Source organism: Psittacula echo (genome assembly GCF_963264785.1).
Source record: "Psittacula echo genome assembly, chromosome: 4".
In the NCBI taxonomy this organism is placed as follows: domain Eukaryota; kingdom Metazoa; phylum Chordata; class Aves; order Psittaciformes; family Psittacidae; genus Psittacula; species Psittacula echo.
Genome location: NC_137738.1, coordinates 17081525 through 17152992, shown reverse-complemented (window position 1 = coordinate 17152992; position 71468 = coordinate 17081525).

Sequence of the window (71468 nt, the reverse complement as noted above, 5' to 3'; positions counted from 1 at the left end):
GAGGGAACATCAAGGAAGAACCGTTGGAAGATGGACTTTACTTAAGGAAGGTAGAGCGCATAGCCATGTTGCTGACACTGAAGCACAGCCACTCTGTTCAGTTGATCCACAGCACCAGCTTTCCAACTTGCCACCCGCACTGTGGGAGCAGGTGAAGCAGACTTCAGCTGAAACTGAAAGCCCAGCAGCAGCTTTCTCTCCTTCTCCTCCTCTGTGCATGCAGAAGCTACATGTTCGCACTTTGAAAACATTCATTATCCCGTTTTTGTCCTGAAAGCTGCCGTGCTTTCACACTTTGGTCACACTGCTGCAGAGCTCCCTGATTGCTGTTGAGGACCAGCAGGAGATTTCATCTCTAGATCCTCGGCACTGCAGGCAGAAGCTGGAAGTTGGAAATCTGGGAGCACTGCACCAGGATCTCTCGAGGGAACGTCAAGGAAGCAACGTATCAAGATGGACTTTACTTAAGGAAGGTAGAGCGCATAGCCATGTTGCTGACACTGAAGCAAAGCCACTCTGTTCAGTTGATCCACAGCACCAGCTTTCCAACTTGCCACCCGCACTGTGGGAGCAGAGGAAGCAGCCTTTAGCTTAAAGCCCAGCAGCAGCTTTCTCTCTTTCTCCACCACTGTACTTGCAGAAGCTACATGTTCGCACTTTGAAAACGTTCATTCTCCCGTTTTTGTCCTGAAAGCTGCCGTGCTTTCACATTTTGGTCACACTGCTGCATTGCTCCTTGATTGCAGATGAGGACCAGCAGGAGTTTTCATCTCTAGATCCTCGGCTCTGCAGGCAGAAGCTGGAAGTTGGAAATCTGGGAGCACTGCACCAGGATCTCTCGAGGGAACGTCAAGGAAGCAACGTATCAAGATGGACTTTACTTAAGGAAGGTAGAGCGCATAGCCATGTTGCTGACACTGAAGCACAGCCACTCTGTTCAGTTGATCCACAGCACCAGCTTTCCAACTTGCCACCCGCACTGTGGGAGCAGGGGAAGCAGCCATCAGCTGAAACTGAAAGCCCAGCAGCAGCTTTCTCTCCTTCTCCTCCTCTGTGCATGCAGAAGCTACATGTTCGCACTTTCAAAACGTTCATTCTACCGTTTTTGTCCTGAAAGCTGCCGTGCTTACACATTTTGGTCACACTGCTTCATTGCTCCCTGATTGCTGTTGAGGACCAGCAGGAGATTTCTGCTCTAGATCCTCGGCTCTGCAGGCAGAAGCTGGAAGTTGGAAATCTGGGAGCACTGCACCAGGATCTCTCCAGGGAACGTCAAGGAAGCAACGTATCAAGATGGACTTTACTTAAGGAAGGTAGAGCGCATAGCCATGTTGCTGACACTGAAGCACAGCCACTCTGTTCAGTTGATCCACAGCACCAGCTTTCCAACTTGCCACCCGCACTGTGGGAGCAGGGGAAGCAGCCTTTAGCTGAAAGCCCAGCAGCAGCTTTCTCTCCTTCTCCTCCTCTGTGCATGCAGAAGCTACATGTTCGCACTTTGAAAACATTCATTATCCCGTTTTTGTCCTGAAAGCTGCCGTGCTTTCACACTTTGGTCACACTGCTGCAGAGCTCCCTGATTGCTGTTGAGGACCAGCAGGAGATTTCTGCTCTAGATCCTCGGCTCTGCAGGCAGAAGCTGGAAGTTGGAAATCTGGGAGCACTGCACCAGGATCTCTCGAGGGAACGTCAAGGAAGCAACGTATCAAGATGGACTTTACTTAAGGAAGGTAGAGCGCATAGCCATGTTGCTGACACTGAAGCACAGCCACTCTGTTCAGTTGATCCACAGCACCAGCTTTCCAACTTGCCACCCGCACTGTGGGAGCAGGGGAAGCAGCCTTTAGCTTTAAGCCCAGCAGCAGCTTTCTCTCCTTCTCCTCCTCTGTGCATGCAGAAGCTACATGTTCGCACTTTGAAAACATTGATTCTCCCGTTTTTGTCCTGAAAGCTGCCGTGCTTTCACACTTTGGTCACACTGCTGAACAGCTCCCTGATTGCTGTTGAGGACCAGCAGGAGATTTCATCTCTAGATCCTCGGCTCTGCAGGCAGAAGCTGGAAGTTGGAAATCTGGGAGCACTGCACCAGGATCTCTCGAGGGAACGTCAAGGAAGCAACGTATCAAGATGGACTTTACTTAAGGAAGGTAGAGCGCATAGCCATGTTGCTGACACTGAAGCACAGCCACTCTGTTCAGTTGATCCACAGCACCAGCTTTCCAACTTGCCACCCGCACTGTGGGAGCAGGTGAAGCAGACTTCAGCTGAAACTGAAAGCCCAGCAGCAGCTTTCTCTCCTTCTCCTCCTCTGTGCATGCAGAAGCTACATGTTCGCACTTTGAAAACGTTCATTCTCCCGTTTTTGTCCTGAAAGCTGCCGTGCTTTCACATTTTGGTCACACTGCTGCATTGCTCCCTGATTGCAGTTGAGGACCAGCAGGAGTTTTCATCTCTAGATCCTCGGCTCTGCAGGCAGAAGCTGGAAGTTGGAAATCTGGGAGCACTGCACCAGGATCTCTCGAGGGAACGTCAAGGAAGCAACGTATCAAGATGGACTTTACTTAAGGAAGGTAGAGCGCATAGCCATGTTGCTGACACTGAAGCACAGCCACTCTGTTCAGTTGATCCACAGCACCAGCTTTCCAACTTGCCACCCGCACTGTGGGAGCAGGGGAAGCAGCCTTCAGTTGAAAGCCCAGCAGCAGCTTTCTCTCTTTCTCCACCACTGTACATGCAGAAGCTACATGTTCGCACTTTGAAAACGTTCATTCTCCCGTTATTGTCCTGAAAGCTGCCGTGCTTTCACATTTTGGTCACACTGCTGCATTGCTCCCTGATTGCTGTTGAGGACCAGCAGGAGATTTCTGCTCTAGATCCTCGGCTCTGCAGGCAGAAGCTGGAAGTTGGAAATCTGGGAGCACTGCACCAGGATCTCTCGAGGGAACGTCAAGGAAGCAACGTATCAAGATGGACTTTACTTAAGGAAGGTAGAGCGCATAGCCATGTTGCTGACACTGAAGCACAGCCACTCTGTTCAGTTGATCCACAGCACCAGCTTTCCAACTTGCCACCCGCAATGTGGGAGCAGGGGTAGCAGCCTTCAGCTGAAAGCCCAGCAGCAGCTTTCTCTCTTTCTCCACCACTGTACATGCAGAAGCTACATGTTCGCACTTTGAAAACGTTCATGCTACCATTTTTGTCCTGAAAGCTGCCGTGCTTTCACATTTTGGTCACACTGCTGCATTGCTCCCTGATTGCTGTTGAGGACCAGCAGGAGATTTCTGCTCTAGATCCTCGGCTCTGCAGGCAGAAGCTGGAAGTTGGAAATCTGGGAGCACTGCACCAGGATCTCTCGAGGGAACGTCAAGGAAGCAACGTATCAAGATGGACTTTACTTAAGGAAGGTAGAGCGCATAGCAATGTTGCTGACACTGAAGCACAGCCACTCTGTTCAGTTGATCCACAGCACTAGCTTTCCAACTTGCCACCCGCACTGTGGGAGCAGGTGAAGCAGACTTCAGCTGAAACTGAAAGCCCAGCAGCAGCTTTCTCTCCTTCTCCTCCTCTGTGCATACAGAAGCTACATGTTCGCACTTTGAAAACGTTCATTCTACCATTTTTGTCCTGAAAGCTGCCGTGCTTTCACACTTTGGTCACACTGCTGCAGAGCTCCCTGATTGCTGTTGAGGACCAGCAGGAGTTTTCATCTCTAGATCCTCGGCTCTGCAGGCAGAAGCTGGAAGTTGGAAATCTGGGAGCACTGCACCAGGATGTCTCGAGGGAACATCAAGGAAGAACCGTTGGAAGATGGACTTTACTTAAGGAAGGTAGAGCGCATAGCAATGTTGCTGACACTGAAGCACAGCCACTCTGTTCAGTTGATCCACAGCACCAGCTTTCCAACTTGCCACCCGCACTGTGGGAGCAGGTGAAGCAGCCATCAGCTGAAACTGAAAGCCCAGCAGCAGCTTTCTCTCCTTCTCCTCCTCTGTGCATGCAGAAGCTACATGTTCGCACTTTGAAAACATTCATTATCCCGTTTTTGTCCTGAAAGCTGCCGTGCTTTCACACTTTGGTCACACTGCTGCAGAGCTCCCTGATTGCTGTTGAGGACCAGCAGGAGATTTCATCTCTAGATCCTCGGCACTGCAGGCAGAAGCTGGAAGTTGGAAATCTGGGAGCACTGCACCAGGATCTCTCGAGGGAACGTCAAGGAAGCAACGTATCAAGATGGACTTTACTTAAGGAAGGTAGAGCGCATAGCCATGTTGCTGACACTGAAGCAAAGCCACTCTGTTCAGTTGATCCACAGCACCAGCTTTCCAACTTGCCACCCGCACTGTGGGAGCAGAGGAAGCAGCCTTTAGCTTAAAGCCCAGCAGCAGCTTTCTCTCTTTCTCCACCACTGTACTTGCAGAAGCTACATGTTCGCACTTTGAAAACGTTCATTCTCCCGTTTTTGTCCTGAAAGCTGCCGTGCTTTCACATTTTGGTCACACTGCTGCATTGCTCCCTGATTGCAGTTGAGGACCAGCAGGAGTTTTCATCTCTAGATCCTCGGCTCTGCAGGCAGAAGCTGGAAGTTGGAAATCTGGGAGCACTGCACCAGGATCTCTCGAGGGAACGTCAAGGAAGCAACGTATCAAGATGGACTTTACTTAAGGAAGGTAGAGCGCATAGCCATGTTGCTGACACTGAAGCACAGCCACTCTGTTCAGTTGATCCACAGCACCAGCTTTCCAACTTGCCACCCGCACTGTGGGAGCAGGTGAAGCAGACTTCAGCTGAAACTGAAAGCCCAGCAGCAGCTTTCTCTCCTTCTCCTCCTCTGTGCATGCAGAAGCTACATGTTCGCACTTTGAAAACATTCATTATCCCGTTTTTGTCCTGAAAGCTGCCGTGCTTTCACACTTTGGTCACACTGCTGCAGAGCTCCCTGATTGCTGTTGAGGACCAGCAGGAGATTTCTGCTCTAGATCCTCAGCACTGCAGGCAGAAGCTGGAAGTTGGAAATCTGGGAGCACTGCACCAGGATCTCTCGAGGGAACGTCAAGGAAGCAACGTATCAAGATGGACTTTACTTAAGGAAGGTAGAGCGCATAGCCATGTTGCTGACACTGAAGCACAGCCACTCTGTTCAGTTGATCCACAGCACCAGCTTTCCAACTTGCCACCCGCACTGTGGGAGCAGGGGAAGCAGCCATCAGCTTAAACTGAAAGCCCAGCAGCAGCTTTCTCTCCTTCTCCTCCTCTGTGCATGCAGAAGCTACATGTTCGCACTTTCAAAACGTTCATTCTACCGTTTTTGTCCTGAAAGCTGCCGTGCTTTCACACTTTGGTCACACTGCTGCAGAGCTCCCTGATTGCTGTTGAGGACCAGCAGGAGATTTCTGCTCTAGATCCTCGGCTCTGCAGGCAGAAGCTGGAAGTTGGAAATCTGGGAGCACTGCACCAGGATCTCTCGAGGGAACGTCAAGGAAGCAACGTATCAAGATGGACTTTACTTAAGGAAGGTAGAGCGCATAGCCATGTTGCTGACACTGAAGCACAGCCACTCTGTTCAGTTGATCCACAGCACCAGCTTTCCAACTTGCCACCCGCACTGTGGGAGCAGGGGAAGCAGCCTTTAGCTTTAAGACCAGCAGCAGCTTTCTCTCCTTCTCCTCCTCTGTGCATGCAGAAGCTACATGTTCGCACTTTGAAAACATTGATTCTCCCGTTTTTGTCCTGAAAGCTGCCGTGCTTTCACACTTTGGTCACACTGCTGAAGAGCTCCCTGATTGCTGTTGAGGACCAGCAGGAGATTTCTGCTCTAGATCCTCGGCTCTGCAGGCAGAAGCTGGAAGTTGGAAATCTGGGAGCACTGCACCAGGATGTCTCGAGGGAACATCAAGGAAGCAACGTATCAAGATGGACTTTACTTAAGGAAGGTAGAGCGCATAGCCATGTTGCTGACACTGAAGCACAGCCACTCTGTTCAGTTGATCCACAGCACCAGCTTTCCAACTTGCCACCCGCACTGTGGGAGCAGGGGTAGCAGCATTCAGCTGAAAGCCCAGCAGCACCTTTCTCTCTTTCTCCACCACTGTACATGCAGAAGCTACATGTTCGCACTTTGAAAACATTCATTATCCCGTTTTTGTCCTGAAAGCTGCCGTGCTTTCACACTTTGGTCACACTGCTGCAGAGCTCCCTGATTGCTGTTGAGGACCAGCAGGAGATTTCTGCTCTAGATCCTCGGCACTGCAGGCAGAAGCTGGAAGTTGGAAATCTGGGAGCACTGCACCAGGATCTCTCGAGGGAACGTCAAGGAAGCAACGTATCAAGATGGACTTTACTTAAGGAAGGTAGAGCGCATAGCCATGTTGCTGACACTGAAGCACAGCCACTCTGTTCAGTTGATCCACAGCACCAGCTTTCCAACTTGCCACCCGCACTGTGGGAGCAGGTGAAGCAGACTTCAGCTGAAACTGAAAGCCCAGCAGCAGCTTTCTCTCTTTCTTCTCCTCTGTGCATGCAGAAGCTACATGTTCGCACTTTGAAAACGTTCATTCTCCAGTTTTTGTCCTGAAAGCTGCCGTGCTTACACATTTTGGTCACACTGATGCATTGCTCCCTGATTGCTGTTGAGGACCAGCAGGAGATTTCTGCTCTAGATCCTCGGCTCTGCAGGCAGAAGCTGGAAGTTGGAAATCTGGGAGCACTGCACCAGGATCTCTCGAGGGAACGTCAAGGAAGCAACGTATCAAGATGGACTTTACTTAAGGAAGGTAGAGCGCATAGCCATGTTGCTGACACTGAAGCACAGCCACTCTGTTCAGTTGATCCACAGCACCAGCTTTCCAACTTGCCACCCGCACTGTGGGAGCAGGTGAAGCAGACTTCAGCTGAAACTGAAAGCCCAGCAGCAGCTTTCTCTCCTTCTCCTCCTCTGTGCATGCAGAAGCTACATGTTCGCACTTTGAAAACATTCATTATCCCGTTTTTGTCCTGAAAGCTGCCGTGCTTTCACACTTTGGTCACACTGCTGCAGAGCTCCCTGATTGCTGTTGAGGACCAGCAGGAGATTTCTGCTCTAGATCCTCGGCTCTGCAGGCAGAAGCTGGAAGTTGGAAATCTGGGAGCACTGCACCAGGATCTCTCGAGGGAACGTCAAGGAAGCAACGTATCAAGATGGACTTTACTTAAGGAAGGTAGAGCGCATAGCCATGTTGCTGACACTGAAGCACAGCCACTCTGTTCAGTTGATCCACAGCACCAGCTTTCCAACTTGCCACCCGCACTGTGGGAGCAGGGGAAGCAGCCTTCAGTTGAAAGCCCAGCAGCAGCTTTCTCTCTTTCTCCACCACTGTACATGCAGAAGCTACATGTTCGCACTTTGAAAACGTTCATTCTCCCGTTATTGTCCTGAAAGCTGCCGTGCTTTCACATTTTGGTCACACTGCTGCATTGCTCCCTGATTGCTGTTGAGGACCAGCAGGAGATTTCTGCTCTAGATCCTCGGCTCTGCAGGCAGAAGCTGGAAGTTGGAAATCTGGGAGCACTGCACCAGGATCTCTCGAGGGAACGTCAAGGAAGCAACGTATCAAGATGGACTTTACTTAAGGAAGGTAGAGCGCATAGCCATGTTGCTGACACTGAAGCACAGCCACTCTGTTCAGTTGATCCACAGCACCAGCTTTCCAACTTGCCACCCGCAATGTGGGAGCAGGGGTAGCAGCCTTCAGCTGAAAGCCCAGCAGCAGCTTTCTCTCTTTCTCCACCACTGTACATGCAGAAGCTACATGTTCGCACTTTGAAAACGTACATGCTACCATTTTTGTCCTGAAAGCTGCCGTGCTTTCACATTTTGGTCACACTGCTGCATTGCTCCCTGATTGCTGTTGAGGACCAGCAGGAGATTTCTGCTCTAGATCCTCGGCTCTGCAGGCAGAAGCTGGAAGTTGGAAATCTGGGAGCACTGCACCAGGATCTCTCGAGGGAACGTCAAGGAAGCAACGTATCAAGATGGACTTTACTTAAGGAAGGTAGAGCGCATAGCAATGTTGCTGACACTGAAGCACAGCCACTCTGTTCAGTTGATCCACAGCACTAGCTTTCCAACTTGCCACCCGCACTGTGGGAGCAGGTGAAGCAGACTTCAGCTGAAACTGAAAGCCCAGCAGCAGCTTTCTCTCCTTCTCCTCCTCTGTGCATACAGAAGCTACATGTTCGCACTTTGAAAACGTTCATTCTACCATTTTTGTCCTGAAAGCTGCCGTGCTTTCACACTTTGGTCACACTGCTGCAGAGCTCCCTGATTGCTGTTGAGGACCAGCAGGAGTTTTCTGCTCTAGATCCTCGGCTCTGCAGGCAGAAGCTGGAAGTTGGAAATCTGGGAGCACTGCACCAGGATCTCTCGAGGGAACATCAAGGAAGAACCGTTGGAAGATGGACTTTACTTAAGGAAGGTAGAGCGCATAGCCATGTTGCTGACACTGAAGCACAGCCACTCTGTTCAGTTGATCCACAGCACCAGCTTTCCAACTTGCCACCCGCACTGTGGGAGCAGGTGAAGCAGACTTCAGCTGAAACTGAAAGCCCAGCAGCAGCTTTCTCTCCTTCTCCTCCTCTGTGCATGCAGAAGCTACATGTTCGCACTTTGAAAACATTCATTATCCCGTTTTTGTCCTGAAAGCTGCCGTGCTTTCACACTTTGGTCACACTGCTGCAGAGCTCCCTGATTGCTGTTGAGGACCAGCAGGAGATTTCTGCTCTAGATCCTCGGCACTGCAGGCAGAAGCTGGAAGTTGGAAATCTGGGAGCACTGCACCAGGATCTCTCGAGGGAACGTCAAGGAAGCAACGTATCAAGATGGACTTTACTTAAGGAAGGTAGAGCGCATAGCCATGTTGCTGACACTGAAGCAAAGCCACTCTGTTCAGTTGATCCACAGCACCAGCTTTCCAACTTGCCACCCGCACTGTGGGAGCAGAGGAAGCAGCCTTTAGCTTAAAGCCCAGCAGCAGCTTTCTCTCTTTCTCCACCACTGTACTTGCAGAAGCTACATGTTCGCACTTTGAAAACGTTCATTCTCCCGTTTTTGTCCTGAAAGCTGCCGTGCTTTCACATTTTGGTCACACTGCTGCATTGCTCCCTGATTGCAGTTGAGGACCAGCAGGAGTTTTCATCTCTAGATCCTCGGCTCTGCAGGCAGAAGCTGGAAGTTGGAAATCTGGGAGCACTGCACCAGGATCTCTCGAGGGAACGTCAAGGAAGCAACGTATCAAGATGGACTTTACTTAAGGAAGGTAGAGCGCATAGCCATGTTGCTGACACTGAAGCACAGCCACTCTGTTCAGTTGATCCACAGCACCAGCTTTCCAACTTGCCACCCGCACTGTGGGAGCAGGGGAAGCAGCCATCAGCTGAAACTGAAAGCCCAGCAGCAGCTTTCTCTCCTTCTCCTCCTCTGGGCATGCAGAAGCTACATGTTCGCACTTTCAAAACGTTCATTCTACCGTTTTTGTCCTGAAAGCTGCCGTGCTTACACATTTTGGTCACACTGCTTCATTGCTCCCTGATTGCTGTTGAGGACCAGCAGGAGATTTCTGCTCTAGATCCTCGGCTCTGCAGGCAGAAGCTGGAAGTTGGAAATCTGGGAGCACTGCACCAGGATCTCTCGAGGGAACGTCAAGGAAGCAACGTATCAAGATGGACTTTACTTAAGGAAGGTAGAGCGCATAGCCATGTTGCTGACACTGAAGCACAGCCACTCTGTTCAGTTGATCCACAGCACCAGCTTTCCAACTTGCCACCCGCACTGTGGGAGCAGGGGAAGCAGCCTTTAGCTGAAAGCCCAGCAGCAGCTTTCTCTCCTTCTCCTCCTCTGTGCATGCAGAAGCTACATGTTCGCACTTTGAAAACGTTCATTCTCCCGTTTTTGTCCTGAAAGCTGCCGTGCTTTCACACTTTGGTCACACTGCTGCAGAGCTCCCTGATTGCTGTTGAGGACCAGCAGGAGATTTCATCTCTAGATCCTCGGCTCTGCAGGCAGAAGCTGGAAGTTGGAAATCTGGGAGCACTGCACCAGGATCTCTCGAGGGAACGTCAAGGAAGCAACGTATCAAGATGGACTTTACTTAAGGAAGGTAGAGCGCATAGCCATGTTGCTGACACTGAAGCACAGCCACTCTGTTCAGTTGATCCACAGCACCAGCTTTCCAACTTGCCACCCGCACTGTGGGAGCAGGGGAAGCAGCCTTTAGCTTTAAGCCCAGCAGCAGCTTTCTCTCCTTCTCCTCCTCTGTGCATGCAGAAGCTACATGTTCGCACTTTGAAAACATTGATTCTCCCGTTTTTGTCCTGAAAGCTGCCGTGCTTTCACACTTTGGTCACACTGCTGAAGAGCTCCCTGATTGCTGTTGAGGACCAGCAGGAGATTTCATCTCTAGATCCTCGGCTCTGCAGGCAGAAGCTGGAAGTTGGAAATCTGGGAGCACTGCACCAGGATCTCTCGAGGGAACGTCAAGGAAGCAACGTATCAAGATGGACTTTACTTAAGGAAGGTAGAGCGCATAGCCATGTTGCTGACACTGAAGCACAGCCACTCTGTTCAGTTGATCCACAGCACCAGCTTTCCAACTTGCCACCCGCACTGTGGGAGCAGGTGAAGCAGACTTCAGCTGAAACTGAAAGCCCAGCAGCAGCTTTCTCTCCTTCTCCTCCTCTGTGCATGCAGAAGCTACATGTTCGCACTTTGAAAACGTTCATTCTCCCGTTTTTGTCCTGAAAGCTGCCTTGCTTTCACATTTTGGTCACACTGCTGCATTGCTCCCTGATTGCAGTTGAGGACCAGCAGGAGTTTTCATCTCTAGATCCTCGGCTCTGCAGGCAGAAGCTGGAAGTTGGAAATCTGGGAGCACTGCACCAGGATCTCTCGAGGGAACGTCAAGGAAGCAACGTATCAAGATGGACTTTACTTAAGGAAGGTAGAGCGCATAGCCATGTTGCTGACACTGAAGCACAGCCACTCTGTTCAGTTGATCCACAGCACCAGCTTTCCAACTTGCCACCCGCACTGTGGGAGCAGGGGAAGCAGCCTTCAGTTGAAAGCCCAGCAGCAGCTTTCTCTCTTTCTCCACCACTGTACATGCAGAAGCTACATGTTCGCACTTTGAAAACGTTCATTCTCCCGTTATTGTCCTGAAAGCTGCCGTGCTTTCACATTTTGGTCACACTGCTGCATTGCTCCCTGATTGCTGTTGAGGACCAGCAGGAGATTTCTGCTCTAGATCCTCGGCTCTGCAGGCAGAAGCTGGAAGTTGGAAATCTGGGAGCACTGCACCAGGATCTCTCGAGGGAACGTCAAGGAAGCAACGTATCAAGATGGACTTTACTTAAGGAAGGTAGAGCGCATAGCCATGTTGCTGACACTGAAGCACAGCCACTCTGTTCAGTTGATCCACAGCACCAGCTTTCCAACTTGCCACCCGCAATGTGGGAGCAGGGGTAGCAGCCTTCAGCTGAAAGCCCAGCAGCAGCTTTCTCTCTTTCTCCACCACTGTACATGCAGAAGCTACATGTTCGCACTTTGAAAACGTTCATGCTACCATTTTTGTCCTGAAAGCTGCCGTGCTTTCACATTTTGGTCACACTGCTGCATTGCTCCCTGATTGCTGTTGAGGACCAGCAGGAGATTTCTGCTCTAGATCCTCGGCTCTGCAGGCAGAAGCTGGAAGTTGGAAATCTGGGAGCACTGCACCAGGATCTCTCGAGGGAACGTCAAGGAAGCAACGTATCAAGATGGACTTTACTTAAGGAAGGTAGAGCGCATAGCAATGTTGCTGACACTGAAGCACAGCCACTCTGTTCAGTTGATCCACAGCACTAGCTTTCCAACTTGCCACCCGCACTGTGGGAGCAGGTGAAGCAGACTTCAGCTGAAACTGAAAGCCCAGCAGCAGCTTTCTCTCCTTCTCCTCCTCTGTGCATACAGAAGCTACATGTTCGCACTTTGAAAACGTTCATTCTACCATTTTTGTCCTGAAAGCTGCCGTGCTTTCACACTTTGGTCACACTGCTGCAGAGCTCCCTGATTGCTGTTGAGGACCAGCAGGAGTTTTCATCTCTAGATCCTCGGCTCTGCAGGCAGAAGCTGGAAGTTGGAAATCTGGGAGCACTGCACCAGGATGTCTCGAGGGAACATCAAGGAAGAACCGTTGGAAGATGGACTTTACTTAAGGAAGGTAGAGCGCATAGCCATGTTGCTGACACTGAAGCACAGCCACTCTGTTCAGTTGATCCACAGCACCAGCTTTCCAACTTGCCACCCGCACTGTGGGAGCAGGTGAAGCAGACTTCAGCTGAAACTGAAAGCCCAGCAGCAGCTTTCTCTCCTTCTCCTCCTCTGTGCATGCAGAAGCTACATGTTCGCACTTTGAAAACGTTCATTCTCCCGTTTTTGTCCTGAAAGCTGCCTTGCTTTCACATTTTGGTCACACTGCTGCATTGCTCCCTGATTGCAGTTGAGGACCAGCAGGAGTTTTCATCTCTAGATCCTCGGCTCTGCAGGCAGAAGCTGGAAGTTGGAAATCTGGGAGCACTGCACCAGGATCTCTCGAGGGAACGTCAAGGAAGCAACGTATCAAGATGGACTTTACTTAAGGAAGGTAGAGCGCATAGCCATGTTGCTGACACTGAAGCACAGCCACTCTGTTCAGTTGATCCACAGCACCAGCTTTCCAACTTGCCACCCGCACTGTGGGAGCAGGGGAAGCAGCCTTCAGTTGAAAGCCCAGCAGCAGCTTTCTCTCTTTCTCCACCACTGTACATGCAGAAGCTACATGTTCGCACTTTGAAAACGTTCATTCTCCCGTTATTGTCCTGAAAGCTGCCGTGCTTTCACATTTTGGTCACACTGCTGCATTGCTCCCTGATTGCTGTTGAGGACCAGCAGGAGATTTCTGCTCTAGATCCTCGGCTCTGCAGGCAGAAGCTGGAAGTTGGAAATCTGGGAGCACTGCACCAGGATCTCTCGAGGGAACGTCAAGGAAGCAACGTATCAAGATGGACTTTACTTAAGGAAGGTAGAGCGCATAGCCATGTTGCTGACACTGAAGCACAGCCACTCTGTTCAGTTGATCCACAGCACCAGCTTTCCAACTTGCCACCCGCAATGTGGGAGCAGGGGTAGCAGCCTTCAGCTGAAAGCCCAGCAGCAGCTTTCTCTCTTTCTCCACCACTGTACATGCAGAAGCTACATGTTCGCACTTTGAAAACGTTCATGCTACCATTTTTGTCCTGAAAGCTGCCGTGCTTTCACATTTTGGTCACACTGCTGCATTGCTCCCTGATTGCTGTTGAGGACCAGCAGGAGATTTCTGCTCTAGATCCTCGGCTCTGCAGGCAGAAGCTGGAAGTTGGAAATCTGGGAGCACTGCACCAGGATCTCTCGAGGGAACGTCAAGGAAGCAACGTATCAAGATGGACTTTACTTAAGGAAGGTAGAGCGCATAGCAATGTTGCTGACACTGAAGCACAGCCACTCTGTTCAGTTGATCCACAGCACTAGCTTTCCAACTTGCCACCCGCACTGTGGGAGCAGGTGAAGCAGACTTCAGCTGAAACTGAAAGCCCAGCAGCAGCTTTCTCTCCTTCTCCTCCTCTGTGCATACAGAAGCTACATGTTCGCACTTTGAAAACGTTCATTCTACCATTTTTGTCCTGAAAGCTGCCGTGCTTTCACACTTTGGTCACACTGCTGCAGAGCTCCCTGATTGCTGTTGAGGACCAGCAGGAGTTTTCATCTCTAGATCCTCGGCTCTGCAGGCAGAAGCTGGAAGTTGGAAATCTGGGAGCACTGCACCAGGATGTCTCGAGGGAACATCAAGGAAGAACCGTTGGAAGATGGACTTTACTTAAGGAAGGTAGAGCGCATAGCCATGTTGCTGACACTGAAGCACAGCCACTCTGTTCAGTTGATCCACAGCACCAGCTTTCCAACTTGCCACCCGCACTGTGGGAGCAGGTGAAGCAGACTTCAGCTGAAACTGAAAGCCCAGCAGCAGCTTTCTCTCCTTCTCCTCCTCTGTGCATGCAGAAGCTACATGTTCGCACTTTGAAAACATTCATTATCCCGTTTTTGTCCTGAAAGCTGCCGTGCTTTCACACTTTGGTCACACTGCTGCAGAGCTCCCTGATTGCTGTTGAGGACCAGCAGGAGATTTCATCTCTAGATCCTCGGCACTGCAGGCAGAAGCTGGAAGTTGGAAATCTGGGAGCACTGCACCAGGATCTCTCGAGGGAACGTCAAGGAAGCAACGTATCAAGATGGACTTTACTTAAGGAAGGTAGAGCGCATAGCCATGTTGCTGACACTGAAGCAAAGCCACTCTGTTCAGTTGATCCACAGCACCAGCTTTCCAACTTGCCACCCGCACTGTGGGAGCAGAGGAAGCAGCCTTTAGCTTAAAGCCCAGCAGCAGCTTTCTCTCTTTCTCCACCACTGTACTTGCAGAAGCTACATGTTCGCACTTTGAAAACGTTCATTCTCCCGTTTTTGTCCTGAAAGCTGCCGTGCTTTCACATTTTGGTCACACTGCTGCATTGCTCCCTGATTGCAGTTGAGGACCAGCAGGAGTTTTCATCTCTAGATCCTCGGCTCTGCAGGCAGAAGCTGGAAGTTGGAAATCTGGGAGCACTGCACCAGGATCTCTCGAGGGAACGTCAAGGAAGCAACGTATCAAGATGGACTTTACTTAAGGAAGGTAGAGCGCATAGCCATGTTGCTGACACTGAAGCACAGCCACTCTGTTCAGTTGATCCACAGCACCAGCTTTCCAACTTGCCACCCGCACTGTGGGAGCAGGGGAAGCAGCCATCAGCTGAAACTGAAAGCCCAGCAGCAGCTTTCTCTCCTTCTCCTCCTCTGTGCATGCAGAAGCTACATGTTCGCACTTTCAAAACGTTCATTCTACCGTTTTTGTCCTGAAAGCTGCCGTGCTTACACATTTTGGTCACACTGCTTCATTGCTCCCTGATTGCTGTTGAGGACCAGCAGGAGATTTCTGCTCTAGATCCTCGGCTCTGCAGGCAGAAGCTGGAAGTTGGAAATCTGGGAGCACTGCACCAGGATCTCTCGAGGGAACGTCAAGGAAGCAACGTATCAAGATGGACTTTACTTAAGGAAGGTAGAGCGCATAGCCATGTTGCTGACACTGAAGCACAGCCACTCTGTTCAGTTGATCCACAGCACCAGCTTTCCAACTTGCCACCCGCACTGTGGGAGCAGGGGAAGCAGCCTTTAGCTGAAAGCCCAGCAGCAGCTTTCTCTCCTTCTCCTCCTCTGTGCATGCAGAAGCTACATGTTCGCACTTTGAAAACGTTCATTCTCCCGTTTTTGTCCTGAAAGCTGCCGTGCTTTCACACTTTGGTCACACTGCTGCAGAGCTCCCTGATTGCTGTTGAGGACCAGCAGGAGATTTCATCTCTAGATCCTCGGCTCTGCAGGCAGAAGCTGGAAGTTGGAAATCTGGGAGCACTGCACCAGGATCTCTCGAGGGAACGTCAAGGAAGCAACGTATCAAGATGGACTTTACTTAAGGAAGGTAGAGCGCATAGCCATGTTGCTGACACTGAAGCACAGCCACTCTGTTCAGTTGATCCACAGCACCAGCTTTCCAACTTGCCACCCGCACTGTGGGAGCAGGGGAAGCAGCCTTTAGCTTTAAGCCCAGCAGCAGCTTTCTCTCCTTCTCCTCCTCTGTGCATGCAGAAGCTACATGTTCGCACTTTGAAAACATTGATTCTCCCGTTTTTGTCCTGAAAGCTGCCGTGCTTTCACACTTTGGTCACACTGCTGAAGAGCTCCCTGATTGCTGTTGAGGACCAGCAGGAGATTTCATCTCTAGATCCTCGGCTCTGCAGGCAGAAGCTGGAAGTTGGAAATCTGGGAGCACTGCACCAGGATCTCTCGAGGGAACGTCAAGGAAGCAACGTATCAAGATGGACTTTACTTAAGGAAGGTAGAGCGCATAGCCATGTTGCTGACACTGAAGCACAGCCACTCTGTTCAGTTGATCCACAGCACCAGCTTTCCAACTTGCCACCCGCACTGTGGGAGCAGGTGAAGCAGACTTCAGCTGAAACTGAAAGCCCAGCAGCAGCTTTCTCTCCTTCTCCTCCTCTGTGCATGCAGAAGCTACATGTTCGCACTTTGAAAACGTTCATTCTCCCGTTTTTGTCCTGAAAGCTGCCGTGCTTTCACATTTTGGTCACACTGCTGCATTGCTCCCTGATTGCAGTTGAGGACCAGCAGGAGTTTTCATCTCTAGATCCTCGGCTCTGCAGGCAGAAGCTGGAAGTTGGAAATCTGGGAGCACTGCACCAGGATGTCTCGAGGGAACATCAAGGAAGAACCGTTGGAAGATGGACTTTACTTAAGGAAGGTAGAGCGCATAGCCATGTTGCTGACACTGAAGCACAGCCACTCTGTTCAGTTGATCCACAGCACCAGCTTTCCAACTTGCCACCCGCACTGTGGGAGCAGGTGAAGCAGACTTCAGCTGAAACTGAAAGCCCAGCAGCAGCTTTCTCTCCTTCTCCTCCTCTGTGCATGCAGAAGCTACATGTTCGCACTTTGAAAACATTCATTATCCCGTTTTTGTCCTGAAAGCTGCCGTGCTTTCACACTTTGGTCACACTGCTGCAGAGCTCCCTGATTGCTGTTGAGGACCAGCAGGAGATTTCATCTCTAGATCCTCGGCTCTGCAGGCAGAAGCTGGAAGTTGGAAATCTGGGAGCACTGCACCAGGATCTCTCGAGGGAACGTCAAGGAAGCAACGTATCAAGATGGACTTTACTTAAGGAAGGTAGAGCGCATAGCCATGTTGCTGACACTGAAGCACAGCCACTCTGTTCAGTTGATCCACAGCACCAGCTTTCCAACTTGCCACCCGCACTGTGGGAGCAGGGGAAGCAGCCTTTAGCTTTAAGCCCAGCAGCAGCTTTCTCTCCTTCTCCTCCTCTGTGCATGCAGAAGCTACATGTTCGCACTTTGAAAACATTGATTCTCCCGTTTTTGTCCTGAAAGCTGCCGTGCTTTCACACTTTGGTCACACTGCTGAAGAGCTCCCTGATTGCTGTTGAGGACCAGCAGGAGATTTCATCTCTAGATCCTCGGCTCTGCAGGCAGAAGCTGGAAGTTGGAAATCTGGGAGCACTGCACCAGGATGTCTCGAGGGAACATCAAGGAAGCAACGTATCAAGATGGACTTTACTTAAGGAAGGTAGAGCGCATAGCCATGTTGCTGACACTGAAGCACAGCCACTCTGTTCAGTTGATCCACAGCACCAGCTTTCCAACTTGCCACCCGCACTGTGGGAGCAGGGGTAGCAGCATTCAGCTGAAAGCCCAGCAGCACCTTTCTCTCTTTCTCCACCACTGTACATGCAGAAGCTACATGTTCGCACTTTGAAAACATTCATTATCCCGTTTTTGTCCTGAAAGCTGCCGTGCTTTCACACTTTGGTCACACTGCTGCAGAGCTCCCTGATTGCTGTTGAGGACCAGCAGGAGATTTCTGCTCTAGATCCTCGGCACTGCAGGCAGAAGCTGGAAGTTGGAAATCTGGGAGCACTGCACCAGGATCTCTCGAGGGAACGTCAAGGAAGCAACGTATCAAGATGGACTTTACTTAAGGAAGGTAGAGCGCATAGCCATGTTGCTGACACTGAAGCACAGCCACTCTGTTCAGTTGATCCACAGCACCAGCTTTCCAACTTGCCACCCGCACTGTGGGAGCAGGGGAAGCAGACTTTAGCTGAAAGCCCAGCAGCAGCTTTCTCTCTTTCTCCACCACTGTACATGCAGAAGCTACATGTTCGCACTTTGAAAACGTTCATTCTCCCGTTTTTGTCCTGAAAGCTGCCGTGCTTACACATTTTGGTCACACTGCTGCATTGCTCCCTGATTGCTGTTGAGGACCAGCAGGAGATTTCTGCTCTAGATCCTCGGCTCTGCAGGCAGAAGCTGGAAGTTGGAAATCTGGGAGCACTGCACCAGGATCTCTCGAGGGAACGTCAAGGAAGCAACGTATCAAGATGGACTTTACTTAAGGAAGGTAGAGCGCATAGCCATGTTGCTGACACTGAAGCACAGCCACTCTGTTCAGTTGATCCACAGCACCAGCTTTCCAACTTGCCACCCGCACTGTGGGAGCAGGTGAAGCAGACTTCAGCTGAAACTGAAAGCCCAGCAGCAGCTTTCTCTCCTTCTCCTCCTCTGTGCATGCAGAAGCTACATGTTCGCACTTTGAAAACATTCATTATCCCGTTTTTGTCCTGAAAGCTGCCGTGCTTTCACACTTTGGTCACACTGCTGCAGAGCTCCCTGATTGCTGTTGAGGACCAGCAGGAGATTTCTGCTCTAGATCCTCGGCTCTGCAGGCAGAAGCTGGAAGTTGGAAATCTGGGAGCACTGCACCAGGATCTCTCGAGGGAACGTCAAGGAAGCAACGTATCAAGATGGACTTTACTTAAGGAAGGTAGAGCGCATAGCCATGTTGCTGACACTGAAGCACAGCCACTCTGTTCAGTTGATCCACAGCACCAGCTTTCCAACTTGCCACCCGCACTGTGGGAGCAGGGGAAGCAGCCTTCAGTTGAAAGCCCAGCAGCAGCTTTCTCTCTTTCTCCACCACTGTACATGCAGAAGCTACATGTTCGCACTTTGAAAACGTTCATTCTCCCGTTATTGTCCTGAAAGCTGCCGTGCTTTCACATTTTGGTCACACTGCTGCATTGCTCCCTGATTGCTGTTGAGGACCAGCAGGAGATTTCTGCTCTAGATCCTCGGCTCTGCAGGCAGAAGCTGGAAGTTGGAAATCTGGGAGCACTGCACCAGGATCTCTCGAGGGAACGTCAAGGAAGCAACGTATCAAGATGGACTTTACTTAAGGAAGGTAGAGCGCATAGCCATGTTGCTGACACTGAAGCACAGCCACTCTGTTCAGTTGATCCACAGCACCAGCTTTCCAACTTGCCACCCGCAATGTGGGAGCAGGGGTAGCAGCCTTCAGCTGAAAGCCCAGCAGCAGCTTTCTCTCTTTCTCCACCACTGTACATGCAGAAGCTACATGTTCGCACTTTGAAAACGTACATGCTACCATTTTTGTCCTGAAAGCTGCCGTGCTTTCACATTTTGGTCACACTGCTGCATTGCTCCCTGATTGCTGTTGAGGACCAGCAGGAGATTTCTGCTCTAGATCCTCGGCTCTGCAGGCAGAAGCTGGAAGTTGGAAATCTGGGAGCACTGCACCAGGATCTCTCGAGGGAACGTCAAGGAAGCAACGTATCAAGATGGACTTTACTTAAGGAAGGTAGAGCGCATAGCAATGTTGCTGACACTGAAGCACAGCCACTCTGTTCAGTTGATCCACAGCACTAGCTTTCCAACTTGCCACCCGCACTGTGGGAGCAGGTGAAGCAGACTTCAGCTGAAACTGAAAGCCCAGCAGCAGCTTTCTCTCCTTCTCCTCCTCTGTGCATACAGAAGCTACATGTTCGCACTTTGAAAACGTTCATTCTACCATTTTTGTCCTGAAAGCTGCCGTGCTTTCACACTTTGGTCACACTGCTGCAGAGCTCCCTGATTGCTGTTGAGGACCAGCAGGAGTTTTCTGCTCTAGATCCTCGGCTCTGCAGGCAGAAGCTGGAAGTTGGAAATCTGGGAGCACTGCACCAGGATGTCTCGAGGGAACATCAAGGAAGAACCGTTGGAAGATGGACTTTACTTAAGGAAGGTAGAGCGCATAGCCATGTTGCTGACACTGAAGCACAGCCACTCTGTTCAGTTGATCCACAGCACCAGCTTTCCAACTTGCCACCCGCACTGTGGGAGCAGGTGAAGCAGACTTCAGCTGAAACTGAAAGCCCAGCAGCAGCTTTCTCTCCTTCTCCTCCTCTGTGCATGCAGAAGCTACATGTTCGCACTTTGAAAACATTCATTATCCCGTTTTTGTCCTGAAAGCTGCCGTGCTTTCACACTTTGGTCACACTGCTGCAGAGCTCCCTGATTGCTGTTGAGGACCAGCAGGAGATTTCATCTCTAGATCCTCGGCACTGCAGGCAGAAGCTGGAAGTTGGAAATCTGGGAGCACTGCACCAGGATCTCTCGAGGGAACGTCAAGGAAGCAACGTATCAAGATGGACTTTACTTAAGGAAGGTAGAGCGCATAGCCATGTTGCTGACACTGAAGCAAAGCCACTCTGTTCAGTTGATCCACAGCACCAGCTTTCCAACTTGCCACCCGCACTGTGGGAGCAGAGGAAGCAGCCTTCAGCTTAAAGCCCAGCAGCAGCTTTCTCTCTTTCTCCACCACTGTACTTGCAGAAGCTACATGTTCGCACTTTGAAAACGTTCATTCTCCCGTTTTTGTCCTGAAAGCTGCCGTGCTTTCACATTTTGGTCACACTGCTGCATTGCTCCCTGATTGCAGTTGAGGACCAGCAGGAGTTTTCATCTCTAGATCCTCGGCTCTGCAGGCAGAAGCTGGAAGTTGGAAATCTGGGAGCACTGCACCAGGATCTCTCGAGGGAACGTCAAGGAAGCAACGTATCAAGATGGACTTTACTTAAGGAAGGTAGAGCGCATAGCCATGTTGCTGACACTGAAGCACAGCCACTCTGTTCAGTTGATCCACAGCACCAGCTTTCCAACTTGCCACCCGCACTGTGGGAGCAGGGGAAGCAGCCATCAGCTGAAACTGAAAGCCCAGCAGCAGCTTTCTCTCCTTCTCCTCCTCTGTGCATGCAGAAGCTACATGTTCGCACTTTCAAAACGTTCATTCTACCGTTTTTGTCCTGAAAGCTGCCGTGCTTACACATTTTGGTCACACTGCTTCATTGCTCCCTGATTGCTGTTGAGGACCAGCAGGAGATTTCTGCTCTAGATCCTCGGCTCTGCAGGCAGAAGCTGGAAGTTGGAAATCTGGGAGCACTGCACCAGGATCTCTCGAGGGAACGTCAAGGAAGCAACGTATCAAGATGGACTTTACTTAAGGAAGGTAGAGCGCATAGCCATGTTGCTGACACTGAAGCACAGCCACTCTGTTCAGTTGATCCACAGCACCAGCTTTCCAACTTGCCACCCGCACTGTGGGAGCAGGGGAAGCAGCCTTTAGCTGAAAGCCCAGCAGCAGCTTTCTCTCCTTCTCCTCCTCTGTGCATGCAGAAGCTACATGTTCGCACTTTGAAAACATTCATTATCCCGTTTTTGTCCTGAAAGCTGCCGTGCTTTCACACTTTGGTCACACTGCTGCAGAGCTCCCTGATTGCTGTTGAGGACCAGCAGGAGATTTCATCTCTAGATCCTCGGCTCTGCAGGCAGAAGCTGGAAGTTGGAAATCTGGGAGCACTGCACCAGGATCTCTCGAGGGAACGTCAAGGAAGCAACGTATCAAGATGGACTTTACTTAAGGAAGGTAGAGCGCATAGCCATGTTGCTGACACTGAAGCACAGCCACTCTGTTCAGTTGATCCACAGCACCAGCTTTCCAACTTGCCACCCGCACTGTGGGAGCAGGGGAAGCAGCCTTTAGCTTTAAGCCCAGCAGCAGCTTTCTCTCCTTCTCCTCCTCTGTGCATGCAGAAGCTACATGTTCGCACTTTGAAAACATTGATTCTCCCGTTTTTGTCCTGAAAGCTGCCGTGCTTTCACACTTTGGTCACACTGCTGAAGAGCTCCCTGATTGCTGTTGAGGACCAGCAGGAGATTTCATCTCTAGATCCTCGGCTCTGCAGGCAGAAGCTGGAAGTTGGAAATCTGGGAGCACTGCACCAGGATCTCTCGAGGGAACGTCAAGGAAGCAACGTATCAAGATGGACTTTACTTAAGGAAGGTAGAGCGCATAGCCATGTTGCTGACACTGAAGCACAGCCACTCTGTTCAGTTGATCCACAGCACCAGCTTTCCAACTTGCCACCCACACTGTGGGAGCAGGTGAAGCAGACTTCAGCTGAAACTGAAAGCCCAGCAGCAGCTTTCTCTCCTTCTCCTCCTCTGTGCATGCAGAAGCTACATGTTCGCACTTTCAAAACGTTCATTCTACCGTTTTTGTCCTGAAAGCTGCCGTGCTTTCACATTTTGGTCACACTGCTGCATTGCTCCCTGATTGCTGTTGAGGACCAGCAGGAGTTTTCTGCTCTAGATCCTCGGCTCTGCAGGCAGAAGCTGGAAGTTGGAAATCTGGGAGCACTGCACCAGGATGTCTCGAGGGAACATCAAGGAAGAACCGTTGGAAGATGGACATTACTTAAGGAAGGTAGAGCGCATAGCCATGTTGCTGACACTGAAGCACAGCCACTCTGTTCAGTTGATCCACAGCACCAGCTTTCCAACTTGCCACCCGCACTGTGGGAGCAGGGGTAGCAGCATTCAGCTGAAAGCCCAGCAGCACCTTTCTCTCTTTCTCCACCACTGTACATGCAGAAGCTACATGTTTGCACTTTGAAAACATTCATTATCCCGTTTTTGTCCTGAAAGCTGCCGTGCTTTAACACTTTGGTCACACTGCTGCAGAGCTCCCTGATTGCTGTTGAGGACCAGCAGGAGATTTCTGCTCTAGATCCTCGGCACTGCAGGCAGAAGCTGGAAGTTGGAAATCTGGGAGCACTGCACCAGGATCTCTCGAGGGAACGTCAAGGAAGCAACGTATCAAGATGGACTTTACTTAAGGAAGGTAGAGCGCATAGCCATGTTGCTGACACTGAAGCACAGCCACTCTGTTCAGTTGATCCACAGCACCAGCTTTCCAACTTGCCACCCGCACTGTGGGAGCAGGGGAAGCAGACTTTAGCTGAAATCCCAGCAGCAGCTTTCTCTCTTTCTCCACCACTGTACATGCAAAAGCTACATGTTCGCACTTTGAAAACGTTCATTCTCCAGTTTTTGTCCTGAAAGCTGCCGTGCTTACACATTTTGGTCACACTGCTGCATTGCTCCCTGATTGCTGTTGAGGACCAGCAGGAGATTTCTGCTCTAGATCCTCGGCTCTGCAGGCAGAAGCTGGAAGTTGGAAATCTGGGAGCACTGCACCAGGATCTCTCGAGGGAACGTCAAGGAAGCAACGTATCAAGATGGACTTTACTTAAGGAAGGTAGAGCGCATACCCATGTTGCTGACGCTGAAGCAAAGCCACTCTGTTCAGTTGATCCACAGCACCAGCTTTCCAACTTGCCACCCGCACTGTGGGAGCAGGGGTAGCAGACTTCAGCTGAAACTGAAAGCCCAGCAGCATTCTCTCCTTCTACTCCTCTGTGCATGCAGAAGCTACATGTTCGCACTTTGAAAACATTCATTATCCCGTTTTTGTCCTGAAAGCTGCCGTGCTTTCACACTTTGGTCACACTGCTGCATTGCTCCCTGATTGCTGTTGAGGACCAGCAGGAGATTTCATCTCTAGATCCTCGGCACTGCAGGCAGAAGCTGGAAGTTGGAAATCTGGGAGCACTGCACCAGGATCTCTCGAGGGAACGTCAAGGAAGCAACGTATCAAGATGGACTTTACTTAAGGAAGGTAGAGCGCATAGCCATGTTGCTGACACTGAAGCAAAGCCACTCTGTTCAGTTGATCCACAGCACCAGCTTTCCAACTTGCCACCCGCACTGTGGGAGCAGGGGAAGCAGCCTTTAGCTTAAAGCCCAGCAGCACCTTTCTCTCTTTCTCCACCACTGTACATGCAGAAGCTACATGTTCGCACTTTGAAAACGTTCATTCTCCCGTTTTTGTCCTGAAAGCTGCCGTGCTTTCACATTTTGGTCACACTGCTGCATTGCTCCCTGATTGCAGTTGAGGACCAGCAGGAGTTTTCATCTCTAGATCCTCGGCTCTGCAGGCAGAAGCTGGAAGTTGGAAATCTGGGAGCACTGCACCAGGATCTCTCGAGGGAACGTCAAGGAAGCAACGTATCAAGATGGACTTTACTTAAGGAAGGTAGAGCGCATAGCCATGTTGCTGACACTGAAGCACAGCCACTCTGTTCAGTTGATCCACAGCACCAGCTTTCCAACTTGCCACCCGCACTGTGGGAGCAGGTGAAGCAGACTTCAGCTGAAACTGAAAGCCCAGCAGCAGCTTTCTCTCCTTCTCCTCCTCTGTGCATGCAGAAGCTACATGTTCGCACTTTGAAAACATTCATTATCCCGTTTTTGTCCTGAAAGCTGCCGTGCTTTCACACTTTGGTCACACTGCTGCAGAGCTCCCTGATTGCTGTTGAGGACCAGCAGGAGATTTCTGCTCTAGATCCTCGGCTCTGCAGGCAGAAGCTGGAAGTTGGAAATCTGGGAGCACTGCACCAGGATCTCTCGAGGGAACGTCAAGGAAGCAACGTATCAAGATGGACTTTACTTAAGGAAGGTAGAGCGCATAGCCATGTTGCTGACACTGAAGCACAGCCACTCTGTTCAGTTGATCCACAGCACCAGCTTTCCAACTTGCCACCCGCACTGTGGGAGCAGGGGAAGCAGCCTTCAGTTGAAAGCCCAGCAGCAGCTTTCTCTCTTTCTCCACCACTGTACATGCAGAAGCTACATGTTCGCACTTTGAAAACGTTCATTCTCCCGTTTTTGTCCTGAAAGCTGCCGTGCTTTCACATTTTGGTCACACTGCTGCATTGCTCCCTGATTGCTGTTGAGGACCAGCAGGAGATTTCTGCTCTAGATCCTCGGCTCTGCAGGCAGAAGCTGGAAGTTGGAAATCTGGGAGCACTGCACCAGGATCTCTCGAGGGAACGTCAAGGAAGCAACGTATCAAGATGGACTTTACTTAAGGAAGGTAGAGCGCATAGCCATGTTGCTGACACTGAAGCACAGCCACTCTGTTCAGTTGATCCACAGCACCAGCTTTCCAACTTGCCACCCGCACTGTGGGAGCAGGGGTAGCAGACTTCAGCTGAAACTGAAAGCCCAGCAGCATTCTCTCCTTCTACTCCTCTGTGCATGCAGAAGCTACATGTTCGCACTTTGAAAACGTTCATGCTACCATTTTTGTCCTGAAAGCTGCCGTGCTTTCACATTTTGGTCACACTGCTGCATTGCTCCCTGATTGCTGTTGAGGACCAGCAGGAGATTTCTGCTCTAGATCCTCGGCACTGCAGGCAGAAGCTGGAAGTTGGAAATCTGGGAGCACTGCACCAGGATCTCTCGAGGGAACGTCAAGGAAGCAACGTATCAAGATGGACTTTACTTAAGGAAGGTAGAGCGCATAGCCATGTTGCTGACACTGAAGCAAAGCCACTCTGTTCAGTTGATCCACAGCACCAGCTTTCCAACTTGCCACCCGCACTGTGGGAGCAGGGGAAGCAGCCTTTAGCTTAAAGCCCAGCAGCACCTTTCTCTCTTTCTCCACCACTGTACATGCAGAAGCTACATGTTCGCACTTTGAAAACGTTCATTCTCCCGTTTTTGTCCTGAAAGCTGCCGTGCTTTCACATTTTGGTCACACTGCTGCATTGCTCCCTGATTGCAGTTGAGGACCAGCAGGAGTTTTCATCTCTAGATCCTCGGCTCTGCAGGCAGAAGCTGGAAGTTGGAAATCTGGGAGCACTGCACCAGGATCTCTCGAGGGAACGTCAAGGAAGCAACGTATCAAGATGGACTTTACTTAAGGAAGGTAGAGCGCATAGCCATGTTGCTGACACTGAAGCACAGCCACTCTGTTCAGTTGATCCACAGCACCAGCTTTCCAACTTGCCACCCGCACTGTGGGAGCAGGTGAAGCAGACTTCAGCTGAAACTGAAAGCCCAGCAGCAGCTTTCTCTCCTTCTCCTCCTCTGTGCATGCAGAAGCTACATGTTCGCACTTTGAAAACATTCATTATCCCGTTTTTGTCCTGAAAGCTGCCGTGCTTTCACACTTTGGTCACACTGCTGCAGAGCTCCCTGATTGCTGTTGAGGACCAGCAGGAGATTTCTGCTCTAGATCCTCGGCTCTGCAGGCAGAAGCTGGAAGTTGGAAATCTGGGAGCACTGCACCAGGATCTCTCGAGGGAACGTCAAGGAAGCAACGTATCAAGATGGACTTTACTTAAGAAAGGTAGAGCGCATAGCCATGTTGCTGACACTGAAGCACAGCCACTCTGTTCAGTTGATCCACAGCACCAGCTTTCCAACTTGCCACCCGCACTGTGGGAGCAGGGGAAGCAGCCTTCAGTTGAAAGCCCAGCAGCAGCTTTCTCTCTTTCTCCACCACTGTACATGCAGAAGCTACATGTTCGCACTTTGAAAACGTTCATTCTCCCGTTATTGTCCTGAAAGCTGCCGTGCTTTCACATTTTGGTCACACTGCTGCATTGCTCCCTGATTGCTGTTGAGGACCAGCAGGAGATTTCTGCTCTAGATCCTCGGCTCTGCAGGCAGAAGCTGGAAGTTGGAAATCTGGGAGCACTGCACCAGGATCTCTCGAGGGAACGTCAAGGAAGCAACGTATCAAGATGGACTTTACTTAAGGAAGGTAGAGCGCATAGCCATGTTGCTGACACTGAAGCACAGCCACTCTGTTCAGTTGATCCACAGCACCAGCTTTCCAACTTGCCACCCGCAATGTGGGAGCAGGGGTAGCAGCCTTCAGCTGAAAGCCCAGCAGCACCTTTCTCTCTTTCTCCACCACTGTACATGCAGAAGCTACATGTTCGCACTTTGAAAACGTTCATGCTACCATTTTTGTCCTGAAAGCTGCCGTGCTTTCACATTTTGGTCACACTGCTGCATTGCTCCCTGATTGCTGTTGAGGACCAGCAGGAGATTTCTGCTCTAGATCCTCGGCTCTGCAGGCAGAAGCTGGAAGTTGGAAATCTGGGAGCACTGCACCAGGATCTCTCGAGGGAACGTCAAGGAAGCAACGTATCAAGATGGACTTTACTTAAGGAAGGTAGAGCGCATAGCAATGTTGCTGACACTGAAGCACAGCCACTCTGTTCAGTTGATCCACAGCACTAGCTTTCCAACTTGCCACCCGCACTGTGGGAGCAGGTGAAGCAGACTTCAGCTGAAACTGAAAGCCCAGCAGCAGCTTTCTCTCCTTCTCCTCCTCTGTGCATACAGAAGCTACATGTTCGCACTTTGAAAACGTTCATTCTACCATTTTTGTCCTGAAAGCTGCCGTGCTTTCACACTTTGGTCACACTGCTGCAGAGCTCCCTGATTGCTGTTGAGGACCAGCAGGAGTTTTCTGCTCTAGATCCTCGGCTCTGCAGGCAGAAGCTGGAAGTTGGAAATCTGGGAGCACTGCACCAGGATGTCTCGAGGGAACATCAAGGAAGAACCGTTGGAAGATGGACTTTACTTAAGGAAGGTAGAGCGCATAGCCATGTTGCTGACACTGAAGCACAGCCACTCTGTTCAGTTGATCCACAGCACCAGCTTTCCAACTTGCCACCCGCACTGTGGGAGCAGGTGAAGCAGACTTCAGCTGAAACTGAAAGCCCAGCAGCAGCTTTCTCTCCTTCTCCTCCTCTGTGCATGCAGAAGCTACATGTTCGCACTTTGAAAACATTCATTATCCCGTTTTTGTCCTGAAAGCTGCCGTGCTTTCACACTTTGGTCACACTGCTGCAGAGCTCCCTGATTGCTGTTGAGGACCAGCAGGAGATTTCATCTCTAGATCCTCGGCACTGCAGGCAGAAGCTGGAAGTTGGAAATCTGGGAGCACTGCACCAGGATCTCTCGAGGGAACGTCAAGGAAGCAACGTATCAAGATGGACTTTACTTAAGGAAGGTAGAGCGCATAGCCATGTTGCTGACACTGAAGCAAAGCCACTCTGTTCAGTTGATCCACAGCACCAGCTTTCCAACTTGCCACCCGCACTGTGGGAGCAGAGGAAGCAGCCTTTAGCTTAAAGCCCAGCAGCAGCTTTCTCTCTTTCTCAACCACTGTACTTGCAGAAGCTACATGTTCGCACTTTGAAAACGTTCATTCTCCCGTTTTTGTCCTGAAAGCTGCCGTGCTTTCACATTTTGGTCACACTGCTGCATTGCTCCTTGATTGCAGTTGAGGACCAGCAGGAGTTTTCATCTCTAGATCCTCGGCTCTGCAGGCAGAAGCTGGAAGTTGGAAATCTGGGAGCACTGCACCAGGATCTCTCGAGGGAACGTCAAGGAAGCAACGTATCAAGATGGACTTTACTTAAGGAAGGTAGAGCGCATAGCCATGTTGCTGACACTGAAGCACAGCCACTCTGTTCAGTTGATCCACAGCACCAGCTTTCCAACTTGCCACCCGCACTGTGGGAGCAGGGGAAGCAGCCATCAGCTGAAACTGAAAGCCCAGCAGCAGCTTTCTCTCCTTCTCCTCCTCTGTGCATGCAGAAGCTACATGTTCGCACTTTCAAAACGTTCATTCTACCGTTTTTGTCCTGAAAGCTGCCGTGCTTACACATTTTGGTCACACTGCTTCATTGCTCCCTGATTGCTGTTGAGGACCAGCAGGAGATTTCTGCTCTAGATCCTCGGCTCTGCAGGCAGAAGCTGGAAGTTGGAAATCTGGGAGCACTGCACCAGGATCTCTCGAGGGAACGTCAAGGAAGCAACGTATCAAGATGGACTTTACTTAAGGAAGGTAGAGCGCATAGCCATGTTGCTGACACTGAAGCACAGCCACTCTGTTCAGTTGATCCACAGCACCAGCTTTCCAACTTGCCACCCGCACTGTGGGAGCAGGTGAAGCAGACTTCAGCTGAAACTGAAAGCCCAGCAGCAGCTTTCTCTCCTTCTCCTCCTCTGTGCATGCAGAAGCTACATGTTCGCACTTTGAAAACATTCATTATCCCGTTTTTGTCCTGAAAGCTGCCGTGCTTTCACACTTTGGTCACACTGCTGCAGAGCTCCCTGATTGCTGTTGAGGACCAGCAGGAGATTTCTGCTCTAGATCCTCGGCTCTGCAGGCAGAAGCTGGAAGTTGGAAATCTGGGAGCACTGCACCAGGATCTCTCGAGGGAACGTCAAGGAAGCAACGTATCAAGATGGACTTTACTTAAGAAAGGTAGAGCGCATAGCCATGTTGCTGACACTGAAGCACAGCCACTCTGTTCAGTTGATCCACAGCACCAGCTTTCCAACTTGCCACCCGCACTGTGGGAGCAGGTGAAGCAGACTTCAGCTGAAACTGAAAGCCCAGCAGCAGCTTTCTCTCCTTCTCCTCCTCTGTGCATGCAGAAGCTACATGTTCGCACTTTGAAAACATTCATTATCCCGTTTTTGTCCTGAAAGCTGCCGTGCTTTCACACTTTGGTCACACTGCTGCAGAGCTCCCTGATTGCTGTTGAGGACCAGCAGGAGATTTCTGCTCTAGATCCTCGGCTCTGCAGGCAGAAGCTGGAAGTTGGAAATCTGGGAGCACTGCACCAGGATCTCTCGAGGGAACGTCAAGGAAGCAACGTATCAAGATGGACTTTACTTAAGAAAGGTAGAGCGCATAGCCATGTTGCTGACACTGAAGCACAGCCACTCTGTTCAGTTGATCCACAGCACCAGCTTTCCAACTTGCCACCCGCACTGTGGGAGCAGGGGAAGCAGCCTTCAGTTGAAAGCCCAGCAGCAGCTTTCTCTCTTTCTCCACCACTGTACATGCAGAAGCTACATGTTCGCACTTTGAAAACGTTCATTCTCCCGTTATTGTCCTGAAAGCTGCCGTGCTTTCACATTTTGGTCACACTGCTGCATTGCTCCCTGATTGCTGTTGAGGACCAGCAGGAGATTTCTGCTCTAGATCCTCGGCTCTGCAGGCAGAAGCTGGAAGTTGGAAATCTGGGAGCACTGCACCAGGATCTCTCGAGGGAACGTCAAGGAAGCAACGTATCAAGATGGACTTTACTTAAGGAAGGTAGAGCGCATAGCCATGTTGCTGACACTGAAGCACAGCCACTCTGTTCAGTTGATCCACAGCACCAGCTTTCCAACTTGCCACCCGCAATGTGGGAGCAGGGGTAGCAGCCTTCAGCTGAAAGCCCAGCAGCACCTTTCTCTCTTTCTCCACCACTGTACATGCAGAAGCTACATGTTCGCACTTTGAAAACGTTCATGCTACCATTTTTGTCCTGAAAGCTGCCGTGCTTTCACATTTTGGTCACACTGCTGCATTGCTCCCTGATTGCTGTTGAGGACCAGCAGGAGTTTTCATCTCTAGATCCTCGGCTCTGCAGGCAGAAGCTGGAAGTTGGAAATCTGGGAGCACTGCACCAGGATCTCTCGAGGGAACGTCAAGGAAGCAACGTATCAAGATGGACTTTACTTAAGGAAGGTAGAGCGCATAGCCATGTTGCTGACACTGAAGCACAGCCACTCTGTTCAGTTGATCCACAGCACCAGCTTTCCAACTTGCCACCCGCACTGTGGGAGCAGGGGAAGCAGCCATCAGCTGAAACTGAAAGCCCAGCAGCAGCTTTCTCTCCTTCTCCTCCTCTGTGCATGCAGAAGCTACATGTTCGCACTTTCAAAACGTTCATTCTACCGTTTTTGTCCTGAAAGCTGCCGTGCTTACACATTTTGGTCACACTGATGCATTGCTCCCTGATTGCTGTTGAGGACCAGCAGGAGATTTCTGCTCTAGATCCTCGGCTCTGCAGGCAGAAGCTGGAAGTTGGAAATCTGGGAGCACTGCACCAGGATCTCTCCAGGGAACGTCAAGGAAGCAACGTATCAAGATGGACTTTACTTAAGGAAGGTAGAGCGCATAGCCATGTTGCTGACACTGAAGCACAGCCACTCTGTTCAGTTGATCCACAGCACCAGCTTTCCAACTTGCCACCCGCACTGTGGGAGCAGGGGAAGCAGCCTTTAGCTGAAAGCCCAGCAGCAGCTTTCTCTCCTTCTCCTCCTCTGTGCATGCAGAAGCTACATGTTCGCACTTTGAAAACATTCATTATCCCGTTTTTGTCCTGAAAGCTGCCGTGCTTTCACACTTTGGTCACACTGCTGCAGAGCTCCCTGATTGCTGTTGAGGACCAGCAGGAGATTTCATCTCTAGATCCTCGGCTCTGCAGGCAGAAGCTGGAAGTTGGAAATCTGGGAGCACTGCACCAGGATCTCTCGAGGGAACGTCAAGGAAGCAACGTATCAAGATGGACTTTACTTAAGGAAGGTAGAGCGCATAGCCATGTTGCTGACACTGAAGCACAGCCACTCTGTTCAGTTGATCCACAGCACCAGCTTTCCAACTTGCCACCCGCAATGTGGGAGCAGGGGAAGCAGCCTTTAGCTTTAAGCCTAGCAGCAGCTTTCTCTCCTTCTCCTCCTCTGTGCATGCAGAAGCTACATGTTCGCACTTTGAAAACGTTCATTCTCCCGTTTTTGTCCTGAAAGCTGCCGTGCTTTCACATTTTGGTCACACTGCTGAAGAGCTCCCTGATTGCTGTTGAGGACCAGCAGGAGATTTCATCTCTAGATCCTCGGCTCTGCAGGCAGAAGCTGGAAGTTGGAAATCTGGGAGCACTGCACCAGGATCTCTCGAGGGAACGTCAAGGAAGCAACGTATCAAGATGGACTTTACTTAAGGAAGGTAGAGCGCATAGCCATGTTGCTGACACTGAAGCACAGCCACTCTGTTCAGTTGATCCACAGCACTAGCTTTCCAACTTGCCACCCGCACTGTGGGAGCAGGTGAAGCAGACTTCAGCTGAAACTGAAAGCCCAGCAGCAGCTTTCTCTCCTTCTCCTCCTCTGTGCATACAGAAGCTACATGTTCGCACTTTGAAAACGTTCATTCTACCATTTTTGTCCTGAAAGCTGCCGTGCTTTCACACTTTGGTCACACTGCTGCAGAGCTCCCTGATTGCTGTTGAGGACCAGCAGGAGTTTTCTGCTCTAGATCCTCGGCTCTGCAGGCAGAAGCTGGAAGTTGGAAATCTGGGAGCACTGCACCAGGATGTCTCGAGGGAACATCAAGGAAGAACCGTTGGAAGATTGACTTTACTTAAGGAAGGTAGAGCGCATAGCCATGTTGCTGACACTGAAGCACAGCCACTCTGTTCAGTTGATCCACAGCACCAGCTTTCCAACTTGCCACCCGCACTGTGGGAGCAGGGGAAGCAGCCATCAGCTGAAACTGAAAGCCCAGCAGCAGCTTTCTCTCCTTCTCCTCCTCTGTGCATGCAGAAGCTACATGTTCGCACTTTGAAAACATTCATTATCCCGTTTTTGTCCTGAAAGCTGCCGTGCTTTCACACTTTGGTCACACTGCTGCAGAGCTCCCTGATTGCTGTTGAGGACCAGCAGGAGATTTCATCTCTAGATCCTCGGCACTGCAGGCAGAAGCTGGAAGTTGGAAATCTGGGAGCACTGCACCAGGATCTCTCGAGGGAACGTCAAGGAAGCAACGTATCAAGATGGACTTTACTTAAGGAAGGTAGAGCGCATAGCCATGTTGCTGACACTGAAGCAAAGCCACTCTGTTCAGTTGATCCACAGCACCAGCTTTCCAACTTGCCACCCGCACTGTGGGAGCAGAGGAAGCAGCCTTTAGCTTAAAGCCCAGCAGCAGCTTTCTCTCTTTCTCCACCACTGTACTTGCAGAAGCTACATGTTCGCACTTTGAAAACGTTCATTCTCCCGTTTTTGTCCTGAAAGCTGCCGTGCTTTCACATTTTGGTCACACTGCTGCATTGCTCCCTGATTGCAGTTGAGGACCAGCAGGAGTTTTCTGCTCTAGATCCTCGGCTCTGCAGGCAGAAGCTGGAAGTTGGAAATCTGGGAGCACTGCACCAGGATCTCTCGAGGGAACGTCAAGGAAGCAACGTATCAAGATGGACTTTACTTAAGGAAGGTAGAGCGCATAGCCATGTTGCTGACACTGAAGCACAGCCACTCTGTTCAGTTGATCCACAGCACCAGCTTTCCAACTTGCCACCCGCACTGTGGGAGCAGGGGAAGCAGCCATCAGCTGAAACTGAAAGCCCAGCAGCAGCTTTCTCTCCTTCTCCTCCTCTGTGCATGCAGAAGCTACATGTTCGCACTTTCAAAACGTTCATTCTACCGTTTTTGTCCTGAAAGCTGCCGTGCTTACACATTTTGGTCACACTGCTTCATTGCTCCCTGATTGCTGTTGAGGACCAGCAGGAGATTTCTGCTCTAGATCCTCGGCTCTGCAGGCAGAAGCTGGAAGTTGGAAATCTGGGAGCACTGCACCAGGATCTCTCCAGGGAACGTCAAGGAAGCAACGTATCAAGATGGACTTTACTTAAGGAAGGTAGAGCGCATAGCCATGTTGCTGACACTGAAGCACAGCCACTCTGTTCAGTTGATCCACAGCACCAGCTTTCCAACTTGCCACCCGCACTGTGGGAGCAGGGGAAGCAGCCTTCAGTTGAAAGCCCAGCAGCAGCTTTCTCTCTTTCTCCACCACTGTACATGCAGAAGCTACATGTTCGCACTTTGAAAACGTTCATTCTCCCGTTATTGTCCTGAAAGCTGCCGTGCTTTCACATTTTGGTCACACTGCTGCATTGCTCCCTGATTGCTGTTGAGGACCAGCAGGAGATTTCTGCTCTAGATCCTCGGCTCTGCAGGCAGAAGCTGGAAGTTGGAAATCTGGGAGCACTGCACCAGGATCTCTCGAGGGAACGTCAAGGAAGCAACGTATCAAGATGGACTTTACTTAAGGAAGGTAGAGCGCATAGCCATGTTGCTGACACTGAAGCACAGCCACTCTGTTCAGTTGATCCACAGCACCAGCTTTCCAACTTGCCACCCGCACTGTGGGAGCAGGGGAAGCAGCCTTTAGCTTTAAGCCCAGCAGCAGCTTTCTCTCCTTCTCCTCCTCTGTGCATGCAGAAGCTACATGTTCGCACTTTGAAAACATTGATTCTCCCGTTTTTGTCCTGAAAGCTGCCGTGCTTTCACACTTTGGTCACACTGCTGAAGAGCTCCCTGATTGCTGTTGAGGACCAGCAGGAGATTTCATCTCTAGATCCTCGGCTCTGCAGGCAGAAGCTGGAAGTTGGAAATCTGGGAGCACTGCACCAGGATGTCTCGAGGGAACATCAAGGAAGCAACGTATCAAGATGGACTTTACTTAAGGAAGGTAGAGCGCATAGCCATGTTGCTGACACTGAAGCACAGCCACTCTGTTCAGTTGATCCACAGCACCAGCTTTCCAACTTGCCACCCGCACTGTGGGAGCAGGGGTAGCAGCATTCAGCTGAAAGCCCAGCAGCACCTTTCTCTCTTTCTCCACCACTGTACATGCAGAAGCTACATGTTCGCACTTTGAAAACATTCATTATCCCGTTTTTGTCCTGAAAGCTGCCGTGCTTTCACACTTTGGTCACACTGCTGCAGAGCTCCCTGATTGCTGTTGAGGACCAGCAGGAGATTTCTGCTCTAGATCCTCGGCACTGCAGGCAGAAGCTGGAAGTTGGAAATCTGGGAGCACTGCACCAGGATCTCTCGAGGGAACGTCAAGGAAGCAACGTATCAAGATGGACTTTACTTAAGGAAGGTAGAGCGCATAGCCATGTTGCTGACACTGAAGCACAGCCACTCTGTTCAGTTGATCCACAGCACCAGCTTTCCAACTTGCCACCCGCACTGTGGGAGCAGGGGAAGCAGACTTTAGCTGAAAGCCCAGCAGCAGCTTTCTCTCTTTCTCCACCACTGTACATGCAAAAGCTACATGTTCGCACTTTGAAAACGTTCATTCTCCAGTTTTTGTCCTGAAAGCTGCCGTGCTTACACATTTTGGTCACACTGATGCATTGCTCCCTGATTGCTGTTGAGGACCAGCAGGAGATTTCTGCTCTAGATCCTCGGCTCTGCAGGCAGAAGCTGGAAGTTGGAAATCTGGGAGCACTGCACCAGGATCTCTCGAGGGAACGTCAAGGAAGCAACGTATCAAGATGGACTTTACTTAAGGAAGGTAGAGCGCATAGCCATGTTGCTGACACTGAAGCACAGCCACTCTGTTCAGTTGATCCACAGCACCAGCTTTCCAACTTGCCACCCGCACTGTGGGAGCAGGGGAAGCAGCCTTCAGTTGAAAGCCCAGCAGCAGCTTTCTCTCTTTCTCCACCACTGTACATGCAGAAGCTACATGTTCGCACTTTGAAAACATTCATTATCCCGTTATTGTCCTGAAAGCTGCCGTGCTTTCACATTTTGGTCACACTGCTGCATTGCTCCCTGATTGCTGTTGAGGACCAGCAGGAGATTTCTGCTCTAGATCCTCGGCTCTGCAGGCAGAAGCTGGAAGTTGGAAATCTGGGAGCACTGCACCAGGATCTCTCGAGGGAACGTCAAGGAAGCAACGTATCAAGATGGACTTTACTTAAGGAAGGTAGAGCGCATAGCCATGTTGCTGACACTGAAGCACAGCCACTCTGTTCAGTTGATCCACAGCACCAGCTTTCCAACTTGCCACCCGCAATGTGGGAGCAGGGGTAGCAGACTTCAGCTGAAACTGAAAGCCCAGCAGCAGCTTTCTCTCCTTCTCCTCCTCTGTGCATGCAGAAGCTACATGTTCGCACTTTGAAAACATTCATTATCCCGTTTTTGTCCTGAAAGCTGCCGTGCTTTCACACTTTGGTCACACTGCTGCAGAGCTCCCTGATTGCTGTTGAGGACCAGCAGGAGATTTCTGCTCTAGATCCTCGGCTCTGCAGGCAGAAGCTGGAAGTTGGAAATCTGGGAGCACTGCACCAGGATCTCTCGAGGGAACGTCAAGGAAGCAACGTATCAAGATGGACTTTACTTAAGGAAGGTAGAGCGCATAGCCATGTTGCTGACACTGAAGCACAGCCACTCTGTTCAGTTGATCCACAGCACCAGCTTTCCAACTTGCCACCCGCACTGTGGGAGCAGGGGAAGCAGCCTTCAGTTGAAAGCCCAGCAGCAGCTTTCTCTCTTTCTCCACCACTGTACATGCAGAAGCTACATGTTCGCACTTTGAAAACGTTCATTCTCCCGTTATTGTCCTGAAAGCTGCCGTGCTTTCACATTTTGGTCACACTGCTGCATTGCTCCCTGATTGCTGTTGAGGACCAGCAGGAGATTTCTGCTCTAGATCCTCGGCTCTGCAGGCAGAAGCTGGAAGTTGGAAATCTGGGAGCACTGCACCAGGATCTCTCCAGGGAACGTCAAGGAAGCAACGTATCAAGATGGACTTTACTTAAGGAAGGTAGAGCGCATAGCCATGTTGCTGACACTGAAGCACAGCCACTCTGTTCAGTTGATCCACAGCACCAGCTTTCCAACTTGCCACCCGCACTGTGGGAGCAGGGGTAGCAGCCTTCAGCTGAAAGCCCAGCAGCAGCTTTCTCTCTTTCTCCACCACTGTACATGCAGAAGCTACATGTTCGCACTTTGAAAACGTTCATGCTACCATTTTTGTCCTGAAAGCTGCCGTGCTTTCACATTTTGGTCACACTGCTGCATTGCTCCCTGATTGCTGTTGAGGACCAGCAGGAGATTTCTGCTCTAGATCCTCGGCTCTGCAGGCAGAAGCTGGAAGTTGGAAATCTGGGAGCACTGCACCAGGATCTCTCGAGGGAACGTCAAGGAAGCAACGTATCAAGATGGACTTTACTTAAGGAAGGTAGAGCGCATAGCAATGTTGCTGACACTGAAGCACAGCCACTCTGTTCAGTTGATCCACAGCACTAGCTTTCCAACTTGCCACCCGCACTGTGGGAGCAGGTGAAGCAGACTTCAGCTGAAACTGAAAGCCCAGCAGCAGCTTTCTCTCCTTCTCCTCCTCTGTGCATACAGAAGCTACATGTTCGCACTTTGAAAACGTTCATTCTACCATTTTTGTCCTGAAAGCTGCCGTGCTTTCACACTTTGGTCACACTGCTGCAGAGCTCCCTGATTGCTGTTGAGGACCAGCAGGAGTTTTCTGCTCTAGATCCTCGGCTCTGCAGGCAGAAGCTGGAAGTTGGAAATCTGGGAGCACTGCACCAGGATGTCTCGAGGGAACATCAAGGAAGAACCGTTGGAAGATGGACTTTACTTAAGGAAGGTAGAGCGCATAGCCATGTTGCTGACACTGAAGCACAGCCACTCTGTTCAGTTGATCCACAGCACCAGCTTTCCAACTTGCCACCCGCACTGTGGGAGCAGGTGAAGCAGACTTCAGCTGAAACTGAAAGCCCAGCAGCAGCTTTCTCTCCTTCTCCTCCTCTGTGCATGCAGAAGCTACATGTTCGCACTTTGAAAACATTCATTATCCCGTTTTTGTCCTGAAAGCTGCCGTGCTTTCACACTTTGGTCACACTGCTGCAGAGCTCCCTGATTGCTGTTGAGGACCAGCAGGAGATTTCATCTCTAGATCCTCGGCACTGCAGGCAGAAGCTGGAAGTTGGAAATCTGGGAGCACTGCACCAGGATCTCTCGAGGGAACGTCAAGGAAGCAACGTATCAAGATGGACTTTACTTAAGGAAGGTAGAGCGCATAGCCATGTTGCTGACACTGAAGCAAAGCCACTCTGTTCAGTTGATCCACAGCACCAGCTTTCCAACTTGCCACCCGCACTGTGGGAGCAGGGGAAGCAGACTTCAGCTGAAACTGAAAGCCCAGCAGCAGCTTTCTCTCCTTCTCCTCCTCTGTGCATACAGAAGCTACATGTTCGCACTTTGAAAACGTTCATTCTACCATTTTTGTCCTGAAAGCTGCCGTGCTTTCACACTTTGGTCACACTGCTGCAGAGCTCCCTGATTGCTGTTGAGGACCAGCAGGAGTTTTCTGCTCTAGATCCTCGGCTCTGCAGGCAGAAGCTGGAAGTTGGAAATCTGGGAGCACTGCACCAGGATGTCTCGAGGGAACATCAAGGAAGAACCGTTGGAAGATGGACTTTACTTAAGGAAGGTAGAGCGCATAGCCATGTTGCTGACACTGAAGCACAGCCACTCTGTTCAGTTGATCCACAGCACCAGCTTTCCAACTTGCCACCCGCACTGTGGGAGCAGGTGAAGCAGACTTCAGCTGAAACTGAAAGCCCAGCAGCAGCTTTCTCTCCTTCTCCTCCTCTGTGCATGCAGAAGCTACATGTTCGCACTTTGAAAACATTCATTATCCCGTTTTTGTCCTGAAAGCTGCCGTGCTTTCACACTTTGGTCACACTGCTGCAGAGCTCCCTGATTGCTGTTGAGGACCAGCAGGAGATTTCATCTCTAGATCCTCGGCACTGCAGGCAGAAGCTGGAAGTTGGAAATCTGGGAGCACTGCACCAGGATCTCTCGAGGGAACGTCAAGGAAGCAACGTATCAAGATGGACTTTACTTAAGGAAGGTAGAGCGCATAGCCATGTTGCTGACACTGAAGCAAAGCCACTCTGTTCAGTTGATCCACAGCACCAGCTTTCCAACTTGCCACCCGCACTGTGGGAGCAGAGAAAGCAGCCTTTAGCTTAAAGCCCAGCAGCAGCTTTCTCTCTTTCTCCACCACTGTACTTGCAGAAGCTACATGTTCGCACTTTGAAAACGTTCATTCTCCCGTTATTGTCCTGAAAGCTGCCGTGCTTTCACATTTTGGTCACACTGCTGCATTGCTCCCTGATTGCTGTTGAGGACCAGCAGGAGATTTCTGCTCTAGATCCTCGGCTCTGCAGGCAGAAGCTGGAAGTTGGAAATCTGGGAGCACTGCACCAGGATCTCTCGAGGGAACGTCAAGGAAGCAACGTATCAAGATGGACTTTACTTAAGGAAGGTAGAGCGCATAGCCATGTTGCTGACACTGAAGCACAGCCACTCTGTTCAGTTGATCCACAGCACCAGCTTTCCAACTTGCCACCCGCACTGTGGGAGCAGGGGTAGCAGCCTTCAGCTGAAAGCCCAGCAGCAGCTTTCTCTCTTTCTCCACCACTGTACATGCAGAAGCTACATGTTCGCACTTTGAAAACGTTCATGCTACCATTTTTGTCTTGAAAGCTGCCGTGCTTTCACATTTTGGTCACACTGCTGCATTGCTCCCTGATTGCTGTTGAGGACCAGCAGGAGATTTCTGCTCTAGATCCTCGGCTCTGCAGGCAGAAGCTGGAAGTTGGAAATCTGGGAGCACTGCACCAGGATCTCTCGAGGGAACGTCAAGGAAGCAAAGTATCAAGATGGACTTTACTTAAGGAAGGTAGAGCGCATAGCAATGTTGCTGACAGTGAAGCACAGCCACTCTGTTCAGTTGATCCACAGCACTAGCTTTCCAACTTGCCACCCGCACTGTGGGAGCAGGTGAAGCAGACTTCAGCTGAAACTGAAAGCCCAGCAGCAGCTTTCTCTCCTTCTCCTCCTCTGTGCATGCAGAAGCTACATGTTCGCACTTTGAAAACGTTCATTCTACCGTTTTTGTCCTGAAAGCTGCCGTGCTTTCACACTTTGGTCACACTGCTGCAGAGCTCCCTGATTGCTGTTGAGGACCAGCAGGAGTTTTCTGCTCTAGATCCTCGGCTCTGCAGGCAGAAGCTGGAAGTTGGAAATCTGGGAGCACTGCACCAGGATGTCTCGAGGGAACATCAAGGAAGAACCGTTGGAAGATGGACTTTACTTAAGGAAGGTAGAGCGCATAGCCATGTTTCTGACACTGAAGCACAGCCACTCTGTTCAGTTGATCCACAGCACCAGCTTTCCAACTTGCCACCCGCACTGTGGGAGCAGGTGAAGCAGACTTCAGCTGAAACTGAAAGCCCAGCAGCAGCTTTCTCTCCTTCTCCTCCTCTGTGCATGCAGAAGCTACATGTTCGCACTTTGAAAACATTCATTATCCCGTTTTTGTCCTGAAAGCTGCCGTGCTTTCACACTTTGGTCACACTGCTGCAGAGCCCCCTGATTGCTGTTGAGGACCAGCAGGAGATTTCATCTCTAGATCCTCGGCACTGCAGGCAGAAGCTGGAAGTTGGAAATCTGGGAGCACTGCACCAGGATCTCTCGAGGGAACGTCAAGGAAGCAACGTATCAAGATGGACTTTACTTAAGGAAGGTAGAGCGCATAGCCATGTTGCTGACACTGAAGCAAAGCCACTCTGTTCAGTTGATCCACAGCACCAGCTTTCCAACTTGCCACCCGCACTGTGGGAGCAGGGGAAGCAGCCTTTAGCTTAAAGCCCAGCAGCACCTTTCTCTCTTTCTCCACCACTGTACATGCAGAAGCTACATGTTCGCACTTTGAAAACGTTCATTCTCCCGTTTTTGTCCTGAAAGCTGCCGTGCTTTCACATTTTGGTCACACTGCTGCATTGCTCCCTGATTGCAGTTGAGGACCAGCAGGAGTTTTCATCTCTAGATCCTCGGCTCTGCAGGCAGAAGCTGGAAGTTGGAAATCTGGGAGCACTGCACCAGGATCTCTCGAGGGAACGTCAAGGAAGCAACGTATCAAGATGGACTTTACTTAAGGAAGGTAGAGCGCATAGCCATGTTGCTGACACTGAAGCACAGCCACTCTGTTCAGTTGATCCACAGCACCAGCTTTCCAACTTGCCACCCGCACTGTGGGATCAGGTGAAGCAGACTTCAGCTGAAACTGAAAGCCCAGCAGCAGCTTTCTCTCTTTCTCAACCACTGTACATGCAGAAGCTACATGTTCGCACTTTGAAAACGTTCATTCTCCCGTTATTGTCCTGAAAGCTGCCGTGCTTTCACATTTTGGTCACACTGCTGCATTGCTCCCTGATTGCTGTTGAGGACCAGCAGGAGATTTCTGCTCTAGATCCTCGGCTCTGCAGGCAGAAGCTGGAAGTTGGAAATCTGGGAGCACTGCACCAGGATCTCTCCAGGGAACGTCAAGGAAGCAACGTATCAAGATGGACTTTACTTAAGGAAGGTAGAGCGCATAGACATGTTGCTGACACTGAAGCACAGCCACTCTGTTCAGTTGATCCACAGCACCAGCTTTCCAACTTGCCACCCGCACTGTGGGAGCAGGGGTAGCAGCCTTCAGCTGAAAGCCCAGCAGCAGCTTTCTCTCTTTCTCCACCACTGTACATGCAGAAGCTACATGTTCGCACTTTGAAAACGTTCATGCTACCATTTTTGTCCTGAAAGCTGCCGTGCTTTCACATTTTGGTCACACTGCTGCATTGCTCCCTGATTGCTGTTGAGGACCAGCAGGAGATTTCTGCTCTAGATCCTCGGCTCTGCAGGCAGAAGCTGGAAGTTGGAAATCTGGGAGCACTGCACCAGGATCTCTCGAGGGAACGTCAAGGAAGCAACGTATCAAGATGGACTTTACTTAAGGAAGGTAGAGCGCATAGCAATGTTGCTGACAGTGAAGCACAGCCACTCTGTTCAGTTGATCCACAGCACCAGCTTTCCAACTTGCCACCCGCACTGTGGGAGCAGGTGAAGCAGACTTCAGCTGAAACTGAAAGCCCAGCAGCAGCTTTCTCTCCTTCTCCTCCTCTGTGCATGCAGAAGCTACATGTTCGCACTTTGAAAACGTTCATTCTACCGTTTTTGTCCTGAAAGCTGCCGTGCTTTCACACTTTGGTCACACTGCTGCAGAGCTCCCTGATTGCTGTTGAGGACCAGCAGGAGTTTTCTGCTCTAGATCCTCGGCTCTGCAGGCAGAAGCTGGAAGTTGGAAATCTGGGAGCACTGCACCAGGATCTCTCGAGGGAACATCAAGGATTAACCGTTGGAAGATGGACTTTACTTAAGGAAGGTAGAGCGCATAGCCATGTTTCTGACACTGAAGCACAGCCACTCTGTTCAGTTGATCCACAGCACCAGCTTTCCAACTTGCCACCCGCACTGTGGGAGCAGGTGAAGCAGACTTCAGCTGAAACTGAAAGCCCAGCAGCAGCTTTCTCTCCTTCTCCTCCTCTGTGCATGCAGAAGCTACATGTTCGCACTTTGAAAACATTCATTATCCCGTTTTTGTCCTGAAAGCTGCCGTGCTTTCACACTTTGGTCACACTGCTGCAGAGCTCCCTGATTGCTGTTGAGGACCAGCAGGAGATTTCATCTCTAGATCCTCGGCTCTGCAGGCAGAAGCTGGAAGTTGGAAATCTGGGAGCACTGCACCAGGATCTCTCGAGGGAACGTCAAGGAAGCAACGTATCAAGATGGACTTTACTTAAGGAAGGTAGAGCGCATAGCCATGTTGCTGACACTGAAACACAGCCACTCTGTTCAGTTGATCCACAGCACCAGCTTTCCAACTTGCCACCCGCACTGTGGGAGCAGGGGAAGCAGCCTTCAGTTGAAAGCCCAGCAGCAGCTTTCTCTCTTTCTCCACCACTGTACATGCAGAAGCTACATGTTCGCACTTTGAAAACGTTCATTCTCCCGTTATTGTCCTGAAAGCTGCCGTGCTTTCACATTTTGGTCACACTGCTGCATTGCTCCCTGATTGCTGTTTAGGACCAGCAGGAGATTTCTGCTCTAGATCCTCGGCTCTGCAGGCAGAAGCTGGAAGTTGGAAATCTGGGAGCACTGCACCAGGATCTCTCGAGGGAACGTCAAGGAAGCAACGTATCAAGATGGACTTTACTTAAGGAAGGTAGAGCGCATAGCCATGTTGCTGACACTGAAGCACAGCCACTCTGTTCAGTTGATCCACAGCACCAGCTTTCCAACTTGCCACCCGCAATGTGGGAGCAGGGGTAGCAGCCTTCAGCTGAAAGCCCAGCAGCAGCTTTCTCTCTTTCTCCACCACTGTACATGCAGAAGCTACATGTTCGCACTTTGAAAACGTTCATGCTACCATTTTTGTCCTGAAAGCTGCCGTGCTTTCACATTTTGGTCACACTGCTGCATTGCTCCCTGATTGCTGTTGAGGACCAGCAGGAGATTTCTGCTCTAGATCCTCGGCTCTGCAGGCAGAAGCTGGAAGTTGGAAATCTGGGAGCACTGCACCAGGATCTCTCGAGGGAACGTCAAGGAAGCAACGTATCAAGATGGACTTTACTTAATGAAGGTAGAGCGCATAGCAATGTTGCTGACACTGAAGCACAGCCACTCTGTTCAGTTGATCCACAGCACCAGCTTTCCAACTTGCCACCCGCACTGTGGGAGCAGGTGAAGCAGACTTCAGCTGAAACTGAAAGCCCAGCAGCAGCTTTCTCTCCTTCTCCTCCTCTGTGCATGCAGAAGCTACATGTTCGCACTTTGAAAACATTCATTCTACCATTTTTGTCCTGAAAGATGCCGTGCTTTCACACTTTGGTCACACTGCTGCAGAGCTCCCTGATTGCTGTTGAGGACCAGCAGGAGTTTTCTGCTCTAGATCCTCGGCTCTGCAGGCAGAAGCTGGAAGTTGGAAATCTGGGAGCACTGCACCAGGATGTCTCGAGGGAACATCAAGGAAGAACCGTTGGAAGATGGACTTTACTTAAGGAAGGTAGAGCGCATAGCCATGTTTCTGACACTGAAGCACAGCCACTCTGTTCAGTTGATCCACAGCACCAGCTTTCCAACTTGCCACCCGCACTGTGGGAGCAGGTGAAGCAGACTTCAGCTGAAACTGAAAGCCCAGCAGCAGCTTTCTCTCCTTCTCCTCCTCTGTGCATGCAGAAGCTACATGTTCGCACTTTGAAAACATTCATTCTACCGTTTTTGTCCTGAAAGCTGCCGTGCTTTCACACTTTGGTCACACTGCTGCATTGCTCCCTGATTGCTGTTGAGGACCAGCAGGAGATTTCATCTCTAGATCCTCGGCACTGCAGACAGAAGCTGGAAGTTGGAAATCTGGGAGCACTGCACCAGGATCTCTCGAGGGAACGTCAAGGAAGCAACGTATCAAGATGGACTTTACTTAAGGAAGGTAGAGCGCATAGCCATGTTTCTGACACTGAAGCAAAGCCACTCTGTTCAGTTGATCCACAGCACCAGCTTTCCAACTTGCCACCCGCACTGTGGGAGCAGAGGAAGCAGCCTTTAGCTTAAAGCCCAGCAGCAGCTTTCTCTCTTTCTCCACCACTGTACTTGCAGAAGCTACATGTTCGCACTTTGAAAACGTTCAATCTCCCGTTTTTGTCCTGAAAGCTGCCGTGCTTTCACATTTTGGTCACACTGCTGCATTGCTCCCTGATTGCAGTTGAGGACGAGCAGGAGTTTTCATCTCTAGATCCTCGGCTCTGCAGGCAGAAGCTGGAAGTTGGAAATCTGGGAGCACTGCACCAGGATCTCTCGAGGGAACGTCAAGGAAGCAACGTATCAAGATGGACTTTACTTAAGGAAGGTAGAGCGCATAGCCATGTTGCTGACACTGAAGCACAGCCACTCTGTTCAGTTGATCCACAGCACCAGCTTTCCAACTTGCCACCCGCACTGTGGGAGCAGGGGAAGCAGCCATCAGCTGAAACTGAAAGCCCAGCAGCAGCTTTCTCTCCTTCTCCTCCTCTGTGCATGCAGAAGCTACATGTTCGCACTTTGAAAACGTTCATTCTACCGTTTTTGTCCTGAAAGCTGCCGTGCTTACACATTTTGGTCACACTGCTTCATTGCTCCCTGATTGCTGTTGAGGACCAGCAGGAGATTTCTGCTCTAGATCCTCGGCTCTGCAGGCAGAAGCTGGAAGTTGGAAATCTGGGAGCACTGCACCAGGATCTCTCGAGGGAACGTCAAGGAAGCAACGTATCAAGATGGACTTTACTTAAGGAAGGTAGAGCGCATAGCCATGTTGCTGACACTGAAGCACAGCCACTCTGTTCAGTTGATCCACAGCACCAGCTTTCCAACTTGCCACCCGCACTGTGGGAGCAGGGGAAGCAGCCTTTAGCTGAAAGCCCAGCAGCAGCTTTCTCTCCTTCTCCTCCTCTGTGCATGCAGAAGCTACATGTTCGCACTTTGAAAACATTCATTATCCCGTTTTTGTCCTGAAAGCTGCCGTGCTTTCACACTTTGGTCACACTGCTGCAGAGCTCCCTGATTGCTGTTGAGGACCAGCAGGAGATTTCATCTCTAGATCCTCGGCTCTGCAGGCAGAAGCTGGAAGTTGGAAATCTGGGAGCACTGCACCAGGATCTCTCCAGGGAACGTCAAGGAAGCAACGTATCAAGATGGACTTTACTTAAGGAAGGTAGAGCGCATAGCCATGTTGCTGACACTGAAGCACAGCCACTCTGTTCAGTTGATCCACAGCACCAGATTTCCAACTTGCCACCCGCACTGTGGGAGCAGGGGAAGCAGCCTTCAGTTGAAAGCCCAGCAGCAGCGTTCTCTCTTTCTAAACCACTGTACATGCAGAAGCTACATGTTCGCACTTTGAAAACGTTCATTCTCCCGTTATTGTCCTGAAAGCTGCCGTGCTTTCACATTTTGGTCACACTGCTGCATTGCTCCCTGATTGCTGTTGAGGACCAGCAGGAGATTTCTGCTCTAGATCCTCGGCTCTGCAGGCAGAAGCTGGAAGTTGGAAATCTGGGAGCACTGCACCAGGATCTCTCGAGGGAACGTCAAGGAAGCAACGTATCAAGATGGACTTTACTTAAGGAAGGTAGAGCGCATAGACATGTTGCTGACACTGAAGCACAGCCACTCTGTTCAGTTGATCCACAGCACCAGCTTTCCAACTTGCCACCCGCACTGTGGGAGCAGGGGTAGCAGCCTTCAGCTGAAAGCCCAGCAGCAGCTTTCTCTCTTTCTCCACCACTGTACATGCAGAAGCTACATGTTCGCACTTTGAAAACGTTCATGCTACCATTTTTGTCCTGAAAGCTGCCGTGCTTTCACATTTTGGTCACACTGCTGCATTGCTCCCTGATTGCTGTTGAGGACCAGCAGGAGATTTCTGCTCTAGATCCTCGGCTCTGCAGGCAGAAGCTGGAAGTTGGAAATCTGGGAGCACTGCACCAGGATCTCTCGAGGGAACGTCAAGGAAGCAACGTATCAAGATGGACTTTACTTAAGGAAGGTAGAGCGCATAGCAATGTTGCTGACAGTGAAGCACAGCCACTCTGTTCAGTTGATCCACAGCACCAGCTTTCCAACTTGCCACCCGCACTGTGGGAGCAGGTGAAGCAGACTTCAGCTGAAACTGAAAGCCCAGCAGCAGCTTTCTCTCCTTCTCCTCCTCTGTGCATGCAGAAGCTACATGTTCGCACTTTGAAAACGTTCATTCTACCGTTTTTGTCCTGAAAGCTGCCGTGCTTTCACACTTTGGTCACACTGCTGCAGAGCTCCCTGATTGCTGTTGAGGACCAGCAGGAGTTTTCTGCTCTAGATCCTCGGCTCTGCAGGCAGAAGCTGGAAGTTGGAAATCTGGGAGCACTGCACCAGGATCTCTCGAGGGAACATCAAGGATTAACCGTTGGAAGATGGACTTTACTTAAGGAAGGTAGAGCGCATAGCCATGTTTCTGACACTGAAGCACAGCCACTCTGTTCAGTTGATCCACAGCACCAGCTTTCCAACTTGCCACCCGCACTGTGGGAGCAGGTGAAGCAGACTTCAGCTGAAACTGAAAGCCCAGCAGCAGCTTTCTCTCCTTCTCCTCCTCTGTGCATGCAGAAGCTACATGTTCGCACTTTGAAAACATTCATTATCCCGTTTTTGTCCTGAAAGCTGCCGTGCTTTCACACTTTGGTCACACTGCTGCAGAGCTCCCTGATTGCTGTTGAGGACCAGCAGGAGATTTCATCTCTAGATCCTCGGCACTGCAGACAGAAGCTGGAAGTTGGAAATCTGGGAGCACTGCACCAGGATCTCTCCAGGGAACGTCAAGGAAGCAACGTATCAAGATGGACTTTACTTAAGGAAGGTAGAGCGCATAGCCATGTTGCTGACACTGAAGCAAAGCCACTCTGTTCAGTTGATCCACAGCACCAGCTTTCCAACTTGCCACCCGCACTGTGGGAGCAGGGGAAGCAGCCTTTAGCTGAAAGCCCAGCAGCAGCTTTCTCTCCTTCTCCTCCTCTGTGCATGCAGAAGCTACATGTTCGCACTTTGAAAACGTTCATTCTACCGTTTTTGTCCTGAAAGCTGCCGTGCTTTCACATTTTGGTCACACTGCTGCATTGCTCCCTGATTGCTGTTGAGGACCAGCAGGAGTTTTCTGCTCTAGATCCTCGGCTCTGCAGGCAGAAGCTGGAAGTTGGAAATCTGGGAGCACTGCACCAGGATCTCTCGAGGGAACGTCAAGGAAGCAACGTATCAAGATGGACTTTACTTAAGGAAGGTAGAGCGCATAGCCATGTTGCTGACACTGAAGCACAGCCACTCTGTTCAGTTGATCCACAGCACCAGCTTTCCAACTTGCCACCCGCACTGTGGGAGCAGGGGAAGCAGCCATCAGCTGAAACTGAAAGCCCAGCAGCAGCTTTCTCTCCTTCTCCTCCTCTGTGCATGCAGAAGCTACATGTTCGCACTTTCAAAACGTTCACTCTACCGTTTTTGTCCTGAAAGCTGCCGTGCTTTCACACTTTGGTCACACTGCTGCATTGCTCCCTGATTGCTGTTGAGGACCAGCAGGAGATTTCTGCTCTAGATCCTCGGCTCTGCAGGCAGAAGCTGGAAGTTGGAAATCTGGGAGCACTGCACCAGGATCTCTCGAGGGAACGTCAAGGAAGCAACGTATCAAGATGGACTTTACTTAAGGAAGGTAGAGCGCATAGCCATGTTGCTGACACTGAAGCACAGCCACTCTGTTCAGTTGATCCACAGCACCAGCTTTCCAACTTGCCACCCGCACTGTGGGAGCAGGTGAAGCAGACTTCACCTGAAACTGAAAGCCCAGCAGCAGCTTTCTCTCCTTCTCCTCCTCTGTGCATGCAGAAGCTACATGTTCGCACTTTGAAAACATTCATTCTCCCGTTTTTGTCCTGAAAGCTGCCGTGCTTTCACATTTTGGTCACACTGCTGCATTGCTCCCTGATTGCTGTTGAGGACCAGCAGGAGATTTCTGCTCTAGATCCTCGGCTCTGCAGGCAGAAGCTGGAAGTTGGAAATCTGGGAGCACTGCACCAGGATCTCTCGAGGGAACGTCAAGGAAGCAACGTATCAAGATGGACTTTACTTAAGGAAGGTAGAGCGCATAGCCATGTTGCTGACACTGAAGCACAGCCACTCTGTTCAGTTGATCCACAGCACCAGCTTTCCAAATTGCCACCCGCACTGTGGGAGCAAGGGAAGCAGCCTTCAGCTGAAACTGAAAGCCCAGCAGCAGCTTTCTCTCCTTCTCCTCCTCTGTGCATGCAGAAGCTACATGTTCGCACTTTGAAAACCTTGATTCTACCGTCTTCTTTCCTGAAACCTGCGATGCTTTGATATTTTGATCATAGTGCGGCAGAGCTCTCTGCTGTTAAAGACCAGCAGTGGTTTTTTTCTGTACCTCCTCGTCTCTGCAGGCAGAAGCTGGAAGTTGGAAATCTGGGAGCACTGCACCAGGATCTCTCGAGGGAACGTCAAGGAAGCAACGTATCAAGATGGACTTTACTTAAGGAAGGTAGAGCGCATAGCCATGTTGCTGACACTGAAGCACAGCCACTCTGTTCAGTTGATCCACAGCACCAGCTTTCCAAATTGCCACCCGCACTGTGGGAGCAGGGGAAGCAGCCATCAGCTGAAAATGAAAGCCCAGCAGCAGCTTTCTCTCTTTCTCCACCACTGTACATGCAGAAGCTACATGTTCGCACTTTGAAAACATTCATTCTCCCGTTTTTGTCCTGAAAGCTGACGTGCTTTCACATTTTGGTCACACTGCTGCATTGCTCCCTGATTGCAGTTGAGGACCATCAGGAGTTTTCATCTCTAGATCCTCGGCTCTGCAGGCAGAAGCTGGAAGTTGGAAATCTGGGAGCACTGCACCAGGATCTCTCGAGGGAACGTCAAGGAAGCAACGTATCAAGATGGACTTTACTTAAGGAAGGTAGAGCGCATAGCCATGTTGCTGACACTGAAGCACAGCCACTCTGTTCAGTTGATCCACAGCACCAGCTTTCCAACTTGCCACCCGCACTGTGGGAGCAAGGGAAGCAGCCTTCAGCTGTAACTGAAAGCCCAGCAGCAGCTTTCTCTCTTTCTTCTACTCTGGGCATGCAGAAGCTACATGTTCGCACTTTCAAAACGTTGATTCTACCGTCTTCTTTCCTGAAACCTGCGATGCTTTGATATTTTGATCATAGTGCGGCAGAGCTCTCTGCTGTTAAAGACCAGCAGTGGTGTTTTTCTGTACCTCCTCGGCTCTGCAGGCAGAAGCTGGAAGTTGGAAATCTGGGAGCACTGCACCAGGATCTCTCGAGGGATCATCAAGGAAGAACCGTTGGAAGATGGACTTTACTTAAGGAAGGTAGAGCGCATAGCCATGTTGCTGACACTGAAGCAAAGCCACTCTGTTCAGTTGATCCACAGCACCAGCTTTCCAACTTGCCACCCGCACTGTGGGAGCAGGTGAAGCAGACTTCAGCTGAAACTGAAAGCCCAGCAGCAGCTTTCTCTCCTTCTCCTCCTCTGTGCATGCAGAAGCTACATGTTCGCACTTTGAAAACGTTCATTCTACCGTTTTTGTCCTGAAAGCTGCCGTGCTTTCACATTTTGGTCACACTGCTGCATTGCTCCCTGATTGCTGTTGAGGACCAGCAGGAGATTTCTGCTCTAGATCCTCGGCTCTGCAGGCAGAAGCTGGAAGTTGGAAATCTGGGAGCACTGCACCAGGATCTCTCGAGGGAACGTCAAGGAAGCAACGTATCAAGATGGACTTTACTTAAGGAAGGTAGAGCGCATAGCCATGTTGCTGACACTGAAGCACAGCCACTCTGTTCAGTTGATCCACAGCACCAGCTTTCCAACTTGCCACCCGCACTGTGGGAGCAAGGGAAGCAGCCTTCAGCTGAAACTGAAAGCCCAGCAGCAGCTTTCTCTCTTTCTTCTCCTCTGTGCATGCAGAAGCTACATGTTCGCACTTTGAAAACCTTGATTCTACCGTCTTCTTTCCTGAAACCTGCGATGCTTTGATATTTTGATCATAGTGCGGCAGAGCTCTCTGCTGTTAAAGACCAGCAGTGGTGTTTTTCTGTACCTCCTCGGCTCTGCAGGCAGAAGCTGGAAGTTGGAAATCTGGGAGCACTGCACCAGGATCTCTCGAGGGAACGTCAAGGAAGCAACGTATCAAGATGGACTTTACTTAAGGAAGGTAGAGCGCATAGCCATGTTGCTGACACTGAAGCACAGCCACTCTGTTCAGTTGATCCACAGCACCAGCTTTCCAACTTGCCACCCGCACTGTGGGAGCAAGGGAAGCAGCCTTCAGCTGAAAGCCCAGCAGCAGCTTTCTCTCTTTCTTCTCCTCTGTGCATGCAGAAGCTACATGTTCGCACTTTGAAAACGTTCATTCTACCGTTTTTGTCCTGAAAGCTGACGTGCTTTCACATTTTGGTCACACTGCTGCATTGCTCCCTGATTGCTGTTGAGGACCAGCAGGAGATTTCTGCTCTAGATCCTCGGCTCTGCAGGCAGAAGCTGGAAGTTGGAAATCTGGGAGCACTGCACCAGGATCTCTCGAGGGAACGTCAAGGAAGCAACGTATCAAGATGGACTTTACTTAAGGAAGGTAGAGCGCATAGCCATGTTGCTGACACTGAAGCACAGCCACTCTGTTCAGTTGATCCACAGCACCAGCTTTCCAAATTGCCACCCGCACTGTGGGAGCAAGGGAAGCAGCCTTCAGCTGAAACTGAAAGCCCAGCAGCAGCTTTCTCTCTTTCTTCTCCTCTGTGCATGCAGAAGCTACGTGTTCGCACTTTGAAAACCTTGATTCTACCGTCTTCTTTCCTGAAACCTGCGATGCTTTGATATTTTGATCATAGTGCGGCAGAGCTCTCTGCTGTTAAAGACCAGCAGTGGTGTTTTTCTGTACCTCCTCGGCTCTGCAGGCAGAAGCTGGAAGTTGGAAATCTGGGAGCACTGCACCAGGATCTCTCGAGGGAACGTCAAGGAAGCAACGTATCAAGATGGACTTTACTTAAGGAAGGTAGAGCGCATAGCCATGTTGCTGACACTGAAGCACAGCCACTCTGTTCAGTTGATCCACAGCACCAGCTTTCCAAATTGCCACCCGCACTGTGGGAGCAGGGGAAGCAGCCATCAGCTGAAAATGAAAGCCCAGCAGCAGCTTTCTCTCTTTCTCCACCACTGTACATGCAGAAGCTACATGTTCGCACTTTGAAAACATTCATTCTCCCGTTTTTGTCCTGAAAGCTGACGTGCTTTCACATTTTGGTCACACTGCTGCATTGCTCCCTGATTGCAGTTGAGGACCAGCAGGAGTTTTCATCTCTAGATCCTCGGCTCTGCAGGCAGAAGCTGGAAGTTGGAAATCTGGGAGCACTGCACCAGGATCTCTCGAGGGAACGTCAAGGAAGCAACGTATCAAGATGGACTTTACTTAAGGAAGGTAGAGCGCATAGCCATGTTGCTGACACTGAAGCACAGCCACTCTGTTCAGTTGATCCACAGCACCAGCTTTCCAACTTGCCACCCGCACTGTGGGAGCAGGGGTAGCAGCCTTCAGTTGAAAGCCCAGCAGCAGCTTTCTCTCTTTCTCCACCACTGTACATGCAGAAGCTACATGTTCGCACTTTGAAAACGTTCATTCTACCGTTTTTGTCCTGAAAGCTGACGTGCTTTCACATTTTGGTCACACTGCTGCATTGCTCCCTGATTGCTGTTGAGGACCAGCAGGAGATTTCTGCTCTAGATCCTCGGCTCTGCAGGCAGAAGCTGGAAGTTGGAAATCTGGGAGCACTGCACCAGGATCTCTCGAGGGAACGTCAAGGAAGCAACGTATCAAGATGGACTTTACTTAAGGAAGGTAGAGCGCATAGCCATGTTGCTGACACTGAAGCACAGCCACTCTGTTCAGTTGATCCACAGCACCAGCTTTCCAACTTGCCACCCGCACTGTGGGAGCAGGGGTAGCAGCCTTCAGTTGAAAGCCCAGCAGCAGCTTTCTCTCTTTCTCCACCACTGTACATGCAGAAGCTACATGTTCGCACTTTGAAAACGTTCATTCTACCGTTTTTGTCCTGAAAGCTGCCGTGCTTTCACATTTTGGTCACACTGCTGCATTGCTCCCTGATTGCTGTTGAGGACCAGCAGGAGATTTCTGCTCTAGATCCTCGGCTCTGCAGGCAGAAGCTGGAAGTTGGAAATCTGGGAGCACTGCACCAGGATCTCTCGAGGGAACGTCAAGGAAGCAACGTATCAAGATGGACTTTACTTAAGGAAGGTAGAGCGCATAGCCATGTTGCTGACACTGAAGCACAGCCACTCTGTTCAGTTGATCCACAGCACCAGCTTTCCAACTTGCCACCCGCACTGTGGGAGCAGGTGAAGCAGACTTCACCTGAAACTGAAAGCCCAGCAGCAGCTTTCTCTCCTTCTCCTCCTCTGTGCATGCAGAAGCTACATGTTCGCACTTTGAAAACATTCATTCTCCCGTTTTTGTCCTGAAAGCTGCCGTGCTTTCACATTTTGGTCACACTGCTGCATTGCTCCCTGATTGCTGTTGAGGACCAGCAGGAGATTTCTGCTCTAGATCCTCGGCTCTGCAGGCAGAAGCTGGAAGTTGGAAATCTGGGAGCACTGCACCAGGATCTCTCGAGGGAACGTCAAGGAAGCAACGTATCAAGATGGACTTTACTTAAGGAAGGTAGAGCGCATAGCCATGTTGCTGACACTGAAGCACAGCCACTCTGTTCAGTTGATCCACAGCACCAGCTTTCCAACTTGCCACCCGCACTGTGGGAGCAGGGGTAGCAGCCTTCAGCTGAAAGCCCAGCAGCAGCTTTCTCTCTTTCTCCACCACTGTACATGCAGAAGCTACATGTTCGCACTTTGAAAACGTTCATTCTACCGTTTTTGTCCTGAAAGCTGCCGTGCTTTCACATTTTGGTCACACTGCTGCATTGCTCCCTGATTGCTGTTGAGGACCAGCAGGAGATTTCTGCTCTAGATCCTCGGCTCTGCAGGCATAAGCTGGAAGTTGGAAATCTGGGAGCACTGCACCAGGATCTCTCGAGGGAACGTCAAGGAAGCAAGGTATCAAGATGGACTTTACTTAAGGAAGGTAGAGCGCATAGCCATGTTGCTGACACTGAAGCACAGCCACTCTGTTCAGTTGATCCACAGCACCAGCTTTCCAAATTGCCACCCGCACTGTGGGAGCAAGGGAAGCAGCCTTCAGCTGAAACTGAAAGCCCAGCAGCAGCTTTCTCTCCTTCTCCTCCTCTGTGCATGCAGAAGCTACATGTTCGCACTTTGAAAACCTTGATTCTACCGTCTTCTTTCCTGAAACCTGCGATGCTTTGATATTTTGATCATAGTGCGGCAGAGCTCTCTGCTGTTAAAGACCAGCAGTGGTGTTTTTCTGTACCTCCTCGGCTCTGCAGGCAGAAGCTGGAAGTTGGAAATCTGGGAGCACTGCACCAGGATCTCTCGAGGGAACGTCAAGGAAGCAACGTATCAAGATGGACTTTACTTAAGGAAGGTAGAGCGCATAGCCATGTTGCTGACACTGAAGCACAGCCACTCTGTTTAGTTGATCCACAGCACCAGCTTTCCAAATTGCCACCCGCACTGTGGGAGCAGGGGAAGCAGCCATCAGCTGAAAATGAAAGCCCAGCAGCAGCTTTCTCTCTTTCTCCACCACTGTACATGCAGAAGCTACATGTTCGCACTTTGAAAACATTCATTCTCCCGTTTTTGTCCTGAAAGCTGACGTGCTTTCACATTTTGGTCACACTGCTGCATTGCTCCCTGATTGCAGTTGAGGACCATCAGGAGTTTTCATCTCTAGATCCTCGGCTCTGCAGGCAGAAGCTGGAAGTTGGAAATCTGGGAGCACTGCACCAGGATCTCTCGAGGGAACGTCAAGGAAGCAACGTATCAAGATGGACTTTACTTAAGGAAGGTAGAGCGCATAGCCATGTTGCTGACACTGAAGCACAGCCACTCTGTTCAGTTGATCCACAGCACCAGCTTTCCAACTTGCCACCCGCACTGTGGGAGCAAGGGAAGAAGCCTTCAGCTGTAACTGAAAGCCCAGCAGCAGCTTTCTCTCTTTCTCCACCACTGTACATGCAGAAGCTACATGTTCGCACTTTCAAAACGTTGATTCTACCGTCTTCTTTCCTGAAACCTGCGATGCTTTGATATTTTGATCATAGTGCGGCAGAGCTCTCTGCTGTTAAAGACCAGCAGTGGTGTTTTTCTGTACCTCCTCGGCTCTGCAGGCAGAAGCTGGAAGTTGGAAATCTGGGAGCACTGCACCAGGATCTCTCGAGGGAACATCAAGGAAGAACCGTTGGAAGATGGACTTTACTTAAGGAAGGTAGAGCGCATAGCCATGTTGCTGACACTGAAGCAAAGCCACTCTGTTCAGTTGATCCACAGCACCAGCTTTCCAACTTGCCACCCGCACTGTGGGAGCAGGTGAAGCAGACTTCAGCTGAAACTGAAAGCCCAGCAGCAGCTTTCTCTCCTTCTCCTCCTCTGTGCATGCAGAAGCTACATGTTCGCACTTTGAAAACGTTCATTCTACCGTTTTTGTCCTGAAAGCTGCCGTGCTTTCACACTTTGGTCACACTGCTGCATTGCTCCCTGATTGTTGTTGAGGACCAGCAGGAGATTTCTGCTCTAGATCCTCTGCTCTGCAGGCAGAAGCTGGAAGTTGGAAATCTGGGAGCACTGCACCAGGATCTCTCGAGGGAACGTCAAGGAAGCATCGTATCAAGATGGACTTTACTTAAGGAAGGTAGAGCGCATAGCCATGTTGCTGACACTGAAGCACAGCCACTCTGTTCAGTTGATCCACAGCACCAGCTTTCCAACTTGCCACCCGCACTGTGGGAGCAGGGGTAGCAGCCTTCAGCTGAAAGCCCAGCAGCAGCTTTCTCTCTTTCTCCACCACTGTACATGCAGAAGCTACATGTTCGCACTTTGAAAACGTTCATTCTACCGTTTTTGTCCTGAAAGCTGCCGTGCTTTCACATTTTGGTCACACTGCTGCATTGCTCCCTGATTGCTGTTGAGGACCAGCAGGAGATTTCTGCTCTAGATCCTCGGCTCTGCAGGCAGAAGCTGGAAGTTGGAAATCTGGGAGCACTGCACCAGGATCTCTCGAGGGAACGTCAAGGAAGCAACGTATCAAGATGGACTTTACTTAAGGAAGGTAGAGCGCATAGCCATGTTGCTGACACTGAAGCACAGCCACTCTGTTCAGTTGATCCACAGCACCAGCTTTCCAAATTGCCACCCGCACTGTGGGAGCAAGGGAAGCAGCCTTCAGCTGAAACTGAAAGCCCAGCAGCAGCTTTCTCTCTTTCTTCTCCTCTGTGCATGCAGAAGCTACATGTTCGCACTTTGAAAACCTTGATTCTACCGTCTTCTTTCCTGAAACCTGCGATGCTTTGATATTTTGATCATAGTGCGGCAGAGCTCTCTGCTGTTAAAGACCAGCAGTGGTGTTTTTCTGTACCTCCTCGGCTGTGCAGGCAGAAGCTGGAAGTTGGAAATCTGGGAGCACTGCACCAGGATCTCTCGAGGGAACGTCAAGGAAGCAACGTATCAAGATGGACTTTACTTAAGGAAGGTAGAGCGCATAGCCATGTTGCTGACACTGAAGCACAGCCACTCTGTTCAGTTGATCCACAGCACCAGCTTTCCAACTTGCCACCCGCACTGTGGGAGCAAGGGAAGCAGCCTTCAGCTGAAAGCCCAGCAGCAGCTTTCTCTCTTTCTTCTCCTCTGTGCATGCAGAAGCTACATGTTCGCACTTTGAAAACCTTGATTCTACCGTCTTCTTTCCTGAAACCTGCGATGCTTTGATATTTTGATCATAGTGCGGCAGAGCTCTCTGCTGTTAAAGACCAGCAGTGGTGTTTTTCTGTACCTCCTCGGCTCTGCAGGCAGAAGCTGGAAGTTGGAAATCTGGGAGCACTGCACCAGGATCTCTCGAGGGAACATCAAGGAAGAACCGTTGGAAGATGGACTTTACTTAAGGAAGGTAGAGCGCATAGCCATGTTGCTGACACTGAAGCACAGCCACTCTGTTCAGTTGATCCACAGCACCAGCTTTCCAAATTGCCACCCGCACTGTGGGAGCAGGGGAAGCAGCCATCAGCTGAAAATGAAAGCCCAGCAGCAGCTTTCTCTCTTTCTCCACCACTGTACATGCAGAAGCTACATGTTCGCACTTTGAAAACATTCATTCTCCCGTTTTTGTCCTGAAAGCTGACGTGCTTTCACATTTTGGTCACACTGCTGCATTGCTCCCTGATTGCAGTTGAGGACCAGCAGGAGTTTTCATCTCTAGATCCTCGGCTCTGCAGGCAGAAGCTGGAAGTTGGAAATCTGGGAGCACTGCACCAGGATCTCTCGAGGGAACGTCAAGGAAGCAACGTATCAAGATGGACTTTACTTAAGGAAGGTAGAGCGCATAGCCATGTTGCTGACACTGAAGCACAGCCACTCTGTTCAGTTGATCCACAGCACCAGCTTTCCAACTTGCCACCCGCACTGTGGGAGCAGGGGTAGCAGCCTTCAGTTGAAAGCCCAGCAGCAGCTTTCTCTCTTTCTCCACCACTGTACATGCAGAAGCTACATGTTCGCACTTTGAAAACGTTCATTCTACCGTTTATGTCCTGAAAGCTGCCGTGCTTTCACATTTTGGTCACACTGCTGCATTGCTCCCTGATTGCTGTTGAGGACCAGCAGGAGATTTCTGCTCTAGATCCTCGGCTCTGCAGGCAGAAGCTGGAAGTTGGAAATCTGGGAGCACTGCACCAGGATCTCTCGAGGGAACGTCAAGGAAGCAACGTATCAAGATGGACTTTACTTAAGGAAGGTAGAGCGCATAGCCATGTTGCTGACACTGAAGCACAGCCACTCTGTTCAGTTGATCCACAGCACCAGCTTTCCAAATTGCCACCCGCACTGTGGGAGCAAGGGAAGCAGCCTTCAGCTGAAACTGAAAGCCCAGCAGCAGCTTTCTCTCTTTCTTCTCCTCTGTGCATGCAGAAGCTACGTGTTCGCACTTTGAAAACCTTGATTCTACCGTCTTCTTTCCTGAAACCTGCGATGCTTTGATATTTTGATCATAGTGCGGCAGAGCTCTCTGCTGTTAAAGACCAGCAGTGGTGTTTTTCTGTACCTCCTCGGCTCTGCAGGCAGAAGCTGGAAGTTGGAAATCTGGGAGCACTGCACCAGGATCTCTCGAGGGAACGTCAAGGAAGCAACGTATCAAGATGGACTTTACTTAAGGAAGGTAGAGCGCATAGCCATGTTGCTGACACTGAAGCACAGCCACTCTGTTCAGTTGATCCACAGCACCAGCTTTCCAACTTGCCACCCGCACTGTGGGAGCAGGGGAAGCAGCCATCAGCTGAAAATGAAAGCCCAGCAGCAGCTTTCTCTCTTTCTCCACCACTGTACATGCAGAAGCTACATGTTCGCACTTTGAAAACATTCATTCTCCCGTTTTTGTCCTGAAAGCTGACGTGCTTTCACATTTTGGTCACACTGCTGCATTGCTCCCTGATTGCAGTTGAGGACCAGCAGGAGTTTTCATCTCTAGATCCTCGGCTCTGCAGGCAGAAGCTGGAAGTTGGAAATCTGGGAGCACTGCACCAGGATCTCTCGAGGGAACGTCAAGGAAGCAACGTATCAAGATGGACTTTACTTAAGGAAGGTAGAGCGCATAGCCATGTTGCTGACACTGAAGCACAGCCACTCTGTTCAGTTGATCCACAGCACCAGCTTTCCAACTTGCCACCCGCACTGTGGGAGCAGGGGTAGCAGCCTTCAGTTGAAAGCCCAGCAGCAGCTTTCTCTCTTTCTCCACCACTGTACATGCAGAAGCTACATGTTCGCACTTTGAAAACGTTCATTCTACCGTTTTTGTCCTGAAAGCTGACGTGCTTTCACATTTTGGTCACACTGCTGCATTGCTCCCTGATTGCTGTTGAGGACCAGCAGGAGATTTCTGCTCTAGATCCTCGGCTCTGCAGGCAGAAGCTGGAAGTTGGAAATCTGGGAGCACTGCACCAGGATCTCTCGAGGGAACGTCAAGGAAGCAACGTATCAAGATGGACTTTACTTAAGGAAGGTAGAGCGCATAGCCATGTTGCTGACACTGAAGCACAGCCACTCTGTTCAGTTGATCCACAGCACCAGCTTTCCAACTTGCCACCCGCACTGTGGGAGCAGGGGTAGCAGCCTTCAGTTGAAAGCCCAGCAGCAGCTTTCTCTCTTTCTCCACCACTGTACATGCAGAAGCTACATGTTCGCACTTTGAAAACGTTCATTCTACCGTTTTTGTCCTGAAAGCTGCCGTGCTTTCACATTTTGGTCACACTGCTGCATTGCTCCCTGATTGCTGTTGAGGACCAGCAGGAGATTTCTGCTCTAGATCCTCGGCTCTGCAGGCAGAAGCTGGAAGTTGGAAATCTGGGAGCACTGCACCAGGATCTCTCGAGGGAACGTCAAGGAAGCAACGTATCAAGATGGACTTTACTTAAGGAAGGTAGAGCGCATAGCCATGTTGCTGACACTGAAGCACAGCCACTCTGTTCAGTTGATCCACAGCACCAGCTTTCCAACTTGCCACCCGCACTGTGGGAGCAGGTGAAGCAGACTTCACCTGAAACTGAAAGCCCAGCAGCAGCTTTCTCTCCTTCTCCTCCTCTGTGCATGCAGAAGCTACATGTTCGCACTTTGAAAACATTGATTCTCCCGTTTTTGTCCTGAAAGCTGCCGTGCTTTCACATTTTGGTCACACTGCTGCATTGCTCCCTGATTGCTGTTGAGGACCAGCAGGAGATTTCTGCTCTAGATCCTCGGCTCTGCAGGCAGAAGCTGGAAGTTGGAAATCTGGGAGCACTGCACCAGGATCTCTCGAGGGAACGTCAAGGAAGCAACGTATCAAGATGGACTTTACTTAAGGAAGGTAGAGCGCATAGCCATGTTGCTGACACTGAAGCACAGCCACTCTGTTCAGTTGATCCACAGCACCAGCTTTCCAACTTGCCACCCGCACTGTGGGAGCAGGGGTAGCAGCCTTCAGCTGAAAGCCCAGCAGCAGCTTTCTCTCTTTCTCCACCACTGTACATGCAGAAGCTACATGTTCGCACTTTGAAAACGTTCATTCTACCGTTTTTGTCCTGAAAGCTGCCGTGCTTTCACATTTTGGTCACACTGCTGCATTGCTCCCTGATTGCTGTTGAGGACCAGCAGGAGATTTCTGCTCTAGATCCTCGGCTCTGCAGGCAGAAGCTGGAAGTTGGAAATCTGGGAGCACTGCACCAGGATCTCTCGAGGGAACGTCAAGGAAGCAAGGTATCAAGATGGACTTTACTTAAGGAAGGTAGAGCGCATAGCCATGTTGCTGACACTGAAGCACAGCCACTCTGTTCAGTTGATCCACAGCACCAGCTTTCCAAATTGCCACCCGCACTGTGGGAGCAAGGGAAGCAGCCTTCAGCTGAAACTGAAAGCCCAGCAGCAGCTTTCTCTCCTTCTCCTCCTCTGTGCATGCAGAAGCTACATGTTCGCACTTTGAAAACCTTGATTCTACCGTCTTCTTTCCTGAAACCTGCGATGCTTTGATATTTTGATCATAGTGCGGCAGAGCTCTCTGCTGTTAAAGACCAGCAGTGGTGTTTTTCTGTACCTCCTCGGCTCTGCAGGCAGAAGCTGGAAGTTGGAAATCTGGGAGCACTGCACCAGGATCTCTCGAGGGAACGTCAAGGAAGCAACGTATCAAGATGGACTTTACTTAAGGAAGGTAGAGCGCATAGCCATGTTGCTGACACTGAAGCACAGCCACTCTGTTCAGTTGATCCACAGCACCAGCTTTCCAAATTGCCACCCGCACTGTGGGAGCAGGGGAAGCAGCCATCAGCTGAAAATGAAAGCCCAGCAGCAGCTTTCTCTCTTTCTCCACCACTGTACATGCAGAAGCTACATGTTCGCACTTTGAAAACATTCATTCTCCCGTTTTTGTCCTGAAAGCTGCCGTGCTTTCACATTTTGGTCACACTGCTGCATTGCTCCCTGATTGCAGTTGAGGACCATCAGGAGTTTTCATCTCTAGATCCTCGGCTCTGCAGGCATAAGCTGGAAGTTGGAAATCTGGGAGCACTGCACCAGGATCTCTCGAGGGAACGTCAAGGAAGCAACGTATCAAGATGGACTTTACTTAAGGAAGGTAGAGCGCATAGCCATGTTGCTGACACTGAAGCACAGCCACTCTGTTCAGTTGATCCACAGCACCAGCTTTCCAACTTGCCACCCGCACTGTGGGAGCAAGGGAAGAAGCCTTCAGCTGTAACTGAAAGCCCAGCAGCAGCTTTCTCTCTTTCTTCTACTCTGGGCATGCAGAAGCTACATGTTCGCACTTTCAAAACGTTGATTCTACCGTCTTCTTTCCTGAAACCTGCGATGCTTTGATATTTTGATCATAGTGCGGCAGAGCTCTCTGCTGTTAAAGACCAGCAGTGGTGTTTTTCTGTACCTCCTCGGCTCTGCAGGCAGAAGCTGGAAGTTGGAAATCTGGGAGCACTGCACCAGGATCTCTCGAGGGAACATCAAGGAAGAACCGTTGGAAGATGGACTTTACTTAAGGAAGGTAGAGCGCATAGCCATGTTGCTGACACTGAAGCAAAGCCACTCTGTTCAGTTGATCCACAGCACCAGCTTTCCAACTTGCCACCCGCACTGTGGGAGCAGGTGAAGCAGACTTCAGCTGAAACTGAAAGCCCAGCAGCAGCTTTCTCTCCTTCTCCTCCTCTGTGCATGCAGAAGCTACATGTTCGCACTTTGAAAACGTTCATTCTACCGTTTTTGTCCTGAAAGCTGCCGTGCTTTCACACTTTGGTCACACTGCTGCATTGCTCCCTGATTGTTGTTGAGGACCAGCAGGAGATTTCTGCTCTAGATCCTCTGCTCTGCAGGCAGAAGCTGGAAGTTGGAAATCTGGGAGCACTGCACCAGGATCTCTCGAGGGAACGTCAAGGAAGCATCGTATCAAGATGGACTTTACTTAAGGAAGGTAGAGCGCATAGCCATGTTGCTGACACTGAAGCACAGCCACTCTGTTCAGTTGATCCACAGCACCAGCTTTCCAACTTGCCACCCGCACTGTGGGAGCAGGGGTAGCAGCCTTCAGCTGAAAGCCCAGCAGCAGCTTTCTCTCTTTCTCCACCACTGTACATGCAGAAGCTACATGTTCGCACTTTGAAAACGTTCATTCTACCGTTTTTGTCCTGAAAGCTGCCGTGCTTTCACATTTTGGTCACACTGCTGCATTGCTCCCTGATTGCTGTTGAGGACCAGCAGGAGATTTCTGCTCTAGATCCTCGGCTCTGCAGGCAGAAGCTGGAAGTTGGAAATCTGGGAGCACTGCACCAGGATCTCTCGAGGGAACGTCAAGGAAGCAACGTATCAAGATGGACTTTACTTAAGGAAGGTAGAGCGCATAGCCATGTTGCTGACACTGAAGCACAGCCACTCTGTTCAGTTGATCCACAGCACCAGCTTTCCAAATTGCCACCCGCACTGTGGGAGCAAGGGAAGCAGCCTTCAGCTGAAACTGAAAGCCCAGCAGCAGCTTTCTCTCTTTCTTCTCCTCTGTGCATGCAGAAGCTACATGTTCGCACTTTGAAAACCTTGATTCTACCGTCTTCTTTCCTGAAACCTGCGATGCTTTGATATTTTGATCATAGTGCGGCAGAGCTCTCTGCTGTTAAAGACCAGCAGTGGTGTTTTTCTGTACCTCCTCGGCTCTGCAGGCAGAAGCTGGAAGTTGGAAATCTGGGAGCACTGCACCAGGATCTCTCGAGGGAACGTCAAGGAAGCAACGTATCAAGATGGACTTTACTTAAGGAAGGTAGAGCGCATAGCCATGTTGCTGACACTGAAGCACAGCCACTCTGTTCAGTTGATCCACAGCACCAGCTTTCCAACTTGCCACCCGCACTGTGGGAGCAAGGGAAGCAGCCTTCAGCTGAAAGCCCAGCAGCAGCTTTCTCTCTTTCTTCTCCTCTGTGCATGCAGAAGCTACATGTTCGCACTTTGAAAACCTTGATTCTACCGTCTTCTTTCCTGAAACCTGCGATGCTTTGATATTTTGATCATAGTGCGGCAGAGCTCTCTGCTGTTAAAGACCAGCAGTGGTGTTTTTCTGTACCTCCTCGGCTCTGCAGGCAGAAGCTGGAAGTTGGAAATCTGGGAGCACTGCACCAGGATCTCTCGAGGGAACATCAAGGAAGAACCGTTGGAAGATGGACTTTACTTAAGGAAGGTAGAGCGCATAGCCATGTTGCTGACACTGAAGCACAGCCACTCTGTTCAGTTGATCCACAGCACCAGCTTTCCAAATTGCCACCCGCACTGTGGGAGCAGGGGAAGCAGCCATCAGCTGAAAATGAAAGCCCAGCAGCAGCTTTCTCTCTTTCTCCACCACTGTACATGCAGAAGCTACATGTTCGCACTTTGAAAACATTGATTCTCCCGTTTTTGTCCTGAAAGCTGACGTGCTTTCACATTTTGGTCACACTGCTGCATTGCTCCCTGATTGCAGTTGAGGACCAGCAGGAGTTTTCATCTCTAGATCCTCTGCTCTGCAGGCAGAAGCTGGAAGTTGGAAATCTGGGAGCACTGCACCAGGATCTCTCGAGGGAACGTCAAGGAAGCAACGTATCAAGATGGACTTTACTTAAGGAAGGTAGAGCGCATAGCCATGTTGCTGACACTGAAGCACAGCCACTCTGTTCAGTTGATCCACAGCACCAGCTTTCCAACTTGCCACCCGCACTGTGGGAGCAGGGGTAGCAGCCTTCAGTTGAAAGCCCAGCAGCAGCTTTCTCTCTTTCTCCACCACTGTACATGCAGAAGCTACATGTTCGCACTTTGAAAACGTTCATTCTACCGTTTTTGTCCTGAAAGCTGACGTGCTTTCACATTTTGGTCACACTGCTGCATTGCTCCCTGATTGCTGTTGAGGACCAGCAGGAGATTTCTGCTCTAGATCCTCGGCTCTGCAGGCAGAAGCTGGAAGTTGGAAATCTGGGAGCACTGCACCAGGATCTCTCGAGGGAACGTCAAGGAAGCAACGTATCAAGATGGACTTTACTTAAGGAAGGTAGAGCGCATAGCCATGTTGCTGACACTGAAGCACAGCCACTCTGTTCAGTTGATCCACAGCACCAGCTTTCCAAATTGCCACCCGCACTGTGGGAGCAAGGGAAGCAGCCTTCAGCTGAAACTGAAAGCCCAGCAGCAGCTTTCTCTCTTTCTTCTCCTCTGTGCATGCAGAAGCTACGTGTTCGCACTTTGAAAACCTTGATTCTACCGTCTTCTTTCCTGAAACCTGCGATGCTTTGATATTTTGATCATAGTGCGGCAGAGCTCTCTGCTGTTAAAGACCAGCAGTGGTGTTTTTCTGTACCTCCTCGGCTCTGCAGGCAGAAGCTGGAAGTTGGAAATCTGGGAGCACTGCACCAGGATCTCTCGAGGGAACGTCAAGGAAGCAACGTATCAAGATGGACTTTACTTAAGGAAGGTAGAGCGCATAGCCATGTTGCTGACACTGAAGCACAGCCACTCTGTTCAGTTGATCCACAGCACCAGCTTTCCAACTTGCCACCCGCACTGTGGGAGCAGGGGAAGCAGCCATCAGCTGAAAATGAAAGCCCAGCAGCAGCTTTCTCTCTTTCTCCACCACTGTACATGCAGAAGCTACATGTTCGCACTTTGAAAACATTCATTCTCCCGTTTTTGTCCTGAAAGCTGACGTGCTTTCACATTTTGGTCACACTGCTGCATTGCTCCCTGATTGCAGTTGAGGACCAGCAGGAGTTTTCATCTCTAGATCCTCGGCTCTGCAGGCAGAAGCTGGAAGTTGGAAATCTGGGAGCACTGCACCAGGATCTCTCGAGGGAACGTCAAGGAAGCAACGTATCAAGATGGACTTTACTTAAGGAAGGTAGAGCGCATAGCCATGTTGCTGACACTGAAGCACAGCCACTCTGTTCAGTTGATCCACAGCACCAGCTTTCCAACTTGCCACCCGCACTGTGGGAGCAGGGGTAGCAGCCTTCAGTTGAAAGCCCAGCAGCAGCTTTCTCTCTTTCTCCACCACTGTACATGCAGAAGCTACATGTTCGCACTTTGAAAACGTTCATTCTACCGTTTTTGTCCTGAAAGCTGACGTGCTTTCACATTTTGGTCACACTGCTGCATTGCTCCCTGATTGCTGTTGAGGACCAGCAGGAGATTTCTGCTCTAGATCCTCGGCTCTGCAGGCAGAAGCTGGAAGTTGGAAATCTGGGAGCACTGCACCAGGATCTCTCGAGGGAACGTCAAGGAAGCAACGTATCAAGATGGACTTTACTTAAGGAAGGTAGAGCGCATAGCCATGTTGCTGACACTGAAGCAAAGCCACTCTGTTCAGTTGATCCACAGCACCAGCTTTCCAACTTGCCACCCGCACTGTGGGAGCAGGTGATCAGACTTCAGCTGAAACTGAAAGCCCAGCAGCAACTTTCTCTCCTTCTCCTCCTCTGTGCATGCAGAAGCTACATGTTCGCACTTTGAAAACATTGATTCTCCCGTTTTTGTCCTGAAAGCTGCCGTGCTTTCACACTTTGGTCACACTGCTGCAGAGCTCCCTGATTGCTGTTGAGGACCAGCAGGAGATTTCATCTCTAGATCCTCGGCTCTGCAGGCAGAAGCTGGAAGTTGGAAATCTGGGAGCACTGCACCAGGATCTCTCGAGGGAACGTCAAGGAAGCAAAGTATCAAGATGGACTTTACTTAAGGAAGGTAGAGCGCATAGCCATGTTGCTGACACTGAAGCACAGCCACTCTGTTCAGTTGATCCACAGCACCAGCTTTCCAACTTGCCACCCGCACTGTGCGAGCAGGGGAAGCAGCCTTTAGCTTAAAGCCCAGCAGCACCTTTCTCTCTTTCTCCACCACTGTACATGCAAAAGCTACATGTTCGCACTTTGAAAACGTTCATTTTCCCGTTTTTGTCCTGAAAGCTGCCGTGCTTTCACATTTTGGTCACACTGCTGCATTGCTCCCTGATTGCAGTTGAGGACCAGCAGGAGTTTTCATCTCTAGATCCTCGGCTCTGCAGGCAGAAGCTGGAAGTTGGAAATCTGGGAGCACTGCACCAGGATCTCTCGAGAGAACGTCAAGGAAGCAACGTATCAAGATGGACTTTACTTAAGGAAGGTAGAGCGCATAGCCATGTTGCTGACACTGAAGCACAGCCACTCTGTTCAGTTGATCCACAGCACCAGCTTTCCAACTTGCCACCCGCACTGTGGGAGCAGGGGAAGCAGCCATCAGCTGAAACTGAAAGCCCAGCAGCAGCTTTCTCTCCTTCTCCTCCTCTGTGCATGCAGAAGCTACATGTTCGCACTTTCAAAACGTTCATTCTACCGTTTTTGTCCTGAAAGCTGACGTGCTTTCACATTTTGGTCACACTGCTGCATTGCTCCCTGATTGCTGTTGAGGACCAGCAGGAGATTTCTGCTCTAGATCCTCGGCTCTGCAGGCAGAAGCTGGAAGTTGGAAATCTGGGAGCACTGCACCAGGATCTCTCGAGGGAACGTCAAGGAAGCAACGTATCAAGATGGACTTTACTTAAGGAAGGTAGAGCGCATAGCCATGTTGCTGACACTGAAGCACAGCCACTCTGTTCAGTTGATCCACAGCACCAGCTTTCCAACTTGCCACCCGCACTGTGGGAGCAGGTAGCAGCCATCAGCTGAAACTGAAAGCCCAGCAGCAGCTTTCTCTCCTTCTCCTCCTCTATGCATGCAGAAGCTACATGTTAGCACTTTGAAAACCTTGATTCTACCGTCTTCTTTCCTGAAACCTGCGATGCTTTGATATTTTGATCATAGTGCGGCAGAGCTCTCTGCTGTTAAAGACCAGCAGTGGTGTTTTTCTGTACCTACTCGGCTCTGCAGGCAGAAGCTGGAAGTTGGAAATCTGGGAGCACTGCACCAGGATCTCTCGAGGGAACATCAAGGAAGAACCGTTGGAAGATGGACTTTACTTAAGGAAGGTAGAGCGCATAGCCATGTTGCTGACACTGAAGCACAGCCACTCTGTTCAGTTGATCCACAGCACCAGCTTTCCAACTTGCCACCCGCACTGTGGGAGCAGGGGTAGCAGCCTTCAGCTGAAAGCCCAGCAGCAGCTTTCTCTCTTTCTCCACCACTGTACATGCAGAAGCTACATGTTCGCACTTTGAAAACGTTCATTCTACCGTTTTTGTCCTGAAAGCTGACGTGCTTTCACATTTTGGTCACACTGCTGCATTGCTCCCTGATTGCTGTTGAGGACCAGCAGGAGATTTCTGCTCTAGATCCTCGGCTCTGCAGGCAGAAGCTGGAAGTTGGAAATCTGGGAGCACTGCACCAGGATCTCTCGAGGGAACGTCAAGGAAGCAACGTATCAAGATGGACTTTACTTAAGGAAGGTAGAGCGCATAGCCATGTTGCTGACACTGAAGCACAGCCACTCTGTTCAGTTGATCCACAGCACCAGCTTTCCAAATTGCCACCCGCACTGTGGGAGCAAGGGAAGCAGCCTTCAGCTGAAACTGAAAGCCCAGCAGCAGCTTTCTCTCTTTCTTCTCCTCTGTGCATGCAGAAGCTACATGTTCGCACTTTGAAAACCTTGATTCTACCGTCTTCTTTCCTGAAACCTGCGATGCTTTGATATTTTGATCATAGTGCGGCAGAGCTCTCTGCTGTTAAAGACCAGCAGTGGTGTTTTTCTGTACCTCCTCGGCTCTGCAGGCAGAAGCTGGAAGTTGGAAATCTGGGAGCACTGCACCAGGATCTCTCGAGGGAACGTCAAGGAAGCAACGTATCAAGATGGACTTTACTTAAGGAAGGTAGAGCGCATAGCCATGTTGCTGACACTGAAGCACAGCCACTCTGTTCAGTTGATCCACAGCACCAGCTTTCCAACTTGCCACCCGCACTGTGGGAGCAAGGGAAGCAGCCTTCAGCTGAAACTGAAAGCCCAGCAGCAGCTTTCTCTCTTTCTTCTACTCTGGGCATGCAGAAGCTACATGTTCGCACTTTCAAAACGTTGATTCTACCGTCTTCTTTCCTGAAACCTGCGATGCTTTGATATTTTGATCATAGTGCGGCAGAGCTCTCTGCTGTTAAAGACCAGCAGTGGTGTTTTTCTGTACCTCCTCGGCTCTGCAGGCAGAAGCTGGAAGTTGGAAATCTGGGAGCACTGCACCAGGATCTCTCGAGGGAACATCAAGGAAGAACCGTTGGAAGATGGACTTTACTTAAGGAAGGTAGAGCGCATAGCCATGTTGCTGACACTGAAGCAAAGCCACTCTGTTCAGTTGATCCACAGCACCAGCTTTCCAACTTGCCACCCGCACTGTGGGAGCAGGTGAAGCAGACTTCAGCTGAAACTGAAAGCCCAGCAGCAGCTTTCTCTCCTTCTCCTCCTCTGTGCATGCAGAAGCTACATGTTCGCACTTTGAAAACGTTCATTCTACCGTTTTTGTCCTGAAAGCTGCCGTGCTTTCACACTTTGGTCACACTGCTGCATTGCTCCCTGATTGCTGTTGAGGACCAGCAGGAGATTTCTGCTCTAGATCCTCTGCTCTGCAGGCAGAAGCTGGAAGTTGGAAATCTGGGAGCACTGCACCAGGATCTCTCGAGGGAACGTCAAGGAAGCATCGTATCAAGATGGACTTTACTTAAGGAAGGTAGAGCGCATAGCCATGTTGCTGACACTGAAGCACAGCCACTCTGTTCAGTTGATCCACAGCACCAGCTTTCCAACTTGCCACCCGCACTGTGGGAGCAGGGGTAGCAGCCTTCAGCTGAAAGCCCAGCAGCAGCTTTCTCTCTTTCTCCACCACTGTACATGCAGAAGCTACATGTTCGCACTTTGAAAACGTTCATTCTACCGTTTTTGTCCTGAAAGCTGCCGTGCTTTCACATTTTGGTCACACTGCTGCATTGCTCCCTGATTGCTGTTGAGGACCAGCAGGAGATTTCTGCTCTAGATCCTCGGCTCTGCAGGCAGAAGCTGGAAGTTGGAAATCTGGGAGCACTGCACCAGGATCTCTCGAGGGAACGTCAAGGAAGCAACGTATCAAGATGGACTTTACTTAAGGAAGGTAGAGCGCATAGCCATGTTGCTGACACTGAAGCACAGCCACTCTGTTCAGTTGATCCACAGCACCAGCTTTCCAAATTGCCACCCGCACTGTGGGAGCAAGGGAAGCAGCCTTCAGCTGAAACTGAAAGCCCAGCAGCAGCTTTCTCTCTTTCTTCTCCTCTGTGCATGCAGAAGCTACATGTTCGCACTTTGAAAACCTTGATTCTACCGTCTTCTTTCCTGAAACCTGCGATGCTTTGATATTTTGATCATAGTGCGGCAGAGCTCTCTGCTGTTAAAGACCAGCAGTGGTGTTTTTCTGTACCTCCTCGGCTCTGCAGGCAGAAGCTGGAAGTTGGAAATCTGGGAGCACTGCACCAGGATCTCTCGAGGGAACGTCAAGGAAGCAACGTATCAAGATGGACTTTACTTAAGGAAGGTAGAGCGCATAGCCATGTTGCTGACACTGAAGCACAGCCACTCTGTTCAGTTGATCCACAGCACCAGCTTTCCAAATTGCCACCCGCACTGTGGGAGCAAGGGAAGCAGCCTTCAGCTGAAACTGAAAGCCCAGCAGCAGCTTTCTCTCTTTCTCCACCACTGTGCATGCAGAAGCTACGTGTTCGCACTTTGAAAACCTTGATTCTACCGTCTTCTTTCCTGAAACCTGCGATGCTTTGATATTTTGATCATAGTGCGGCAGAGCTCTCTGCTGTTAAAGACCAGCAGTGGTGTTTTTCTGTACCTCCTCGGCTCTGCAGGCAGAAGCTGGAAGTTGGAAATCTGGGAGCACTGCACCAGGATCTCTCGAGGGAACGTCAAGGAAGCAACGTATCAAGATGGACTTTACTTAAGGAAGGTAGAGCGCATAGCCATGTTGCTGACACTGAAGCACAGCCACTCTGTTCAGTTGATCCACAGCACCAGCTTTCCAAATTGCCACCCGCACTGTGGGAGCAAGGGAAGCAGCCTTCAGCTGAAACTGAAAGCCCAGCAGCAGCTTTCTCTCTTTCTTCTCCTCTGTGCATGCAGAAGCTACATGTTCGCACTTTGAAAACCTTGATTCTACCGTCTTCTTTCCTGAAACCTGCGATGCTTTGATATTTTGATCATAGTGCGGCAGAGCTCTCTGCTGTTAAAGACCAGCAGTGGTGTTTTTCTGTACCTCCTCGGCTCTGCAGGCAGAAGCTGGAAGTTGGAAATCTGGGAGCACTGCACCAGGATCTCTCGAGGGAACATCAAGGAAGAACCGTTGGAAGATGGACTTTACTTAAGGAAGGTAGAGCGCATAGCCATGTTGCTGACACTGAAGCACAGCCACTCTGTTCAGTTGATCCACAGCACCAGCTTTCCAAATTGCCACCCGCACTGTGGGAGCAAGGGAAGCAGCCTTCAGCTGAAACTGAAAGCCCAGCAGCAGCTTTCTCTCTTTCTCCACCACTGTGCATGCAGAAGCTACGTGTTCGCACTTTGAAAACCTTGATTCTACCGTCTTCTTTCCTGAAACCTGCGATGCTTTGATATTTTGATCATAGTGCGGCAGAGCTCTCTGCTGTTAAAGACCAGCAGTGGTGTTTTTCTGTACCTCCTCGGCTCTGCAGGCAGAAGCTGGAAGTTGGAAATCTGGGAGCACTGCACCAGGATCTCTCGAGGGAACGTCAAGGAAGCAACGTATCAAGATGGACTTTACTTAAGGAAGGTAGAGCGCATAGCCATGTTGCTGACACTGAAGCACAGCCACTCTGTTCAGTTGATCCACAGCACCAGCTTTCCAAATTGCCACCCGCACTGTGGGAGCAAGGGAAGCAGCCTTCAGCTGAAACTGAAAGCCCAGCAGCAGCTTTCTCTCTTTCTTCTCCTCTGTGCATGCAGAAGCTACATGTTCGCACTTTGAAAACCTTGATTCTACCGTCTTCTTTCCTGAAACCTGCGATGCTTTGATATTTTGATCATAGTGCGGCAGAGCTCTCTGCTGTTAAAGACCAGCAGTGGTGTTTTTCTGTACCTCCTCGGCTCTGCAGGCAGAAGCTGGAAGTTGGAAATCTGGGAGCACTGCACCAGGATCTCTCGAGGGAACATCAAGGAAGAACCGTTGGAAGATGGACTTTACTTAAGGAAGGTAGAGCGCATAGCCATGTTGCTGACACTGAAGCACAGCCACTCTGTTCAGTTGATCCACAGCACCAGCTTTCCAAATTGCCACCCGCACTGTGGGAGCAGGGGAAGCAGCCATCAGCTGAAAATGAAAGCCCAGCAGCAGCTTTCTCTCTTTCTCCACCACTGTACATGCAGAAGCTACATGTTCGCACTTTGAAAACATTGATTCTCCCGTTTTTGTCCTGAAAGCTGCCGTGCTTTCACATTTTGGTCACACTGCTGCATTGCTCCCTGATTGCAGTTGAGGACCAGCAGGAGTTTTCATCTCTAGATCCTCGGCTCTGCAGGCAGAAGCTGGAAGTTGGAAATCTGGGAGCACTGCACCAGGATCTCTCGAGGGAACGTCAAGGAAGCAACGTATCAAGATGGACTTTACTTAAGGAAGGTAGAGCGCATAGCCATGTTGCTGACACTGAAGCACAGCCACTCTGTTCAGTTGATCCACAGCACCAGCTTTCCAACTTGCCACCCGCACTGTGGGAGCAGGGGTAGCAGCCTTCAGTTGAAAGCCCAGCAGCAGCTTTCTCTCTTTCTCCACCACTGTACATGCAGAAGCTACATGTTCGCACTTTGAAAACGTTCATTCTACCGTTTTTGTCCTGAAAGCTGACGTGCTTTCACATTTTGGTCACACTGCTGCATTGCTCCCTGATTGCTGTTGAGGACCAGCAGGAGATTTCTGCTCTAGATCCTCGGCTCTGCAGGCAGAAGCTGGAAGTTGGAAATCTGGGAGCACTGCACCAGGATCTCTCGAGGGAACGTCAAGGAAGCAACGTATCAAGATGGACTTTACTTAAGGAAGGTAGAGCGCATAGCCATGTTGCTGACACTGAAGCAAAGCCACTCTGTTCAGTTGATCCACAGCACCAGCTTTCCAACTTGCCACCCGCACTGTGGGAGCAGGTGATCAGACTTCAGCTGAAACTGAAAGCCCAGCAGCAACTTTCTCTCCTTCTCCTCCTCTGTGCATGCAGAAGCTACATGTTCGCACTTTGAAAACATTGATTCTCCCGTTTTTGTCCTGAAAGCTGCCGTGCTTTCACACTTTGGTCACACTGCTGCAGAGCTCCCTGATTGCTGTTGAGGACCAGCAGGAGATTTCATCTCTAGATCCTCGGCTCTGCAGGCAGAAGCTGGAAGTTGGAAATCTGGGAGCACTGCACCAGGATCTCTCGAGGGAACGTCAAGGAAGCAAAGTATCAAGATGGACTTTACTTAAGGAAGGTAGAGCGCATAGCCATGTTGCTGACACTGAAGCACAGCCACTCTG